The 72089-nt window shown below is 44.3% G+C and overlaps 1 protein-coding gene across 1 annotated transcript; it reads right to left on the bottom strand.

Annotated features, from left to right (window-relative positions):
- Positions 1 to 23662: 23662 nt before the first annotated feature.
- On the bottom strand, positions 23663 to 52871 carry LOC138287064 (olfactory receptor 5AP2-like). Its single transcript, XM_069227423.1, has 3 exons — positions 52306 to 52871; positions 29450 to 29528; positions 23663 to 24616 (listed from the first exon to the last, which is right to left on the bottom strand). The coding sequence occupies exons 1-3, from the start codon at positions 52869 to 52871 to the stop codon at positions 23663 to 23665; spliced, it is 1599 nt and encodes a 532-aa protein (XP_069083524.1).
- Between the last annotated feature and the right edge of the window lie 19218 nt (positions 52872 to 72089).

The raw sequence follows: 72089 nt of genomic DNA on the forward strand, positions 1-72089 counted from the left end.
AGCACATGTTCCTCTAAATAAAGCCTGACTGTTCTTTGCCACACTGCCAGGAATGAGTTAAAGATTTACTAGTGTGAATCCTGGAGGACTGTGAGAATATTACATGGTGAGGAATAACCACGACACCACATAATACTCCACTTTCCTACAGTTATGGAAGTTAATCTATTTTAACTTATAACCGAAAAAACGTCTGGCCATCAACGCTTCTGAAGGTGAATGTGATGGCATTTTTATCCTTTTCTTTCTTGACTCTGGTGTGGGAATAATAATCATGTTTTTGAGAAGTATAAAGAATCATGGACAGAAAATGGGTTGTGGCCACCAGATGTCATCACTACCACTTTTAAAGGTAGCAGAATTTACCTAGTTGGATATTTTTGGGCAGCCATTTGTTTTGAAACTAAAACCAATACTGGTAAAGTGTGTATTGCCCATAAAGGCATCAATGTGTTAGGTTTGTGACATCAGGCAGATTTTGATTTGGTTATTAGACCAGGTCACAAATCTCATGTTAAGCAAGTCAATTCTGTTACTGTTACTTGCCATGTATTGAAGACTTGATTGCGCAATAGGCAGGGGTAGGATGAAGTTGCAGAGTTTTACTCAATGAAATTCCACAAATGTACCTAGAAACTCCATGAGATTCTGCAGTTTCACCCACCCATGTCACCTGCCACTGCTGCATGTTTAACAAACAGAAAAGGCAATTTGACGATCCTCTCTCGCTCCATTTGCTCGTTTGCAACTCCCTGCGACACAGGTCACATGAAGAGAAACAGGAGGTGTGAGAGAAAGAATGCTTGCATTGACAAAACATGGCTAGATGCCCCCCTCACCACCCAATCCTACCCATAATAAAAACCATAATGAGTTTGACACATTGGTCTGTTCAGAAAAAAGTGGTGAGAGAAGTTGACTGCTTCGGAGATTGCTTTTTAATGGCTTGCTGGTGTGAGTTTCACCTTGTGGTGTGAGGTTAATTGCTGGTGTGAGTTTCACCTTGTGGTGTGAGGTTAATTGCTGGTGTGAGTTTCACCTTGTGGTGTGAGGTTAATTGCTGGTGTGAGTTTCACCTTGTGGTGTGAGGTTAATTGCTGGTGTGAGTTTCACCTTGTGGTGTGAGGTTAATTGCTGGTGTGAGTTTCACCTTGATAGGCAAGTCCATTTGCTTTCAGCCCATCAGATCAAATGAAATGTCCATCTGATCACTTATCTAGGCAGAACATAGGAAGAGGCATTAAAGCAGGCTCACTCCACAACTGTGTAGCCATTTGTGCCGCCCCAAGGAGTTTATTTAATTTCCAAACCACTTGTTCTTTTTGTCACATCACCACTATTCACCACCTGATTTATTGATTCTGGTTTCTACAGATTTCTGCTTCTACAGCTGAGAAATGCAGCAAGTTCGGCCTTGTGTGTCTGATATGTTTATCCTGCCGCGTATTTACACCTTCCAGATGTTTCATGCCTTCCATACCAGACCGAGGCTTCGAAAGTATGAACCATTACTACTGCTTGCATTTGGAAGAAAAAATAAAAGTGTAAGTCAATGGGAGAGGACCTGGCTCTACGGTCAGAGCTGCGATATTGGAGCTGGGGAACAGTGTGACGCCTGTGTGCCAGTTCAGCATCCCCTGATTCAGGGCAAATCACTTTGGCCCATATTTATACTTTTTTAGCGCTGCATTTGCGTCGTTTTCTGACGCAAAATCAGCACAAAGTTACAAAATACAGTTTAGTGCACGTATGTAATTATTTTGTAAGTTTGTGCCGATTTTGCATCAAACAACAACACAAATGCGGCGTTAAAAAAGTATAAATATGGGCCCTAGTGTCCCCATAAAAAAGTGAATGTGTCCTTCTTTGTAACTGGTGCTAATATAAAGTGCTCCAATGCCTTCTGATTGAAATTGCGCTATCTAAAACTGCAACAACAAAAAAAGATTACCTCTGGGGAATTTACCATGAGTGGGGGTGGATGATTTTCACATTTTATTGCAGACAAAATAGGCAGTGCGTATAACATGTTATCTGAAAAAAACAGTCATCAAAGCAAACAGTGATATGTATGGGAAATGAATTTGTACTAGTAACCCAATGACGATTTGAAAGTACCAATCTTTGGAAAGAGAACAAAAATACAGGAATTTATTACAACATTACTTGAGGAAATAAAATATTTATTTTTTTAGCATCAGGCAAATGCACTCATTAACCACAAAATGTGATAAAAAAATACAATAAAAAAAAACAATTAATAGGAACATTCATTATATGCAGTGCTGTGAAAGGGTAACGTGACATAGAAAATGCTGTATAAAATCAAGATTGTTTAAATACAATTTAATTAAATCGTCATTAAAAGTAGTCTATTTGTAAAAACTGAAACCATTCACTAAATATGAACAAGACAATGATGTGCTAACAACCTGCATTTTTTAGGCATGGGACATATCTGTGTCCATAAATCACAACTGGCACTATTTCCAAGAGTAAATGTGCTTGATAAACAAGCATTGGCAAATGCAATAGGTTTCGCCTATGTGATTAATAATACTTTTTTTAAAAAGTTCTAGCTTGGTGAGCAGTTGAGCAGTATAAATTAAAGAAACCGTGAATGACAAATACAGTAGTTACTTGTCCACCTTAAACACAATTTGGACACTACTGGGGATTCTAAAGTGCAATGCAAATGCAAAGACAATTGTTGTATCTAGCCAACTGAATGCTTATCTGTAGGATTCTAGAGTGTAGGTCCAGAGAGAAAAGCAGGCAATTGCTGTGATGAGAGGACGTGTTCAGGGGTTGTTATTGAAGAACATATTAAAGCATTTCCTTCCATCAAATTGTGTCCAGACGTCTTAAAAACAATACAATAAAATAACACTAACATCACAAATTCACTAGAGCACAGAGTTTTTTCAACTGCAATAGGAAACAAAAGGGAACCCACAGGCATGCACCAGTAGGAATTTAACAAGTTCAGCGATGCATCTCTAGTGTAGTGTGTGTCCCACATAAATACAGTAGCTTGAGAAATAGTTTGAATTCCCGCTTGCCGACACACATTGTAATTTCGCACATAGAGCTTCTGTTATGGGCAAGTATTCAGAAAACATAGCTTGGTAAATGAAACATACAGCTGAGATGGAAACCCCTGTGTATACATTAACCAGATAATTAAAACATTTAAAGACCACAACAGCTTGCTGCATGCATATACAAAAGGTCCTTGCTGTGAATGGTGCTTTGAATACAGCACTGGCTGGGTTTTTCCTTAACAATAATGTGCAAAATTAGAGAAGTATGCACCCAAGATAGTGCTTGTCAGCCTTATGTTTAGAGCCCAATATGAAAGAACTGTGCCTGCATGGTTCACAAACAGGCGGTTGTTTCGGTGAGACCTCTGAAAACAGAGTAAGCATGAATGCGGGAGGGGGGTGCATGGTGGGTGTGGGGCAAGCAGAACATGGGAGAGTGGGACAAACCAACAGGGCAAGCAATGAAGGGACAACAGCAACATGCAGATGGAGGAAGGAAACACCCTGCAAACACATGCACTTTTAATGAGTGTATATTAAAAACAAGCAGTTTCAATGCAACGGGGCTCGCATTTGCTCGGGTTAGAGCTATTTGCGTTGTAAACTCCTAACCGGACTTTTCTTGACACAAATTAAAAGAAAAAAAAACACAGCACGATCGCGCTATGTAAAATGCAGCGCAATCGCGCCGAAATTGAAAACGTAAAAACGGAGTGCGATTGCGCTATGTAAACCCCAGCGCGATCGCCCTGCGGGGAAAATAAACAGATAAAGTAGTCCGGAAACCCGGGCTGAAAACATCAAGCCTCGAATGGTTTCAGTACTTTACTGGTGCTGTGTAGGTGGGCTAAACACCGGAAAAGGCATGACGTATGCATGCCTTTAACAAATGAAAGCAAGCAGATTTTAAAGAGCATGCCCAGGAACCAATGAAAGTGATTGACGTGACCTGGGCGTGGTTTCAAGCTTTGCGCTCGTCCATAATGAAACAAGTTTGCAGTGGAGTCGGAGCACCACTGAAGTTGGTGGAGTGAGGGCACGGTCTCACATGGAGTGGGGGAAATAAGTGAGTTAGAGGCTGAAAGTCAAGATACTTAGAGAACCATCAGCTGCAAAGTTTGGCTTCAACTCTGCCTCATGTGTCTGAAGCAGCTGAAGGGAAACAGAGTCAAGCACATAGAAGAAGGAGTCATATCTAAGTAATAAAAGTGATGATTCCAAGATGCCGGTGAGCTGGGCTGAAACTGATTTCTCTTCTGTGGTGGGCGTCTCGGAAAGGAGCAGGGAGAGAAAAGGCTGCCACAGCATATTGTGCCTAAACACCAAAACACTTTAAGGAGGATGCAAATGTGTTTTAAGAAATTATTTTTAAGAGGCCAGACATATAGGCCCTCATTCCGACCCTGGCGGATTCAATCCGCCAGGGCCGGGGTCGGAGGATGCACCGCCAATAGGCTGGCGGTACATCGAGGGGCATTCTGACCGCGGTAACGCAGCGGTCAGAAACGGGAAACCAGCGGTCTCCCGCCGGTTTCCCGCTGCCCCTGGGAATCCTCCATGGCGGCGCAGCAAGCTGCGCCGCCATGGGGATTCCGACCCCCTTCCCGCCAGCCTGGTTCTGGCGGTTTGCACCGCCAGAACCTGGCTGGCGGGAACGGGTGTCTTGGGGGCCCTGGGGGCCCCTGCAGTGCCCATGCCAATGGCATGGGCACTGCAGGGGCCCCCTAACAGGGCCCCACATAGATTTTCAGTGTCTGCGTGGCAGACACTGAAAATCGCGACGGGTGCAGCAGCACCCGTCGCACGCCTTCCACTCCGCCGGCTCCATTCGGAGCTGGCTTCATTGTTGAAGGCGCTTTCCCGCTGGGCCGGCGGGCGATCTTTTCCAGCGGGAAAGTTGTAATGCCCCCCGCGGTCATTTGACCGCTGGGCGGTGTTTGGGCGGTTTCCGCCCGGCGGGCGGCGTCCGCCGCCCGACCGGGTCGGAATGAGGCCCATAATTTGTTGAACGAATAAGTACCTTCACAAATTTAACTTGTGTAACCTGTGATAAAGGGTTTTTAACAAAATCTGCGAGCAGCCCTAGGTGAAGATCAAGCAAGTGGGAAATACCTGTGTTCACAAGTGGAAAATTTAAAGTGTTATAGGATTTACTCAGTACCAATTATCCCCCAAGATGCTTCTCCAGTAATGTCTAATCAAGATGCGGAAAGTCCCCGTTGCGTCTGGGCGATAGGCTAACTCACGGACGATTTGCAGAGAAAAAACTAAACGCGTTATAAAAGCAGTAAAGTGATGTCAAGCCTAAACATCTGGTTCTCTCTCCAAAAGAGAATATGGGGGCTCTTGAGAAACCCACAGTTTCTAGCAGGCTAGTGAAGGTGCAGGCTGTTGTAAACATAAGCACGACCCACAGAGATCGTTCCCTCGAGATGAGGTTGAATTAACGCTGCGAGATGATCAGCTCTTCTCCCCTGCAATTTTACATGATTATTACTTCCAAAAAGGTGCCTGTCAGAGAGTCAACTGTGGTCTCACACCCAGCCCTACAAGCACCGAGGAGGAAGGAAATGGACTGCAGATGCACTCGTAAGGGGTGCTAGTTGGCAAATTAAGAAAGAATGTACGAAAAATGGGTGCTGACAGGACGAGATAAAAGGTATTAAGAAGCATTCTCTAAATTCGTCCTGCCAGGGAAAGATAGCAAAATATAAACAATAAACGCTGTGCACCCTTAAGCAAAAGAAAAAAATATCCACCCACCAAAGCGAATGAGTAAATGGGCTATGGGATACTGATAAGAGAAACACTGAGGGGAAAACATGAAAAAAAAATGTGACAACCAAAGGAAACAGAGGGAAAGTAAAGTGTCAAGCACACAGGCGTATCAGAAGTGAAGGCGGGATGAAAGCCTATTTCTATATCTATTGAATGCAATGGATTTCACAAGCAGAGCGTAAGCGCTGTTCAGGCGGAACATAAAAATACATCTGAAAGATAATTTGGTCTTACTAGGACTCTAGCTCATGACCTGCAGGTCCCAGCAGGGAGCGCTTAACCTGCTGAGTCACATTGCATGCACGTGTCAGTGACACATCTCTTTATTTTGGCAATACCATATCTTTAATGTGTGAATATGACCCCCTAACACATTGTAGTATGTTGTGTGTTTTAGGTTAGTTATGATTGTGTATTTTTTTTTAGTATGTTCTGTTTTTATTTGGTTTTGTTTGTTGGGGTGTTTGAGTTTTTTGTGAAAGAGGGAAATATGTGTGGTATCTTATGTTGTTTGCATTTATTGCTATTGTGTGATGATGTCATCTTCATTTGTAATGCCTTTGGTTTAATTAATGTGCTTCGGAAACATGGAGACAATCCACAGATCCCCTGGGCTCTTTGTACTAGTGGTGCTTTCACTACCTCTCTTCAATAAATATTCCTGGTTTTCTTCTAAATATTTGGTGGAGTCTCATTTTTATAATAAACATAGGTAAATGGACATCACACTTGGAAGAGGGAACTTGTTCCAATTAATGATGATTTATGCTTTGACTGGGAGGGTCTTGCACATAAAATTGATATGTCATGTTTGGGTGATCATTCTGAAATAATGTGTGCCTTGTATTTCTCACAAGAATAGATATTGTCAGTATAATTGTTCTTTGATTAATTGACATCCATGATGTCTAGATTCTTGTGAAATCAGTCACTTTATCTAGACTTAATTAATTCTGAAATTGTTTTTATTTACCTTTCTTGTTCAACTCTACAAGTCCATCTCTTTTGGATGAAATCTGAAAATACCACTGACAACAACAGGAAGAAGGCCCATTGCATATCTACTTTAATTAGTAACATGAGGATTCAAGGGGATCTACTCCTGTGGACTGGAGAGAGCTGCATTGATTAGAAAAATGCAGACTAGTGGCTCAAGTGGTAAGCTCGAATTAATTGGTTGTAATGGACATGGCACATGATGGACATAGCTAAATGTTGTTATTGCTTGACTCACAAGCCAAGCATTATAGCTGACTTTGTTTCTGGTAAGAGATTTGTTAACTAATCACACACTACTGTGCCAGCATATGTTCACCCCTCTGGATCATTCACCACACTTACCTTGACCCTTCAACATTGTCATTTTATCATTGCATTCATAAGTATTTCGTCCGTAAGAAAGCTCCCTGGTAGTCCTTCTTTGGTGCCCAGCCCTGCACCCAAGATAAACAGTGCCAGAAGAATTCAGAAGAACCATCCATTTGTATTTATTTTCATTTTTGTTCCCTAATTATAACCATTTTTTTTACTGTGGCGGTCCTCCTTATTTGGCAGTTTTCAAACTAGGTAATGATTAGATACTGTTTGAACTGGGCAACTGAACTATCATCTTCCTTCCACAGCAGGTACAGAATGCTCATGGACTTGATGAATTTAGCGTTTGTCTATCTTTCACCTTTCTCTAATTCCCCTATCCATCCACTCATGAAACCTCTAACCCTCTTCCTCCAGGTTTTATGATAAGTTGAGGTGTGTGTTATTTCCACCATCAACAGATCTCATAAAGGACAGGGGCAAATGTGGTTAAAGTGAGTTTAACCACATATACACATTTACCCATGCCAACCATTCTACCCAGGCACGAAAGGGACATTATAGTGTACAGGCATTATTAAAATAATAGTCTTCGGCCAAGAATAGGTAGTGTGCACCTTTTTTGCCCCACAAACTATGCCCCATGGAGTCTACCAAAATAATCTTCTCCTGAATCCTGCCTCTGTGAATTTAGGGGTTTATATGCTTACTTTAGTAAATAACTCAACACTATGTTGCTAGTTGCTGTTTCATCTTGGTGGTCTCAGTTTTGAATGTTCCACCCACTATGTGATTTCCTTTAGTCTTATTGCTTGTAATACATAATCAATCCTTGGCTAGATCACCTCAGCAGCAAAATGGTGAGTAAGAAGAACCATATTTTTCCACCCATAATTCCCTGTAAATAGTAAATGTAAATGCTGGGCTACAACATGTAGTACTAGGAAGGCCCTTTGGAAAACCCTGCATTAAAATGTAGGTCAAATGGGAGAAGTAGCAGACATTGCATAATCTACCCAAGTAAGAAAAGAAGGAGGGATTTTTGTCTTGCAGTATGTTGACAAACCCTATTAGCAGTCACTAATTACAGAGGGCGCAGCATGGGCAGAAAGTAATATTCAACAGTTGCAGATGGAAGGATGGTTGCTGTTCAGCCTGATCAAACCATTAAAGGGTGCGAGGATGGTGTATGGTCATAGCCAGATTTCAAAAACATGTAGTAGGAGGAGGTATGTAAGTAACCTAGTACACAGTACATGGCAAGGGTGCTAAGGTTAAGAAAGAAGGGGAAAGGAGTGGACCCAGTGGGCAATTGTCATATCATGTCATCGCTACGTTGGTAGAGCTACTTGTTTAATTAACGGTGATGCTAGAGGTACACTAGCTACTAATGCAAAGACAGATATTCACAACTTCGGTGGATGGAAAAGACCATATGCCGAAGTTCCGATGGGTAAGTTGCAGTGAGTTTGACAGTGTGAGAAACTGGGGCTGATTGCAGAGGCCCCCTAACTTTTTGCCCCCATTTTCCACTTTATGCTGGTGTTTTCCTGACTCTGATGGTGCCCTGGGTACTGCTAACCAGTCCCAGGGCCTGTGCTCTGTGTAAAATGGATATGCAAATTAGGCTAATTATAATTGGCTACGTTAACCTACCTATAAGTCCCTAGTATATGGTAGGGCATGTAGGTTTAGGGACCACAGCATAGGTGGTGCACACCTAGGTGCATTGCTGAGGTGCCCAGTGTCATTTTAAAAGCAAGCCTGCCTTGCTGGCTGCTTTTAAATTAAAGTTATATGCAAATTCGACTTTGGAATTAAAGGTACTTCCAAAGTCTTAAACTACCTTATTTTTACATATAAGTCACCCCTAAGGTGTGCCCTATGTGCCCCTAGGGCTGGGTGCCATGTAACTATAAGCAGGGACTTTATAAAAATAGATTTATAAGCCCTGGTGAGGTAAAAACAGCCAAATTCGTTTTTCCCTCATTGAAGTAAATGGCCTTCATAGGCTAGAATGGGCAGACTTTATTTTAAATTTTAAAGTCTCCTTAAATGTTACATACCAAGAATTTGGTATCAAATTGATTGTTATAATAAATCCCACAACTTCCAGTTGTTGGATTTAATATAACTAGTGCAGGTAAAAAGTTTAGACTTTACCTAAAAAGTTGCCAATTTCAGCTCTGCATTGTTTTTGCTGCTGTGCTCTGATTGGCCAGCCTGCAGCAGCTTCTGCCAGGCTACTTTAATGAGGTGTGAAGTGGCCTGACTTTACACAAAGGAATGTGCTTGGGGGAGAGAATCTCCCCTCAGCAGATGGGGAAGCAGGAAGGGGGAGGGCTGCCAAACTGGTCTTCAAAGGCAGAGAAGGACATCTGGAGCACCCAGCAACACCCCCACATCCTGCAACCCCAGACAGCTAGGTGCCCCCTTGATTAGATTAGGAGAGGGCAGGAGAGGGGTGTGTTTATGATTTTTAGCCACACCAGTGGGTGGGCTCAGCCAGATCTCTCCTCCAAAAATCAGATTCATCCATTTTGGATTTTTAGAGACTATTGCCTTCTGGGATGGATTTTTGCCACACTTCCCAGGAAGTGGTCATCACAGGGGGACGACCCTGTCCCTGATTGGAGGACCAGGGCCCCCCTGCTTTTCACCCAGGAGCAAGGATAAAACTGGCAGACCTGCACCCACGCCTCAGATCCCCACCAAATTTCAAGAAGAAAGAACTACAAGGAGAAGAAGGACTGCCCTGCTGGACCCCTGGCCTGCACCTGGACCCTGCACTCAGAAAGACTGCACCAGCTGCACACTTGGGCTTCACCACAAGAAGGACTTTGCCTGGCTTCCACTGGTTCAAGGAGGGACTCCCTGTTTGCTACAGGTGAAAAATTGCTAACCAGAGTCCCCTGCACCAACTCCTGAAAAAGTGACCAGCTGACCACTGCCCAGTGGCCAAAAAGGAGTTTGCGCCAGGTGCACTCTGGGAGTTGAAGTCCGCACTTCCCAAGGACCATCACAGAACTTCTGGACCCTTGGGGTGAGCTGTGGACCCCAAAAGAACCTTAAAAGAACATCTGGGTGAAGCCCCAGAAGTTTGGAAAAGATTGGAGAAATTTTAGAAAAAAGCTCCATAAAGTGACCGACTCGACGCGGAAATTCTAGCCGGCTTGCCTCAACCGCGACCCGGCCTGACTTCGTGGTTCGTCCCGGTCAAGAAAAACATCCGAAAAAGAGACTAAGTCCGAACGTAAAAAGTTGACCGGGACCTTCCAGCCATCGTATCCGAGAAGGGCTCCACGGACGTCGGATCAAGATCCAGGTTTACCCCGGTCGAAGGATTTTCATCTCGAAAAAACGACTAAGTCCGAAGGTAGAAATCACCACCGAGGAAACCGACTTCGCGTATCCGGACAAGGGCTCCAGGAGGTCGGATCCAACTGGCAGGTTCGTCCCGGTGAAGAAAAACTTCAAAATAAAGACTAAGTCAGAAGGTAACTTTTTAACCGAGGCCTCCCACGACCTGTAGCCGAGCAGGGCTCCACCGCGGTCGGCCTGAAAGTTTGACTTTGTCCCGGTCCTGGTGCAACCAGATGACCCGATTGGCGCTTTTTGTTTCTATGCGCTAGAAAATAATAATACTTTAAAAATTCATATCTCCGGTTCCCCTGAACCGATTTTAATCGTTTTTGTGTCATTTTAAAGATAAAAATATAAGCTATTTTTATAAATTGGTTTTGGATTTTTAAACTGTTTCCTGTGTTTTATTTAATTACTGTTTTGTGATATTTGAATGCTTTACACTTTGTCTCCTAAGTTAAGCCTTGACGCTCGATGCCAAGCTACCAAGGGTAGAGCTGGGACTAATTTACTGAGACCTAACTGTACTTTTGTGGAGGTTTGTGGCTTGTTGCTAGGTGTAGGTACCTACCTGCCCTATCAATAACCCATTTTCCAACATAATTGGAAGCAGCGACGGGATCCTGTACTTGTGTTCAATATCACGTTACAGTTTTAGATAAAACAAATTAAAAATCCTTTAAATTGTCCTAGTGCAAAAATTGTTTTTAATTTTTAATTTTTTTTTTTTTTTTTGTAATTAATTTGGATTAATTTCAATTATTGAATTTTTGTAATTTTTCTAAATTCTTGTTTCCAATTTTTGCAAAAAGTTTTTGTTGACACAAAAACTAGGGAACCATGGAGCTTGATCTGGCTAGCCTACCCACACTGACAGTAGTCCAGCTTAGGGGGTTGTGTATTGAGAGGGGGTTGCCTGCAACCACTAATCTCAGGAAGGAAATCCTGATTAAATCCCTGACAGCATGGGCTGAGGCCCAAGAGGTAGAGACAGAGGAAGCTCCAGAGGAGGAACCAAAAGAGGATGATGCTAACTCTAACCACTCAGGGGAGGAAAGGCATCAGACCCCAAGTGAGGAAGAGGAGGAACGGTCCTCACTGGACACAGTCACTAGGGGCAGACCCAAAGCTAGTGGTAGGAAGAGGGTCCTTTCAGGAGGAGAGAACCCATCCATCAGGGAAAGAGAGCTGGAAGCCCAGCTAGCCTACATAGCTTTGGAAGCAGAGAAGCTGGCCCTAGAGAAGAAAAAGTGGGCATACAAAGAAAAAAGAGATGGAAGCAGCGATAAAGAAGCTGAGGTGTCCATGGGTGGGGGAGTTTGCCCCAGATTACCCAAGGGGGTAGTTCCTGCTTATATAGAGGGGGATGACATAGATAAGTGGCTAGGGGCCTTTGAGAGGGCACTCCAAATGAGAAGGGTTAAGCCTCAATACTGGGGTTCCCTTTTGTGGGAGTTGGTCCCCAACTCAGGGAGGGATAGGCTTCTGACCTTAAGGGGGGAGGAGGCAGATTCATACCCTAGTATGAAGAGGTGCTTAGTCAAGAAGTTTGGTCTGACCCCAGAGCAATATAGAATGAAGTTCAGGGACACCCAGAAGGTCAGTACCCAGTCTTGGGTTGACTTTGTGGACACCTCACTAAAGGCACTAGAGGGCTGGATTATTGGCAACAAAGTAAATACTTATGAGGGGTTATACAATCTGATCATGAGAGAGCACATCTTGACCAATTGTATCCAAGAAAGGTTACGCCAGCATCTAGTGGACTCTAAGCTGACCAACCCTAGAGAGCTAGGGGAGGCAGCTGATGAGTGGTTGAGAACCAGGGTGGTTGTCAAGTCCCAGGGGGGAGACTCCAAGAAGGGGGGGACAGGTCCCCAAAAACCTAAGGAGGGAGGTGGTAAGCCCACCACAGAGACTCCCTCTGTACTCCAGAACCCTAAGAAGGAGGAGAGTAAATCCCACTCCCACTCTGACATGCAGAGACAGGGAGACCCAGGGTTAAAAAAGCTCTTGGACAGTAGGGCTTGCTTTGACTGTCAGCAGACAGGTCACTTCAGAGGAGATGCAGCCTGTCCAAAGAAGGTGGTTAGCACTGGGCTGTCCAGTGTAGCCATAGAGGAGGATTCCTCAGATGATGAAGTCCTCCTAGCATTGTGCTGGGAGACAGGACCAGATGGTAAGCTGGTGATCCCTGAGGGTGGGAGTAGGCACTTCCACCACATTCAAGTGAATGGGATCCCTACCACTGGCCTGAGAGACACCTGTGCCAGTCACACTGTAGTGAGTGACCGGTTAGTGACCCCAGACATGTATGTCCCAGGAAAGACAAAGAAAGTCAGGATAGCCACAGGGGAGGTCACCTCCAAACCTGTAGCCATAGTGCCCCTAGAGAGGGAGGGTATCCTTGACTGGATTAGGGTGGTAGTCAGTGCTGACCTTCCCCTAGATTGTATCCTGGGCAATGACCTCCCAGAGGTGAGTCTGGTCACAGATGGGGTGGTCGCCCAGGGCGCCCCCCCTACCCAAAGTCCTGGGGAGTCAGTCCCTACAGCTAGGAGACAGGGGTCCCCAAGAAAAGGAAAGAAGAAAAGGAAGGGTAGGCCACTCTTAAAGAGAGTTCCAAGGAGCCAAAGGCCTTCTGCCCCAGTAGGGGGGGAGCCCAGAGTTGGCACTGGTGAGGCCTCACCTGACCCCAAGGAAGTCCTGAGTAGTCAGGCAGCTGTCCAGATGCAAGGTGTTGCCCCTGCACTGACAGAAGGGAGAGTGGAAGGAGGGTGTCTGCCACAGGAGGTGGTAGCCCCCCACTCTAGACAGCAAGAGGGGTACCAGGACCCCAAAGATGCCCCTAAAGCAGCTCAGCCACCTGTCAGTGGAGAGCTTAGGGTGTGGTTCTGGGTACTGACAGCTGTCAGTAGCCTCTGCTGGGTGCTAGCCTTCCTGGCAGCACTGTACTTGGCCTGGGAGGCAGACCCCAGGGCCAATAGCAAAGTAGGCCCCCTGACCCTATTGGTCATGGTGGGGTTGCTCAAGTGTTGGGTGACCTCTTTGGGTAAGCTAGGTGTTGCCCTAGCAAAGTTAGGAGTAGGGGAGGTGGGCACCTCACTACCCAAGTTGGCAGAGAGAGAGGAGGAAGACCCCCCTAGAGGGAAGTTTCAGTTTGAAATGGGTCCTTTCATTGTTGGGGTGGGTTCACTACCCAGAGGGAGAGACCCTGACAGGAGGATGTAAGGCAGAGTAGGCCCTGCAAAGGGACAGCCAGTTTTCTTCACTGTCTTCCTCGCCTAACAAGCCAGGAAGACTCTCCCAGGGTTGGGCTGAGTCTCCTGGGCGTGTGGGCTGGGGGGGGGTTGTGTGAGAAACTGGGGCTGATTGCAGAGGCCCCCTAACTTTTTGCCCCCATTTTCCACTTTATGCTGGTGTTTTCCTGACTCTGATGGTGCCCTGGGTACTGCTAACCAGTCCCAGGGCCTGTGCTCTGTGTAAAATGGATATGCAAATTAGGCTAATTATAATTGGCTAAGTTAACCTACCTATAAGTCCCTAGTATATGGTAGGGCATGTAGGTTTAGGGACCACAGCATAGGTGGTGCACACCTAGGTGCATTGCTGAGGTGCCCAGTGTCATTTTAAAAGCAAGCCTGCCTTGCTGGCTGCTTTTAAATTAAAGTTATATGCAAATTCGACTTTGGAATTAAAGGTACTTCCAAAGTCTTAAACTACCTTATTTTTACATATAAGTCACCCCTAAGGTGTGCCCTATGTGCCCCTAGGGCTGGGTGCCATGTAACTATAAGCAGGGACTTTATAAAAATAGATTTATAAGCCCTGGTGAGGTAAAAACAGCCAAATTTGTTTTTCCCTCATTGAAGTAAATGGCCTTCATAGGCTAGAATGGGCAGACTTTATTTTAAATTTTAAAGTCTCCTTAAATGTTACATACCAAGAATTTGGTATCAAATTGATTGTTATAATAAATCCCACAACTTCCAGTTGTTGGATTTAATATAACTAGTGCAGGTAAAAAGTTTAGACTTTACCTAAAAAGTTGCCAATTTCAGCTCTGCATTGTTTTTGCTGCTGTGCTCTGATTGGCCAGCCTGCAGCAGCTTCTGCCAGGCTACTTTAATGAGGTGTGAAGTGGCCTGACTTTACACAAAGGAATGTGCTTGGGGGAGAGAATCTCCCCTCAGCAGATGGGGAAGCAGGAAGGGGGAGGGCTGCCAAACTGGTCTTCAAAGGCAGAGAAGGACATCTGGAGCACCCAGCAACACCCCCACATCCTGCAACCCCAGACAGCTAGGTGCCCCCTTGATTAGATTAGGAGAGGGCAGGAGAGGGGTGTGTTTATGATTTTTAGCCACACCAGTGGGTGGGCTCAGCCAGATCTCTCCTCCAAAAATCAGATTCATCCATTTTGGATTTTTAGAGACTATTGCCTTCTGGGATGGATTTTTGCCACACTTCCCAGGAAGTGGTCATCACAGGGGGACGACCCTGTCCCTGATTGGAGGACCAGGGCCCCCCTGCTTTTCACCCAGGAGCAAGGATAAAACTGGCAGACCTGCACCCACGCCTCAGATCCCCACCAAATTTCAAGAAGAAAGAACTACAAGGAGAAGAAGGACTGCCCTGCTGGACCCCTGGCCTGCACCTGGACCCTGCACTCAGAAAGACTGCACCAGCTGCACACTTGGGCTTCACCACAAGAAGGACTTTGCCTGGCTTCCACTGGTTCAAGGAGGGACTCCCTGTTTGCTACAGGTGAAAAATTGCTAACCAGAGTCCCCTGCACCAACTCCTGAAAAAGTGACCAGCTGACCACTGCCCAGTGGCCAAAAAGGAGTTTGCGCCAGGTGCACTCTGGGAGTTGAAGTTCGCACTTCCCAAGGACCATCACAGAACTTCTGGACCCTTGGGGTGAGCTGTGGACCCCAAAAGAACCTTAAAAGAACATCTGGGTGAAGCCCCAGAAGTTTGGAAAAGATTGGAGAAATTTTAGAAAAAAGCTCCATAAAGTGACCGACTCGACGCGGAAATTCTAGCCGGCTTGCCTCAACCGCGACCCGGCCTGACTTCGTGGTTCGTCCCGGTCAAGAAAAACATCCGAAAAAGAGACTAAGTCCGAACGTAAAAAGTTGACCGGGACCTTCCAGCCATCGTATCCGAGAAGGGCTCCACGGACGTCGGATCAAGATCCAGGTTTACCCCGGTCGAAGGATTTTCATCTCGAAAAAACGACTAAGTCCGAAGGTAGAAATCACCACCGAGGAAACCGACTTCGCGTATCCGGACAAGGGCTCCAGGAGGTCGGATCCAACTGGCAGGTTCGTCCCGGTGAAGAAAAACTTCAAAATAAAGACTAAGTCAGAAGGTAACTTTTTAACCGAGGCCTCCCGCGACCTGTAGCCGAGCAGGGCTCCACCGCGGTCGGCCTGAAAGTTTGACTTTGTCCCGGTCCTGGTGCAACCAGATGACCCGATTGGCGCTTTTTGTTTCTATGCGCTAGAAAATAATAATACTTTAAAAATTCATATCTCCGGTTCCCCTGAACCGATTTTAATCGTTTTTGTGTCATTTTAAAGATAAAAATATAAGCTATTTTTATAAATTGGTTTTGGATTTTTAAACTGTTTCCTGTGTTTTATTTAATTACTGTTTTGTGATATTTGAATGCTTTACACTTTGTCTCCTAAGTTAAGCCTTGACGCTCGATGCCAAGCTACCAAGGGTAGAGCTGGGACTAATTTACTGAGACCTAACTGTACTTTTGTGGAGGTTTGTGGCTTGTTGCTAGGTGTAGGTACCTACCTGCCCTATCAATAACCGATTTTCCAACAGACAGCATCCCCGCCGTGGCCATTATGAGTTTCCCGCTGGGTCAGCGGGCAAAAACTCAGTCTCTGCCCACTGGCCCAGCAGGAAACAGCCTACAGCATTGTCTCCAGCTTGTAATAGAGCTGGCAGCAATGTTGTTGTATGTAGGGTGCACCATCACCAGTGGCAAAGTTCACTGTCTGCAAAGCAGCCAGGAAACATTGCAATGGTGCTGGCCAGGGGGCCCCCTGCACTGCCCATGCCAGGTGCATGGGCAGTGCAGGGGCCCCACGTCTCCGCCAGCCATTTCATGGCAGTTGCACTATCGCACTGGTGGTGGTCCAACTGCCACCACTACCCTGAAGGTCATTGAACCGCCAGGGTCGTAATGAGGTCCATAGTCCTACCCTCTCCTCCCACATCATGGCCAACCCCTAACCCAAAAACAAAAAAAGTAAAAAAGAAACAACTATTTGCTGGAAGAGGGCCCATTTTGTGTTTTTTTTTGGGGGGGGCTAGCTTTGAATGCGGAGAACCTCAGATGCTTGCTGTGGTGGCCCGAGGCAGCATAAGCTGCCTCCAACCCCTCTTGTTTCTTGAGAACACCAGCTAGCAGTAGTACATTGCACATGCCTTCATTTTCAGAGGTGCAGCTGTCTTTGTCAGGAGTGGGGCAGGTGCAGCTAGAAGAGCCAACGAGAGAAGAACATGAATTATAGTATTCAATGCAAATAACTTTTATATAGTCTGACAGTAGCACATTACTGGTCCATAGTAAATTAAGGTTGTGCCAACACACACCTAGACCCTTGCCTACCCAGGGGTATTCTTAGGAAGTGCCCTTTTCTCCAGGGGTCCAGACTATATAGGCCCATTTCTCAGGCCCCATAGAGCCAATTCAGATGATCTTAGGATCATTTTGCTACTTGTGGCCATCAGTAGATTTTTACTGCTCCCTGTGCCAGTTCTGTTCTTTGCTTGGGTTCATGGTGCTCTCCCAACCCCTCCACAGCCAGCTGTCAAAACACCTTCCCTGACACCCGCCCAGGTCCCATAACCCTCTTGACTTCTTCTATAGCACCTGTGTTATCAGCTGAGTCAAATAAAAGTCCACAGAATGTCCAGCATAATCCCCAAAGGCCCCAGAAGGTCTATTCCCCCTACTTTCCCACAGGGGACATACTCAATCAATCAATCAATCTATTTGTAAAGCGCGCTACTCAGCCGGAGGGTCTCAAGGCGCTAGGGGAAGGGGGACCGCTACTGCTCGAATAGCCAGGTCTTGAGATGCTTCCTGAAGGAGAGGTGATCTTGGGTGAGACGGAGGTGGATGGGGAGGGAGTTCCATGTCTTGGCTGCCAGGTAGGAGAAGGATCTTCCTCCCATGGTGGCTCTTCAAATGCGTGGAACAGCGGCAAGGGCGTGGCTGGAAGAGCGTAGCTGGTGGGTGGGAGTGTAGAAGGTCAGGCGGTTGTTGATACTATCCTGGAGAAACCCATCAGCTTGACTCAAAGCACCATAATATATCCTGGTGGATTCTCGTTTTAGCTGGGAATTCTTTTACTGTTGTTGCTCCCATGTCCAGTGTCTTCTCCTATGTCTTTCCCTGTGCAGGGCCTTTTTAGTGAGGGTAGAAAGTTCTAAACGCCAGACATACCTGACCAATACTTGGGTGCACACTTATCACTCCACCCTGTTTCAACCCTCCGGCACAGCATTCTGGGGTAATCCAGTATAGTGACTACAAGTTGTCTGTAGAAATAGCTTTTTCTGAGAACTGACCCTGCTCCTAGCTGACACAGCTGTCTGATCCCCTCCCACCAAAACTTCAAAGCTTAGGTCATACAGTATTTGGCTCCAGAGGTCTGGCTTGCTTCTTTTGTTTCTGTGAGTATGGACTATTCCAGCCCGGGTGCGATATGATAAGCTAATTACCATATGCAGATTTCCTCCCAACCCCTTTCTCTTGGAATTAGGTCACTCACTGTTAATAGAACTATTGTGCAGTGAGACCTTTCAGACAGCATCATAATTAGCTGCCCTAGTTGGGGGCATGAAGGAATTGGATTATGTGGTGAGCCAATAAATGACAATTATTAAAGTGTCATGAGCAGTGATGTCATGGACTGTGGATCTACACACAGGATGCTTGTTTACTTCTAGACTGATACCTCATTGGATCCTGTAGGCCAAAGTAGCACAAAGCTACACTTTATACGCATTTAGCCTATATTATCTAATACAGATTGTGTGCCACAGACCTTCAGTACGCAGTAAAGACCTACACTGTGAATGTTTACTCATAGGCCTACCCAAGTAACTACCATACTTTGAAGAGTATCTTCTGCAAAAGGTTACCTGTGCACAGATACTGCGCTGCATAAGATGGTGGTATTGCACATGTATTTTGCATGTGTGCACAGGCATTTTCTTACCTGTTTGTTTGTAACCAGGCCATAATCTTTGCCTTTACTGTTCAGTAGCAGCCTTACAGTAAAAGACAGACACGGTGGCAGTACTCCTAGTCTATTTGCTCTTAGATGGTCAAGTGCAAGACATCCAGGGGTATTATGTGTTTGAGGCCTATTTGGTATACTCTTCTTTATCAATACATATGGCAGACCTCAAAGATTCAACAGAAACTATACTCATTTTGATAAGATACTCCAATTTCCCACAGAAAGGGTTCAGCTGAAAACATCAAATCTTGATGTTTGGTTTTGAGAAATACACCACGCATGTCAGGTACCTTTTTTGAAAGTCATGTTATAATTAGGTCAAAGTTTCCATGAGAACAGTTTTTTGTTTCTTTAATCACCTTTTGAGATGTCATCAGTGATGCCAATAATGTCATTTGATATTTCATGAGTGATGTGAGGTCAGAAACAGTTCATGAGAGTGAATCGAGTTATAGTTCACTTAAACTATTACCGGGGAATTTAAATGTTTTCTATATTTTGAATTTTTTTAAATCTCATTTACAGCTAATTTAAGCCCTTGTTTTTTTCAGTCAAGAAACAGATGGCACTGCTGGTCATCTCAGTTCTCCAATTTATTTCCTGCATTCTAAAAGATGCACCGCACCAACAATCACAATGTGTTTGCACAGAAGTTTTCATCACAATTATTCATAGTTATTTAACACTGGCAGTGACAGTAACCAAGTCATTATAGTTAGGTCAACATATCTGCATAAACCTGTCAAAATAAATGGCATCTAGTTTGGCTCCTTCATGGAATGTTTTGTACTAATCCATCAATTGGGGGTACAAAAAGAGTTGTGAGTCTCAAAAGGTTGAATTTCCCTTAATTCCCATAGGATGGTTTGCTCTCCAATACAGCGAAAAGCAGCTGAACAAAGCACACCAAATTTAGAAGAAACATAGAGGTTTACTCAGAAAACATGCTTCTTGTTATTTGGTATAAACCTGTTCAGTAGTTTTGAGAAATTGGTAGTTAAAAAGGTGCTAGTGGTGGACATGTGGAGATTAGCCAACAGAATTTTTTTTTAGTAATATCTGGACTGTAGGGGCCTGATTTATACTTTTTTAGCACTGCATTTGTGTCGTTCTTTTGCGCAAAAGCGATGCAAACTTACAAAATTCAATTATATTTTGTTAAGTTTGCGCCACTTTTATGTCAAAAAATGACGCAAATGCAGTGCTAAAAAAGTATAAATCAGGTCCATAATGTGCAGATATGCTCTCATTTGTCAATTTAAAGAGGACTGGTCAATCCCAATTGACTGGCCTCAACATGAACTTTATGTTATGGTTCGCATTACAGGACTCAAAAACATGATCACTTTACAAATTAATTAAAAATATATATAAGCGCAGAATGAGCACAGTCAGCTGCCTAAGAACATGTGTTGGGGTTCCATATTGAACTACCCCCTTTGTTAACAGACCACAAGATCAACAATGTGTTGTGGGAGCCATTACAGCACTCAGGGACGTAGTCCCCATCGAAATGCATTGTAGTGAACTCATGATTTTTGAGGATCACAGACAGGAGCACATATGAAATGTGATAACAGATATCAGTCAATATAAATCATTTATTGGTGGTACCGTACAAATATTAGGAATTATGGTGTGTTCTGACGTAGTTTTACCAGTGACAAATACCGGCTCTCCACTAGTATTTGATGATCCATGTTTTTTAGAGAAAACTGTATTCTGTCATTGTTTTGTCATAGTAGTTAGGAAAGGTGCTCTAGCAACAAAAATGAGAACACATATTTTTTACGTGTACCTCAATAACTGATATTCTGGGTAGGAAATGTACTTTTAACAGCAGGCCCAGTCTGTCAGACGATTCACAGTGCTCTTCTGCAGATTCACCATAGTGTTGTAATGAACAATTAGTGGACTAACATTATTTGTTTATGAGAAAAGTGTGTCAGTCCTGAACATCATCTTGATGGAATCAAAGCTTTAAAATTGAAAGCATTTCCTACTGAGGTAACTCCAGAAAATAAAGAAATGAGAAGTTTCTTTTGCCATAGTAATTATGGTTAGTGCTCTAGAAAGCGAAAATCAGGAAACAATTTATAAGAGTTCTCTAAAGTCTTTTTCATCCCTCTCAGTAAAACTTTCTAGAATAAAGAATGAAATATGTACGTCCAATATCAACAGCAGTCTGTTAGTTGCTCCCTAGTAATCCCACCCAAGAGTTCTAACAAACAACTAAATCACTAACATTTTGAATTCAAGACAAAAGTGAGGCATACCTGAATGCCACTTTATTTGAGTGAGATCTGTTGAAATGACACCTTTCCTGAAGAGCAGACTGAAGTAATAAGCATTGGAATGTTAAGGTAAGTATGAACGTAGCTGGTTTATAATGTAAGCGGAGGTATAGGTTTTATTAATTTGAGGCACAATGTAGTTTTAAAGGGACTAAAAATAAAGACGGTGAAGTCTGCATAAGTACAATGTCCCCATGTCACATCTGTTTACCCAACCTACCAATTTCCTCAAACTCTTAACAGTCTTATAATTGTAATATAGTTAAAACATTGGTAGACAAACTTGTGTGCAGTCGTGGTGGGGTGTCTGCAGACAAACATTTGCAGAGGATTGTGTGCAGGCCCAGTGGCAAATCCCCACGGTGCACAGAGGCTGTACTCAGCAGCTTTGGCCTTCAAGTGAGGAATGGGTGCAGGGCCTGGCCTTGAGGTGAGGCCTGTGTCAATCCCCAGAAGGCATGCTTAAAGACCATGAAGAGCATGAGTTGGGTGCCAGTGATGATTTGGGAACAGGACTTGACATTGAGGCCATTCCCTGCGAGCAAACCCCACTGCTCCAGCCTAAGGTCTTGTGCAGTAGGGGTTGGGCATTCATGGAGTTTGGGCACTGGGCCAATTTGGGATATTACCAAAACCCTAGAAACTCACTAAAAAACAAATGTTAAAGTAACGTTATAGTTAGGTGTTCAAATGAGACAAGAGCTAATGTTAAAAAAAACTAAAAGCAATAAAATACCCCAGTTATCATTTTGCCATTTAATAATAACTTGTACCCCATCATGCACTGCTGTTCTTTCATGGTCTTTTACTCAAGAAATACACAAAAGTGCACATGACACCCATTTTGCATCGAAGGTGCATATTTGAAAAACATGTGCACTGAGTGTATAGCAGGATAAAAATTATTTAGCAATGAGTCCAGGGTTGATATTGTTTTCGATACTCTGCTAAGATACTCTGCTAATTGACTTCTATCATATTGTGTTGCCCTCCTTTTTATCTCTATCATTTAAAAAAAAAAAAATGAAAACCAAAGAGAAAAATAAGCAGTTCCAAATACACCCAAAATAAATTAATTGACAAAATGTGAGAGTGTTTTGATAAATCCCATGCCAAAAAACGAAAAAGATCTAATGCACAGTGTCTAATTTAGTCTGACTGAAAACTAGAATGATTGTTTGGAGGTTGGCAGTGAAGGAGCATCCACTGAAAGCCAATGTTCTGCCTACCATCCTCTCAGTACCTCTGCCACATTTACAGACAGCAAAACCATATATTTTCTGATAGAAGAGCTTCAGCTGTCTCTACCATTGGAAAGCCTTAGCCCATAGTTCAATCTCCAAGTGACAGCCAACTGAAGTGCATTGGAAGGGTTTAAGCTACTAGATTGAGCCTTTTTTGCAGATGTGTACTGCTATCTATAACTACTTAAGGCATAGCCATGTCAAACAGAGCACATCTCCAATATACCTAGAAGAACATTCTCTGATTTTCATGCATATCTAATTTCCAGAAAATGTCTTCACTATGGTGAAAATGCTGACTGGGCTGTTGGCATATGAGACACAGGCTCTCATTGGCATTTTGCTAGAATCTGTGTCAATGTACGCACTATCAATAAAAGTCTACTACCAGGGCAGTAAGGATCTTTTAATTCAAAAGGCAAGCTCCAAATAACTGTTTACTATTGCAAAATCCTATTTCAAAATCAGCATTGATCAGCACAGATTAAAGCATTGAGCATCCTCCCAGAGAGTGTGGAGATGGGATACAGGGAGAAAATCTAAATTATTGACAGGAGTAATGAACACAGGAAACCAAAACTTATGCTTTCGAAGGCCTATGCTTCCCCTTCGCCCCCAACTTTAGGCCAGAGGCAATGGAATGAGGGAGAACTCACCCTGGGACTCCAGATAGCAGTGATCATGATTTTGCAAGGTCTTACAAGGGACAGCAATAATATGATTCTGCATGTAAGATCTGGTTAAATAACGTTATTTCAACATCAGAGGTCAATTTTTTCACTTCTCATTTCACTTCCATCCCAGAGGGAGTGGACAATAGATGTATTGAGTAAACTGAAATGAATAAGTCATTCCTGTGTAGCTAATGAGTGTATACATTCACATCATTAGCATGTTTGTTGTGTGTGACTGCTTAATAAATACATTTCTGCCAAATAGACTTTAGTTCGGAAAACTGCTATTCATTATGCAACCATAGATGTGTTTTATACATTTTGTTTAATTGCTTGTGCACCTCACACAATGTCCGGATCTGATCTCAAACCTCAAACAATTGTCTAAAAAGCACATGCATTGGCCTGTTTATTGAACAACAAGGATGCATCTCTATCTACTTCATTTTTTAATTCCATGTAGTACATTAGTTTACCCTGTTTCAGTTGATCCTGATCCAAAAGTCACATATGAATCATGGAATGATTTCCATTCTCATTTAAACATGAAATGAAAGTCTCGGTGTTGGATGAATGATTATTCTTTTCAAGGCAGTGAAATTACCCATGGCCAGGGGACTAAAGTGAATTTGTTATCACAAAATGTGAAGAGGAAACAAATAGGTGCCTTGCACTTCAGGTAAAGATTATAGTCATCAATTTTGTCAAAGCCCCTTTGACCTCCTTGTTTCTGAGGCTGTAAATGAGGGGGTTCAACATAGGAATTATTACTGCATAGAACACTGATGCCACTCTGTCTTTGGCCATGGAATGGTTAGATGTGGGCTGGACATACATGAAGACAAGAGTTCCAAAAAATAAAGTAACACAGACAAAGTGTGATGAACATGTGCTGAAAGCCCGCCATCTTCCCTCTGAGGACTTTATTTTGAGAATGGCAGACACAATGAAAGCATAGGAAATAAGGATGATGATAAGACTTATTAAAATCAGGCCACCAGCTGTGCCCATTAGCACCTTCTCATTCAGGGTAGTATCAGAGCAAGAGAGCTTCATGACCGGAGGAACATCACAATAGAAATGCGTGATCTTATTTGAATTGCAGAATGGTAAGGTGAAAGTGAAAAGGGCATTTGTCATTGCATTCATAACAGCAATTGTATAGATAAAAATCATAAAGTAAATGCAGGTTCTGTTGTTTATGATGGATGAGTACAGCAATGGATTACAAATAGCTATGTAGCGATCATAGGCCATCACCGTCAAGAGGAATACCTCAGTACTGCCCATGCCAAAGAATATAAACATTTGTGTGACACATCCAGCAAATGAAATTGCTTTCCTTTTAGATAGAAAGTTGATGATCATGTTGGGGGTTGTGACTGAGGAATAACAGATATCCACAAAGGATAAATTACAGAGAAGGAAATACATGGGTGTATGCAGGCGAGGAGTCAACTTGATCAATACCATGATCCCTATATTGCCTACCATGGTGATGATATAGACCACAAGGAAGAACACAAAAAGTGGAATCTGCAGTACTGGGTCATCTGTAAGTCCTAAGAGGATGAACTCTGTCACCTGGGTCCAGTTTCTTGTTTGGATTGGTCCAGAATAAGTAAACTTCTAGGAAAGAAAGACAGACATTCTTTCAGGACATATTTGCCATGTACAGAAATAGAGAAAAAAAAAATTGTGATTGAATTTCAGAATTTTGGAACTTAAATTAAATGATTTAATTTAGTCATTGAAAAGTTATATTTGCAGTCCATCTATTAATATATGTGTTTCCTAGATCCTATCAACAAATCCTTTTACAAATCAAACCCTTACAAAGCAACAAAAGGGTTGATATGCACCGTCCTGCAAAGATTTGTAAAGAAATGCAATGCAATGAAGTGGTTTGCATTGTGTTATGTTTCAAGCTGGGAGGCCTTCCATTGGTGAAGAATGGGCATTCCCAGACATCCACTTATAGACTTTTAGCAACTTCCCAGACTTTATAAAGCTAGCAAACCTGGGAATGTATCAACATTTCACACCTTCAGTGTATTAAGGCATAAGGAGGAGATATATTTGTATTTCTTCTTGTTACTTTGTCTTTATGTAATGCATTTTGGCATTACTCATAGAAAGAGAAAAATGGCTGTAAGTATTGTTTGTGCAGAAAGATACCTCTTCCTGTGCAAATAACAATCCTGCCTCTAACAAAGGCACCCTTGCACTGTGGTGCAACTAACAGCATGGCAGTGCACAGAGAAATCACAAATGCTCCATTTGCTTGTGAATATGGAGCATTTCTGGTCCATCCCTTTTAGGCAATGCAGTGCACCAACTTTGTTTGCTGCCCTGCATTGCCTGAAAGATTCGTAAATATGCACATATGTTTATTGATAATGCATCTCTCCATTCCTTCTACCACTGGTCTGTTCATGAATTGGTTTATATTTTGTCATCAAGCCACTGTTGCTCTTTTTTAATTTACAAATGTACCATTAGAATTTACATTTTTTATCATAAATTAACCTTTTGTTTCTTAGGATCACTAGTTGTACATCTATCTGTATATAAATAATTACAACCTGATTTCCATAGAATTTGTTTTTGCTTTTCTAAGAACTTTGGTGCTGTTTGATGAATCGTCATGAAACTTTGAAAAAGATGTGGCCTTAAGCTTCAGATCCTCCTTAGAAAGGTTAGGAAGTGAAGGCTCAGAAAAAGGATGGATCCAAAATCAATAATTTGTTCATTAATTTTAAGATATTTAAACGCAGGTACAGCCCACACAGCTGAATAGATTTATGCTGAATTTGGCAGAAAGCTAGGTGTTGGTCCAGAAAGCATGTGTTTTGAGATTTGATGTAAATCTGTACAGACATGTTTGTATTTGAATTTGATACCGCAGAGATAGCAAGACCTGTTCATCACTACAAGAGAAGAGCCAGGCTTTCAAATTCGTATGAAAGGCTTCAAGAGAAGAAAACCTCGCAATATGGGTGGGCAGGGAGTTCCATAATCTGGCAGCAGATACACAAAAAGAGTTTCCCCCAAATCTCACTTTCTGAAATCTCGCAACCTCTACCTTCTTTAGAGAGGTAGACCTCAACTGTCTCTTGCGAATGTACCATTTAAAGGCCTTTCTCAAAATGCAAAGGGCCTTGATAATGAAGAGCCTTATGAACCAAACACGGGCTTCGATCCTCACACGCTTCACAACCGGCAGCCAGAGCAATGAGTGTATTCCTTATCTGATTGACAGACATTTAGGGATGCCCAAAATCAGATGAACAGCTCCTCTCTGAATCAACATGAATCTGTTTAAGGTTCCTCTGGTAATATTGAGATAAAGAGCCTTGCAGTGGTCCATGTCAGAAGTGCTAAGTGACTACAGTGAACCTGAGCTTAACAGGAATGAAAGGGAAAATCTTCCTTAAGATCCAAATGATGAAACAGCAGGAACTAACAGTCCTCTTTGCCTTTATATCAAAAGATAGGGAAGTATCAAGAACCATCGCTAGATTTGAAGCTTCTGTAACTAGGATGGGGGCGCAGATCTCAGGCCACCACACATCTGACAATTTTGTTCACCAAAGACCAGGATCTCAGTCTTATTGGTTTTCAATTTGAGACAATGCTCTTTTATCCAGTAATTGATACCATACACTGTTTGCTCCTCTCTGCCACCACGTGTATATAGTCAGAAATAGACTCAATAATTTGCATGTCATCAGCGTACCCAACACCTGGAAGCCAAAGTACTGGATCAGTTTAGCAAAGAGGGTCACATAAAGACTGAACAAGGTTGAGCTAAGTGAAGAGCCCTGAGGCACCCTACAAGGGAGTTGAAAAGAACCTGGCCAAAACTGACCACAGCACACTGTGTAAGATCTATTAGAAAGGAAAAATTCCATCCCGGCCAGGGCGGTGTCCCTCAAACCAGTCCAGCTCAATCTATGTACTAGCAAGAGGGGGACATCTTATTGAATGCAGCTGAAAGATCCAACAGCACTAGAATGGTGGGCCCTCCCTGGTCAACCTGCTGACGAATAGTGTCAGTGGCAGCCAGTAAAGCAGCTTACATGCTATGACCCTTCCGAAAATCATTCTGCGTGGGATCCAAGAGATCATGAGACTCTAAGAATGCTATCAGTTCTTGATTCAAATATTTCTATAATATCTTAGAAGGTGCAGGAAGAAGAGAAATACGCAGCAGATTGTTCACATCTTACAGCTCTCCAGTGGGCCTTTTTTTGAGGAGCACCACAATCCTTCTAGGATGGAGGAAAGAATCCTGTGAGAAGAATACAATTATAGACCTTTACAAGAAAAACAGAAATCTGATATAAGACTATCTACAGAATACGAGGATAGCAAGGGTCATCTGGGGAACCAGAATTCAGCTGAAGGAGAAGCTGCTTCACCTGGGTATCAGAAACAGAGGGAAAACCTGACATAGTGGCTATTAGGGAGCTATTTGTAGCCTCATCAGCAATATCTAAGAGGGGTCTGACTTCCTCATGCTTAAAACCAGCTACAGTCTTCAGAATTTTAATTTGAAAATGGTCTGCCACCTTGTGAGAGAACAGGGCTGATTTGCAGAGGCCCCCAACTTTTTGCCCCCATTTCCCACTTTTTTGCTGGTGTTTTCTTGACTCTGATGGTGCCCTGGGTACTGCTAACCAGTCCCAGGGCTTTTGCTCTGTGTAAAATCAGTATGCAAATTAGGCTAATTATAATTGGCTAAGTCAACCTACCTATATGTCCCTAGTATATGGTGGGGCATGAAGGTCCCAGGTCAGCCTGCTAGGGTGATCAGCCAAGTCAGGTTTGTTATTCGCCATTCTGTACTTAAGTTAACATCCCAACAAAGCTTATTCTAATTCCCATGTATCAAATCCTAAATGTCATTGCTATCAGTGGTTAGGTGTCACGTTCTTGCACTTCCCCAGCAGGCATGACTGCCTGGAACAGTCTTACCTAACCAATGGAAGTTGGCAATTCCGGGAAGACTGGGGTGCTCCTTTATGTTCTCAGATGTCATGACTTCTTGTGGTCCTTCCCTATGACATATCAGCCTCCTCAGCCTTTGGACATCCCGATTCAGTGTTGGATGTATTCACCTGGCTCTGGCAGTGAATGATAACTGTTCCTCCTGGCTTCTTTGGAAAGACAAACTAGGTCAATGACACTGACTCACAGGGGCTCCCTCTTGGTCACAAAGATGGTAAACTGATCTTGGCCTGCACATGGGCAAGGGTCTTGTCTTCAGGATGGCCCCCTATCTGATGGAATGGAGGTCGCCGATCTTGGTGCCTTCACAGGCAAAGGCATAACTATACAGCAGAACCCTTTCTATTCACAACGGGGTCATGGACATTGGCACACAAAGGTCACCAAATTTTAGCACACACACTTCATGGTGTTCCCCTCACAGACAACATAGCATCACTGACATTGGCAGGATATGGTAGGCAGCCCTCACTCCTGCAGTGGTCCCAATTGAACAGCAAATATCATACTTCACTCACCAGGATCACCACTAGACCTCACACCCTCCAGGCAACCTCCTCGTCACAGAGTCCACTAGCCTTGGCAGGACCACAGAAGGCCTTTGATTTAGACTCAAAGCAAGTGGTCTTGATATCCTGAAAGACAGCTCCTCACTCTGCCGGAAGACTAGCAGATTTTGGTCCCATTTCATGGTTCCACCAGCTAGAAGTCCTGGGGACTGTCTTTCTCTTGATAAGCAATATTGTAGAATAACTTGTTGGTCTTCTACTCCCACCATTATGGTCCAACTATAGACACAGATATGATGTAGTATCTGATTCCTTGAAATTCGTATTGCATATGTTGTCTTCTTTGAAGTGCTCTCTCCTCTGCACTACCCATCGTTAAAATGGACAGTCTGCCACAGCAAAAGTGGCTCCAATTCTGATTGCCCCTCAAAGCAGGCTAAAGGAGTAACCAGGATTCATGCCTGGCTGTCTTTCGCCTTAAAGATTCAAAGGACTAAATTTTCCTTTTCATCAAGATAACCTAGTTCACAGTGCTAACATTATCAGTCCCGTAGTCCCCCTGACAATTATCCCAGGCCCAATTGACCAGTAACTCTTTCTAGAGTCAAAGGGACGTGTGATAAAAAGGAGAATGCTCTACTCTCCTTCCTTCAGTGTGTGTCCCCACCCCAGCCCTCAGGAATGTCAGAAATACACATATTTTTTCTGAATGTTGCAGAATTCACCTCTTTCAGGCTCTTCGGGCCCTCCAACACAGAACCAACATCTATGTGTTCACACACCTGTATACATACATCCCAGCATGTTACCCTGCAGAGGACATTATGGTCCTAATATGTGCCTTGCATTTAGCAGTACTACTGTGCTAGTTTCAAAGGATCTGATTTTAAAGGCTCCGATCTGAAGGCCAGTAGCCATGCCGGATGTAAGTTAAACTCACCTGCTCTTTTCGTTGAAGAAACTCATCCATCTGGAGGATCTGATCTAAGGGTGTCTTCACAGCTTTACCTGTACCAACTCTGATGAAAAAAGACAGGTTAGTGTAGCTACAGAATAATTAAGGATTGCACAATCTTAGCAAACTGAAGACCCATCAGTAGTAACTAAAACCCTAACGCTGAAAGAGTTTTGCATTTCTACATTTTAAGCCTCCTTTCCTAGCATGTGATTGTAGGTTGGAGACTGGTGTGGAGGTTTGGCGCATACACATGTTCTTATCATTTCCGTAAGCCATCCTTCTAAAAGAGGTAAGTGCTTGGCTTGTTTTATTGCAATCAGTTTGAGAGAAGCCAAGACCAAATATAATTCTTAACTGAGCCTGACAGCTGTCACACCTCCAAGCTTATGCTGTATCATGGGTCCCATATCTCCTTAAAATATCATAGAAGGCTCAAAGTGATTTATTTATGGAACTGACCTTTGATAACACATAGGAGGACACTAAATCAGAGCAAATATTATTAGACTCAGGTACAACTGAAAACTTCCTAGACTTAACCTATGACAAATAATTAGTAGTGGAGTTTATAAAAAAAATCTGGAGCAGAATTAGTGAGAGCCATCAATTGAAAGAAACCACTCTTAGAATCTATTATTAGACTCAAAGTGTCATCATGATAATAGCTAACCAAAGATTTGACTTGCTTTCAGGACATTTTAGGTAAGCCATGGCTAGCATCACACAAACCTCATAATGACTGCCAAAGAGAACAATAACATTTACTACACAATATTGTTAAGTTACATCTATGTCAAACTCCACTTCATTGTTATGATGTTGCTTTGAAAAGATTGAGGAAGAGCTGTCAAAGGAAAAATACTTGGAGTTCAAGTATGTATTTGACAAAGACAAGTACGATACCCATTCATTGTGACTTAGATAGTTTCATATATCTACACATGTGGGGTCCTTTTCCTTGTGATTATGTTTATGCTCTTATTGAATCTAAGAAATACTAACTGAAGAAATACATTGAAAATGCCTTGCCTCTGTTTTTATCCACCACTCAAAATCACCAGCTTCACCCCCTCTCTTTTCTGCACCTGATAAACATGTTAACCTAGTGTACAGTTTTACTCCAATTAAATTTACAGAATAACTATCAACGACAGGTAAGCTTTGCCCCTGATTTCTGTGTTGCTAGACCAGGTAAAAGATGCAGTAATTAATACTAAACTGGATTGTGAGGAGAATTTAATCTTGCCACAGCCTAAAAGGAGAACAAGTGGAACACCACATTTCAGATAAATTATAAAGTGCAAAAGAATACCATTTGGACTCTGTAACATGATACTTTATGGTTATTTCTAAATGAAGCACTGAGGGAATTTGTATATGTCTGTATTAATGTTTACATAGACAATATTTGGCTTTATTTCTAGTCACTTATAGAACATGCTCTGCATGCATTACCAGCACTGTCTCAGTCGAGAAAAGATTAATTTTATCACTAATTGAAAAACAGCATGTTTAACGCAACTGCAGTCAAATTTCTCTGATTCATTTAATCCCTTGTGTGTAGAGTATGACCTGCCTGTCTAACGCTAAACTTCAGATCTAAATTAAGACTTCAGGTCTAAAGTTAGGCTTTAGGTTTAAACTTAGACTTCAGGTCAAACTTAGACTTAGATCTAAATTTAATATTGCAAATCGGGCCAAAGTATTCATTTTGTTTGGTGTGAGTGGGGGAGGGAGGTTCTCCCTGCTATGAATCAACATCCCCAGGGAGACAAATAAAATGTATTGATTATCCCCCACCTGGGGGTCCAGTTGGGCCCCTGGGGATGCTATAGACCTCCACAGTGACGGGAAGATTTAATAGTCTATTTTTGTGCTTGTGCTGCCCAGGGTCTTTCAGACACCCATGTGGCAGCACCTTGAAGATACAGTATTGGAAAGAGGAGAGTCCCCTGTTTCCAGCTATACTTTTTCCAAACAAATCCCTGCTTATGGGTATCTGAATTAATTTTTCCTTTCCCAGGAGAGGGGGGCAGATGGGGACACCAGAAAGAGGAACTATTAGCTTCTGTGGAGACGTTCTCTGTTGCGTTGAGTGTGAAGTTTTTTCTCTTTTGAGGCTGTTCTGATCACAGTTTACTACACTCTCACTCTCATAGCATTGCATTCTATTCTTTCAGTTCATAGCACACATACATTTTTTCTATGAGTACCTCTGCATTCTATTTAGGTCAGAAAGATTTGAGATTGTGTCTCATTGGATAACTTCTTCCCAAGCTTGATTAATAGAGAGCTCCAAGGCAGGGTCTGATGCTAAGACAGCATCTGAGGGAGAATCTCAGGGAGCTGGAAACTAGAAGTGATTTCTCAGTAAGAGTTCTGTAGTGTAGCCATTTTTAATATAGCTTTATGCACGTTAGGTTAACATATTAGGCCTCTGTGCACTTTGCCCTAGATACATTTTATTCCGCCTCGCACTGTTATTTTACAATAACCAGTTTTACGGTCTTGTTTTATTCTTTCTGTCACACTGTTTAGCTTAGTTCAGCACAGTGTTCTCAAACACTGCATTCTTGCTCACCCTGTGCTTCAGTCAAGGCTACAGTCTGGTACATTTCCGGTACACGTGGTAGAAGTTTAGTCTCTAGTGTCCGTAGACAATACACATCCTCATGTAGGGGCATTTTCTTAGAACACCTGCATAATAGTTATAAAATCGGCGGGTAGGTGTTAGTTCACATAATATCCATGCAATATTAGACCTCTGGATGAGATAGCCATGAAAATGTAGTCACAGTTTATGCTAGGGTTGTTTTCATAGGGATTTTGCATTGGTAGAAGGCAGATGGTAAAGAAGGAGTGACACACAGATCCCTATGTCATACTGTTTGCCACCTCCGTTGCCTTCAGAACATGGCAGATATTCCGACCGGCATATTACTTCACAGGAACTCCCTATGTACATGGTTTGATCCATTTCTTTCACAGGGTTAGAAAACATTGTACAACCCAAGCAAGTTACTCATCTCTGCACTCACCCGGGTATGTAGCCTTCATAAATGACTGGGTTTTGTAGGCTTACTGGGGTGCAGGCAGGGTAAGGGCCCCAAATACACAGTTACCCACATTGCAAAAAACCATTGGTTTTGAGCGGAAAAATTTGATCTTTCCATGATACTTTTTGGGGCCTTGTCATGGACTCTGGGTCCATCCACACAAGTTGTGTACTGATTTTATCAGGGAAAAATGTGGGAGGAGTGGTGGGAGAAGAGAATTTAGTAGATCCCTCCAGCTTCCAGAAATATTGCTGTTAGACAAGTGAGGAAAATGTCTGTATTCAACCAACGTTTGATGTGTGCAAGGGCCTTATGGGTGATAACACATAGTGGTATTGACTGCAGTCGCACTCCTCTCAACTCATTGGGTGTCTGGTGTTTAGAAGTGTTTGGACTTGGTAGGTTTCCCTTTGGTGACGGCAAAGCACAGTCCCAAATCCTGCAGCTACCCACATTGCCAAACCATTTTTTTCTCAATGCTGTGGTTGAGGGTATTTTTGTGTCATGGACATTAGACCAAGCCACACATGGTGGGTGCCGCTTTTATTGGGAGAAGTGTAGGAGTGCTGGCATGGTAAGAATATTTTGGATCCCACAGCTTGCAGAACTTTCTCTCACAGACATGAGGAAAATGATTGTTTTAACCCAAGATTTAAAGTTTGCAAAGCCTTGTGAGTGAGAAATAATTCTGGGTTCCATGCACGTCATATCACCCTGGACCTCCCTGGGTGTCTAGTGGGTATGGATTTGACATTTCTCTTTGGGTGTTGGCAGAGCCAGGCCCAAAATTCTTCAGCAAATCAGGTAATTTATCAAAAAAAATATTTGATGTCTGAATTTAAGTTTTTGGGATGTCTGTGTCGCTGGTGATAAGATGAGGCACTAACGAGGGTCAGAATAAGTGTGGGAATGATAAGTGTTAGGGAATTTGTAGATCCCTGTAGCTTCTGGAAAATTCTCTCACATTTATATGAGTAACATGTGTATTTTCTAACCAACACTTGAACTTTCAAGTCTTATGGCTAAGAAAACAATGTGAGATCAACACAAGTTACACACCTATGGGCTCAATGTGGTGTTTAATTTTCATAAATGTCTGGGTTTTATGGCCTTCCATGGGTGCTGGCAGAGCAAAGGCCAAAAATACACGGCTATCACATTTCAAAAAGTCTTGACTGTCAGTTAAAAACTTTGATCTCTCCATGTAGCTTTTGGGACCTTTTCTGTCATAAGCTGTGGGCCCACCCACACAAATGCTATAGCACTATTATTAGGAGACATGAGGGAATGCTGAATGGTAGACATTTTGTGGATCCCTGCAATGCCTGGGACGTTCTCTCACAGAAATGAGAGGAAACTATTTGTATTTACACAAATGAGGTACTGTTTTTTTATCAGGGGCATGTGGAAATCTTGTGATGGTATGAATTGTGTAGATCCCCACAGAGGAGAAAATAACGGCTATCTTATATTGGCTGCTGGCAAAAATACATCAATGAGCTATCACACTAGATTTTTCTTTACATGCAAGAATGCTCCAATATTTAAATATTTGATTTGTTGGCAGAGGTTGCCATAGTTGTTATAGTACCCCGCATAGTGGCAACATGGCAATGGCCATCTAATATTGTGTGAGCAGTATTATTTGATCAAAGAGGACTATGCTTTACATGTGGGGATGTGCAACAATAGTACCATAGTTGCCTAGGTTTTTTGGGGGGTTTGGCTTAGGGCCTGGCAGCATTGAGTGGCTGTGAGTTAAGTATCCACTGATGGTAAGCACAGCCCTTCATAACATAAAGGAAATGCTTGATGGGCCCTATTGTGGCTAGAGGCACCATCAGGATCAGAAAAGCCACTAAAAGGCATCAAAGGGCATAATGGAATGCTCCTTGCCTGTAACAGGGAATAATAAATGAATCGTATGCAGTTTATTTATTAATCTTTTTATTTTGTTTTAGATTAGGTATCTGTGGTAGTGGAAATAGTTTTTTTGCTCCCAGTTTTTTCTCCAGGCCCCTGGGGCAGCAGCAAGTTATGTTCCCTCCTGGGAAGTTGCAGGCAGGGAATACATTTTATATGCCCTGCCAGCACTCTTCCGAGAGAGAAGACAGCAGTGTCCTGGGGGATGCTCTCTTAGAGCATGCTCAGAAATGGCGAATACCCAAACAGGAAACGGATAGACCCATGGTATGGGAACACTTTTAGTGGGGTCTCATGTAGGACTCCAATAAAAAATAGACAATTGTCCAGTGGGGGGACTGTGACCAATAACTCAAGCCTGTATTCAGTCAGTCAATATGATGCATAGGAGTCCAACTCACTACATAGGCATGCTTCTCAAGGCCCAGCTGACCCTTTCATACTGTGTAAAAATAAGTGTAGGCCAATGTTAGCGGGTAAAGAAGAGGACCCTTGGGGGTTGGCTGTAGCAGAGAAAAGCACGGAAGAGGCAAGCACCCAAGCTAAGGTTGCATGCGTCACCATCATTGGACAGGATTTATGCCAGTAAGTTCACTGTTTGTGGGATGACCTGCAGCAGGATATTTGAAGAGTGACTATTTAGTGAGGCGATAGAGCCAGAGTGTAACTGGGAAACCTCTGTAAGGTTCAGTGATGGGGGAGTGCTGCTCAGATGCTAGATATGATATCGCTGACAATGTGCATTGTTGCTAGTCTCACACCTGTGCTAGGGAGGGAGCCCCTTCCACTCGTGGGACCGTGTCATCCCAACTTTGTCGCTGTCCTCTATGTTGCCTCCTTTCCATGCTGAATCTATGTATTGTGGTAGCTGGAGTGAGTAACTCACATCTGCACTGCTCTACCCACACCCAGGCATCAGTACACTCTGTGAAGACTGACCAGTTCTTTGAACTTTGCTGAGCACAGCAGGGAATAAGTGAGTCAAATTTGATGCAGGCCCTTCTTGACCCCTAAGAAGGAGGCCCTCTGCTGCTGTACCTCCAATATGTAATCAGGGAAGAGAAAGATATGTGAACTGTCTTGTTAAATGGGGACTGAAGCGTGGGTAGCTCTCAGAATAATCTCTTTATCCATGAAGTTCAGGAGGAGAATCACCACAGGTCTGGGACCTGATCCTAATGGTGGTCTTCGTGCCGGAACACTGTGCATGGGCTCCACTTGGTAATATATAGAGAAAGTCCCCAGGGCTAGTATGTGGGCAAGCCACTGTTTGAAGAATGAGACCAGATCATGACCTTCTGCCCTCTCAGGAAATCCAACAACCCGGAGGTTTTTGCGTAGGAAGCGTTCCTCAGAATTTTTGGCTCGTTGTTCCAGTTCCTGCACTCTGGTTGGCAATCAATCAATCAATCAATCAAAGGCATTTGTATAGCGCACTGCTCACCCGGAGGGTCTCAAGGCGCTGGGGGGGGGGGGGAAACGCTACTGCTCGAACAGCCAGGTCTTGAGTTGCTTCCTGAAGGCGAGATGGTCTTGCGTTGTCCGGAGGTGGATGGGGAGGGAGTTCCATGTCTTGGCTGCCAGGTAGGAGAAGGATCTTCCTCCGGCGGTGGCTCTGCGGATGCGGGGGACGGTGGCGAGAGCGAGGCTGGCGGAGCGGAGCTGGCGGGTGGGCTTGTGGAAGGTCAGGCGGCTGTTGAGGAACTTGGGGCCCAGGTCGTGGAGGGCCTTGTGTGCGTGGGTGAGGAGTCGGAACGTGATTCTTTTGTTGACGGGGAGCCAGTGCAGGCCTCTCAGGTGTTCGGAGATGTGGCTGTGTCGGGGGATGTCCAGGATGAGTCGTGCTGAGGCGTTCTGGATCCGTTGGAGTTTCTTCTGGAGTTTGGCGGCGGTGCCGGCGTAGAGGGCGTTCCCGTAGTCCAGCCGACTGGTGACGAGGGCCTGGGTGACCGTCTTCCTGGTCTCGGTGGGGATCCACCGGAAGATCTTTCGAAGCATGCGCAGGGTGTTGAAGCATGAAGATGAGACGGCGTTGACTTGTCTGGTCATCGAGAGGGAGGAGTCCAGGATGAAGCCTAGGTTGCGAGCGTGGTCCGTTGGCTTGGGGGTGGCTCCCAGGGCGGGGGGCCACCAGGAGTCGTCCCAGGCGGATGGTGATGATCCCAGGATGAGGACCTCCGTCTTGTCTGAGTTCAGTTTCAGGCGGCTGTTCTTCATCCATTCGGCGACGTCTTTCATCCCTTCGTGTAGGCTGGCTCTGGCGGCGTCCGGGTCGCTGGTGAGGGAGAGGATCAGCTGGGTGTCGTCGGCGTAGGTGATGATCTTGAGGTTGTGTTGACGTGCGATGGTTGCGAGGGGGCTCATATAGACGTTGAAGAGGGTGGGGCTGAGCGATGACCCTTGTGGAACTCCGCAGATGACTTCGGTGGCCGCTGACCGGAACGGGGGGAGGCGGACTCTCTGGGTTCTTCCGGCGAGGAATGAGGCGATCCACTCCAGGGCCTTCCCCTGGATGCCGGTGTTGTTCAGGCGCTGTACCAGGGTGCGGTGGCAGACAGTGTCGAACGCTGCGGAGAGGTCCAGGAGGATGAGGGCCGCAGTTTCCCCATTGTCCATTAGGGATCTGATGTCGTCTGTGGCTGCGATGAGGGCGGTCTCCGTGCTGTGGTTGGCTCGGAAGCCGGATTGCGAGTGGTCGAGGGATCCGTTGGTCTCGAGGAAGGCAGCTAGCTGTCTGTTGACGGTCTTCTCGATGACTTTGGCAGGAAACGGGAGGAGCGAGATGGGGCGGTAGTTCTTGAGGTCGGAGGGGTCTGCAGTTGGTTTCTTCAGCAGGGCACTGATCTCGGCGTGTTTCCAGCACTCCGGGAAGGTGGCGGTGTTGAAGGAGGCGTTGACGATGTCACGGAGGTGGGGTGCGATGATGTGGTCAGCCGTGTTGAAGATGTGGTGTGGGCAGGGGTCCGTAGGGGATCCGGAGTGGATGGTGTTCATTGTGCGTGTTGTGTCTTCGGTGCTGACTGGGGTCCAGGTGCGGAGGGTGGCGGTGGGGGGCATCGGTTCGGTGGTGGGGTTTGTGGTTGGTGGGCCGAAGCTGTTGTGAATGATGGCGATCTTGTCGTGGAAGAAGGCTGCGAGGGAGTCGCAGAGGTCTTGCGAGGGAGTGATGTCATTGTTTCCGGCGTCGGGGTTGGAGAGCTCTTTGACGATGCTGAAGAGTTCCTTGCTGTTGTGGGTGTTGTTGTCCAGTCGTTCCTTGAAGGCTGTCTTCTTTGTGGCGCGGATCAGTTGGTGGTGTTTGCGGGTGGCGTGTTTGAGGGCCGTCATGTTGTCTGTGGTCTGGTTGGTGCGCCAGGTGTTCTCCAGGGAGCGGCAGTTCTTCTTGGAGGTGATGAGCTCGTCGGTGAACCAGGAGGCTTTCTTGCTGCTGCGTCTGCTGGGGGGGTTCTTCTTCAGTGGTGCGAGGGCGTCTGCGCAGTTGGTGATCCACTGTGTGAGGTTGTTGGCGGCTTCGTTGGGGTCCGTTGAGCTGGTGGGGGGGTTCTGGCTGAGGAAGGTGGTGAGCTGGTCGCCGGTGATCTTGTTCCAGCTCCTGCGGGGGGTTTGTTGAGGGTGGTGGTGGGTCGTCGTTTTACTGAAGCTGAAGTGGACGCAGCTGTGGTCAGTCCACTGGAGATTGGTGGAGTGGCTGAAGGTGACATATTTGCTGGATGAGAAGACTGGGTCAAGCGTGTGTCCGGCGTGGTGTGTAGGGGTGGTTACCAGTTGCTTGAGTCCGAGGTTGGCCAGGTTGTCCAGTAGAGCAGTGGTGTTGCGGTCCTTGTCGTCCTCCAGGTGGAAGTTGAGGTCCCCCAGGAGGATGTAGTCGGTGGAATTGATGGCGTGGGGGCTGACGAAGTCTGTGATGTCTTCGCTGAACTGTGTGCGTGGTCCCGGTGGTCTGTAGATGAGGGTGCCTCTGAGCGTGGTCTTGGGGTTGGTGTGTATCTGGAAGTGGAGGTGTTCGGCGGAGGTGAAGGTGTCATCAGAGTTGGTCGTGATGCGGATGGTGTTCTTGTGGATGATGGCGATGCCTCCTCCTGTCTGGTTGACGCGGTCCCTCCTGGTGATTTTGTAGCCTTCTGGGACGGCGATGGCGACGTCGGGTGCTGAGGAGGCGTTCATCCAGGTTTCTGTCAGGAAGGCGATGTCTGGTGCTGTCGAGTCGAGGAGGTTCCAGAGTTCGACGGCATGCCTGTGAACGGAGCGGGTGTTGAGCAGGATGCACATCAGGTGTTTGTTGCTGGGGCTCGGTTTAGTAGGTGCAGTGTTGGGTCGTAGGCTGGTGAAGCGGCAGGTCAGGCAGGTGAAGGGTCCGTGGGTGCGTCTCGGGGTGGCTCGGTAGCAGGCGGTGTTTCGGCCGGCGTTGAGTGCGTGGAGGGTTCTGGCATCGTAGCTGTGCAGGGTGTGCTGGCGAGGACCAGGGGGTCTGGCGCTGGGCGCGGTCCAGGCGCAGACGGGCGCAGACGGGCTTACCTTTGGCGCACCTTCGGCGCTCAGTCGGAGCTCCCGCTGCGCGCGTCCGCTGCGCGGTCGCTCTGGGGGCGTCATAAGTAAGGAGCCGGGAGGGAGGAGCAGCTGGGTGGCGGGAGCGGTCCGGCGAATGGAATCACAGGGGGGCGGGGCCGCAGGGAGGCAGCGGCGGGAAATCCCAGGAGCAGCGAGCGAGCGAAGGAATCTGCAGGCAGGAGGCGGCAAAGGCAGGCAGGAGCGGCAGCAGTGAGTGGGGCGACCAAGCAGGGTATGGGCCTAGCGTCTAGAGTCCGTGACCATAGGTCGCAGTTCATTGAGCACGCTTTCAGTCTCGGGTGACACATCCATACAGATTTTTATGGTTCTCATGCAGCAGGCTCACTTTGGTTCTGGGAGACAGGTACCCTGGCGACTCAGGGGATGAGTCTTCTGCCCTCCCTAAGAGGCACACCCATAGGTGTGCACTGCCTAAACAAGAGGGCATAAGAAAGGTGAGGGAATGGGTCTGTGCATCGCACTGGGGTAACCTTACATCTCCAGGGACTTCTCCAGGCAAATGCGGCCTGTAAAATATGTTAAGACCTCAACTCTAACACAACAGAACTCTTCGACTTAAGGGTCCCATCTCACCTCTTGTTATTATAGGTGTGATAGGTAGATTAGAGGGGCATGTGCAATTCCTAGTCTCTGTCCTCAGTGTGGTTCTCCTCCGAGCTCTGTCTTAGACCAAAAGTCTAACTTTACTATAAGTAAAGTTAGAGTATTGGTCTAGGTTTACACTTTTGGTCTAACTTAGACCAAAAGTGCATAGTTAGACCAAAAGTCTACAAGTAAAGTTAGACTTTGGTCTAAACTTACACTTTTGGTCGAAACTTAAACATTTGGTCCAAATTTACCTTTGTGATTTGGGCCCCTGGTCTTTAATCAACATTCTCTTCTTTGGAGCAAACTACTAGCATATTTGTAAACTATCATTCTGGAATCATGGCAAATTCCCATGTCCTGCATAAGATAAAAAATTAAGCCACTTTACCAAAAGGGGCCAAGTTGTGAACCAAACAACTATTGATTAATAGCTCTCTTGGATGCAGATGGCAAATTATTTGCAAAGTATGTTTCTACAGCAAAACTAGGGGAATAGGCTGAACATGAAAACTTAATAAGATTCAATCAAACAGAATTTAGGCCATCATAAACAACATTAGTTGACTCTTAGTTTGCTCATAAGAAATACTGTAGAAAGATGTTTTATAGACGGTGTGGTCTAAAACCAAGAATTCTAACAGCAAACTGTCTGAAACAAGGATGCGTACTAGCACAATTACTATTTTCTCTATTTACCAGAATGTGTTGATTCTTGGCAAAGCTTCCCGCCAAGCCTGGTATAACAGAACATCCCTTATTTACTTTCTTCAGATTACCTTGTTAAAATACGCAAAACACTACTTGGCCGCCAACATCAACTTAACTTCCCCAACCAATATAATACACGCATCCACAAAAATTAGACTGTTAACTTCAGCAGCATAGCTAAATGTTACAACTGCAAAATAGACAATGGATCAGTTGAGCCGGTTGATTTATATCCTTATCAAGAAATAATAATTTGTTAAAGTTGAAAGTGGCAACATCTTCAGATACTCAGGAGTAAATGTGAAAAGGTTGCAGCGGTGTAAAAGCAATTCTCTATCACACATGGAGGAAGAGCTATGGTTCAGGCAGTTAATGCAGCTAACTCAAAATTGACTTTGGTTGTGCTCTATTGTTCACTGAGTTTTCAACCACAGATTATCAAATGTCAACATTATTATATTTTTAGAAAACCAATCAACCACACATAACTGTATACAAATAGAACTAGGATTAACTTCCCTAAAATCTTAATATAGCATGGCGATTGCTATGTGGCGGCAAAAGGAAGCCAAAAGAATACAGGGCCTGATTTACGAGGCCTTAGCGGCACAAATAGCCACCAGAGTTTATTCTTCGGTGGCGCAAAGTGCCAGCCCATATTTACAAGGCCACATAAAGCCACCTTACATGGCTTTTCTTGGCCTTGTAACCATGGACCCTTTTCATGGATAACATTGCGTGAAAGTGGTGTTCCATGGGTGTTGCTCAGGGTGTTTCCATGCAACACCCATGGAACCTGAAGGAATCTGATGCATTCCTAGATTTAAAAGTCCAGTAATGTGTAAGATTCCTACTCTACCTCAGGGGTGGCGTAAGAATGACGCAAAAGGGGGAATATCTTTATAACTTCCAATTATTTTCCTCATGGGAGGATGTAGAATGTAACACTAATAGAAAGAGGAAAACACCTCTTGTGATTGTTTTTGTGCAGGAAGGTGTCTCTTCCTACACAAAAGCATTCATCCACGCAACGCAGGTATCCTTGCACCATGGTGCAAGGGTGCCTGCGTTGGCACTAGGCAGCAATTTGTGTGCCAGCGCAGGGGAGGGGGATAGAATTTCTGCCCTTTCCCAAGTGGTGTAGGGTGGTGTAGCATGGCACTGACAGTGCTGCCCTACGCCACAGGCCTCATAAATGAGGCCCATGATCTTTTCCGAAATCACTGCTAGTGAACCATTTTGTTGAATATAGACAACATAATTGCCTCAACCATTAGTAAATATGATTTACCACCGCTAGCTACATTATATGAACGCAACCTATGTAGTCACAAACTACTAATTTGCAAGACAATAAAGGTAATATCTTATCCAAATAACTTATTTCTATCCTTGGTTTATAGAGATGTGAATTCGGTCCAAGATTCACACACTCCAAGTAGACAGCTCTAGCTGGATTTCAATACCAATGTAGACAAAAAGAAATCCTAAGTGGGATTCATACCACTCTATATCTTAATCCTACAAATAGGGAGCCATTGGATCACTCCACAAAAATAAAAAATGATGTGCAGTGTCTGCAAAATGTTAAACAAAGTCTTAGAACATATTATCTATATCTCATACAAACTATTGATAATGCAGGAATAATAATTACATCAGTTTTTTTTAAAGCTGCAAATGTAAGACTTGTTAAGGCCGCTATCTTCTGTTGATTTAAGTGACAATCAAATTGTTTCATTGGCTGTTCAACGTTTTTAACTATCACTTCCAATGCTTCTTCAATGTTTCTGGATTTTCCAGCTGTAAATACTTCATATGCAACTATTTTATTTAATTCAGATGTTTCATTAATCGTTTACTGCTGTTGATCGCAAATTGCATTGCAATTAAATCTTTCAAAAATATTGGCTATGTTTGGTAGCAATCATGGGCTAGTTTAATTCATAGACGTGCTTTTCAGCAACAAATAATGCCCACAAGGACACCACCAGCAATCATCCTAATCTGTATTTAAATTGTGAAAAGTCACAGAGGCCCTCATTACAACCTTGGCGGTCATTTAAAAAGACCGCTGAGGCTGCGGGAGCCAGAATACCGTGCTGGCGGTATTTCTGGCTCCCTGTTATGACTTTTCCGCTGGGTCAACAATCGGTAACAGTGTTACCATCCGCTGGCCCAGCTGTAAAGTCACATCATCATTGCTGCCGGCTCGTTATACTCGTTCACTGCCCGAAATTCGCAATGGGGCTATACCTGGGGGCCCCTGCACTGCCCATGCAAGTGCATGGGCAGTGCAGGGGCCCCGAGGGGCACCCTAAATCCTCCTAACTGCCAGCCTTTCCATGGCGGTGTTTACCGCCGTGGCCAAGCTGGCAGTCGGGGACTCATAATTCCCAAGACTGCAGTGGATTGTGACCACCAGGCAAAAGCCTGGCGGTATAGTGGAGGGGCCGGGTGTATGGCCGTGGCTATTGCGCCACGGTCATAACAGCTGGCGGGAACACCGCCAGCCTAACACCGCCAGCTTACTGCCGGCCGCCAGGGTCGAAATGAGGCCCTGAATGTACAGAAGTGATGGAAGACCCTAGATAAGCTTTTTATTCATTACGTTATATTTTTTGGATAGCATACTTTTGTCTATGTATGTCTCCAGGCATGAGCAATTTAAGTAGTGGGTTTTGAGCTGGCAAACAGGAAACTGATAAATAAATATGTTATTTGATTTATACATCATACTAATTCAATGTCTTCACGGTAGAAGAATTTTCTTAAGTGTGATCGGTTCCTACATTACCTTCTTTTTCTTTTCAGTATAGTTGTTGCCCAGGTAATGTTGGGTTAGATGGGCAAACCCTGTTTATATGCAACACTAGGACTCCACCAGCAACCATCTTAATCTGCACGTGTGATCGGTAGACTTGCCATAACGTTATCCATTTGTGATTATTAGCGTGGACCTTAAGCCATACCCAAGTCCACAAATTTCCCCTCACTAGTTGGTGTTATTGTCAGATACTATCTTGGCAACTGCATGATTTTCCCTTTCACTGTTCAGTCTTTGTGACTTTTTCTGGGCCTTCTTCCTGTGTAAAAATTATTTTTCTATGTCCAAGAAGAAAGTCCTGACTCCTAAGTAAAACTGAGCCATTTCCTTTCAACCTGTTTATTGCATCCCTCAAACCCCCACTCCTACTGAAGCACTTCACTGATTTTTCCTTACTCTTTGTAACTCCTGTCTTTACAGACACTAAGTAGATAATGCATACATCAGCTGCTGTGAGCACACATATTGCACTGCAGCAGACTGGTCCACCGACTACTCACAGAGAGGTAGATGAGTCCAAGGCTGCCTGTGCTTTTACTTTTAGACATGACGATGAAGAATCACACTTGCCCCCTTCCTTAGGAGATCATCAGGAGACTCCTGGGATGGCCAGCATTGTCACACTTGCCCCACGCACCCATCCCTGTCCTATGAACATTTTGTAACATGCCATGCATGACATACAATAACTGCACGCATATAACCCTATGGGCCAACATTAACATTGGAATCAATTTGCAATCTGCTCTCACCACACATCTCCATCCTATAAAGATTTAGAAAAAAATATGCAGGTATGCAATGTTTTCTATGGAACCAAATAACTGTGAACATTTCAGTAATCAGCATTACTATCAATCGTTACTTTGTGTAATCTATATTATAAATGTGGTTTTTACCTAGTTTTCTGATGATTATAAGAAGTCCCTGCTTCTAAGTTAGGTACATTTGCTGAGGATGTAGTCATGTCGCTTCCTTGGCCAAACTGAACCAGAATGGAAATACAACAATGCCACATAAACTGTGCTTAACATCCACCTGTCACATGGATGAAAGTGTACTGTCCACCCTGCTGGAAGTCGTAAAGAAATAAAATACTTCTAGCTTCATAAGCATTTTGCAGTTAGGCACACATTTAGTATATGTTTGCATACACAGTTGTGTAAGAAATGGTGATGCAAAAAAAGAAATATGCACCAAAAGTTGGCATGAATCCAGGACCAGAATTGTTTTGCAGTGTAACTATCAACCCACCAATAATTTATGAAAAAGAGGCACTCTAGGGTTGGAACAATGTGACACATGTTAAGTTTACTAAAAAAGCCTGACGTGGCATTGACTGAAATTCGAATACCGTAATGGTAATCTTTCTTTTTTAGTTAATTAAAACTATTACAAATGGAATAAATACATTAAATTTGAAATTAAAATGTAGCCACATTAAGATACCATTTTATCAATAAAGAGCTTGTGCAAGTAATTTTCAACTGCAGATTAATAATTTACTCAGAATTCATCTAATGGTGCTTAGACGTCCGTTGATCCTTTGTGCTCTAGGCTGGCTGCCCCCACTTACTGGGATAGCAGTGACCTGAGTGTTGTAACATATTTTGTGCATCTAGCCAAGGCCCAGGCTGTCAAGAGTGAGAAGCAGATGTTAGATGTCTCAATGCAAGTGCGCGCCCCCAAGACCAAAGCTACTGGTTTGATTAATTGTCTCCTATGAACGGCTAGCAACGGGCAGCAACAAAGGAGGTGTAGCCAACGTTTGTGTTGGAAGGGGCAGAATCTACAGGCTACCTCTGTGCCGGACAAGAGGGGTTAAAGTCCTTAATTGGTAAGGCTAGACTTTGTACATAAAGGATCTGATGTCGAGTTCCTGCAGTGTTTGATTCTAAAAGGTATGGCTGAGGAGCGCTGATCAAGTAGGAGTCATTTAAAACTGGCACTGATAATGGTGAGTTAACTGACAGTAAATCTTGCTCCTTTGAGATTTCCTTCTGTTGATTATGTTTTTCCAAGCGCTAAATGCCACAATGTCTGTCAGCTGGATGGAGTTGCCCATTTCGAAGGTATTCAGAGCTTTGCTTAGCTCTGTGTACCAGGGGTTACCAGGAGTTTCAAAGATGATTCACAAGTAATGTTTTAGTGAATGCAAGTTTGCCTTCCTAAGCCTAATATAATATTTAATGACACTGCTTGGCAGTCTAGCTTCTGTGACACAAGGCCCAGTTCCAATCTGAGCCGTGACTGTCGGATATACTTTGGTTGTTGAAAACTCTTAGATACGCCCTGCAGTGGACTTGTTCTAGGGTGGCTTCTAGGGAACCAGGATATGCCATGTTACCATACTGCAGGGTGGGAAGTAGTGTTGCCTTGGTTACCCTCAGTATTGGGGTGGCCAATGATAGAGTTTGTGACCATTCTGTACTCCTCTTACGGTTGGATCTATAATCATCCCTCCACTGTTGTCACTGCTGTAGTACCCTGGCATCTGTGGCTGATAATTTTCTGCTGGTTTCAACATGGGCACATCTGGATATATTCTCTTAACCTGCGGTATCTGCGGGGTGAACAGTAAACTCGGGTCCTTAGATCCCGATGCTGCTCCTGAACTCTGAGTTTCACTGTTCTGTACCAGTGCTGGAGGGGCAGAACTGGTACTTGGACCTTGTCCACTCTCTGCATAAGGTGGTGGACGGTCGTTCAGCAATTGCATTATTAACTCCTCATCCTCTAACTCCTCTTCTCTTCTCAACTGTTCCTCGTCCTCTCTATCCTTGGAACACTTCCTGTCTGTCTTACAGGTAGCTTTCTTACCTGTCTCCTCTTCTTCCTTAGTAATTGCCGGAAACAATTTTATCCCCTGCAATACATCTGACCTCCACACCTTCTGTGTATTATCCCACCTAGCGTCCGCTAGTGTCTTTTCTACTTTCCATATCCTGTTCTCGAACTTATTTTGCTGCTGCTGTCTGGCCATTAGTTCCCAAATCGCTAGAGCCTCAAACTGTGCTAGCCTTGGAGGCACCTTCATGTCGTACATCGTGAATCTCAAATTCTCTAGGATCCTTATATTGAATGTCCCATGGATCGGGAATGCTACGCTCCCATGTTTCTCTGTCAACTTGTGCCATTGCTTCAGCCAAAGGCACGGAGCTACCCCCTTCTCTTCCATTACAATGTAAGCTGGTGTACCCTCGGGCGGCGTCTCCTCTCCTACGCTCGCTTTAATGTAAGACTCCCCCTTCATCGCACTCCTAAATGCTTTAAAGAATTTCATTTTCTCGTCTTTTATTTCACAAAGTTTGTAATCAATAGGTGACTTTAATTCCCGGAATACTCTTCACTTGCCTTTCCCCTTCCAAACGAGTCCCACGGACTGCGTCCAATCCGTGCGCGACACTTCTCTCCAACCAACCTATCCCAGCGCGGCTCCTAGTGACGTCACACTCACACACACTGCGGCTGACAAAGCCTCGCGGCTAGTCCTCCTTCACTCACCTCTTTTCGTAACAACTTTTTGCATGTATCGCGAGCTACCAAAAAAATAAAACAGATCTGTCGGTTTACTACAGGAAGGGTAACACAGTCGCTTCAGGACCTTAGGGACTTTTCACTAGCCTCGGCCGCTATTCCGTCTTTCTCGGTCCCCACATTCGCAAGCAAATCTGACCCGCAGACCTACTCTCAACTTGTCAATGATCTATTCTAGTGCACTTAGAATCTTGTCAAAGCCCGAAGTCGAAGTTTCTTTCACTCCCTTAACACACGTACCGATTCGTTGACCACGCCCGATCTACCTACTAAACCGCCCAGACCACAACATGGATCAACATACTCCGGAGTCTCTTGACCTCGCAGGGCCCGTCTCAACAACAACAACCACGTGGACCTTTTTATGCACAAAGCGCCACACGCACATGAAGTTCGACGACTTCCCTACTCTCACACTCGGAGTCGCACCTCCGCTATTTCTATGAAGTTCGACGACTTCTCTACTTCTACACTCGGAGTCGCACCTCCGCTATCCTCTAAAAAGAAAAATCCTCGCAACCTTTTCACACACCCTGCGGCAATAAGCTGTGCAAGCGCAAAACCCTAACTTCACTCATACCATCACTAGTACCGCCAACGCTGTTTCCACACCTCCGTTCTCTCCATTCGCAAGCTCCGAGATCCCGGGAAAGTCGCGGTGGACCTAGCCCATCATCATTCTGTCAATCAGTTTTATCCAAGAAAAATCTAATTCAACTTCTCGAGTGGGGTCTCAAAATGCGTAACCGTTAATTCAACACCATGTACTCTAGGAGTACAGGGTCCCAAAAGACGAAACCGTCCTCTGCTACCATCTACTGATAGAGCGGTCCGTACTAGTAATTTTACCTGTATTCGGACGCTCTTTAGGTCGATGAATCTTTTGACTAAGTGGGACTCTCTGCACTCTTAATCGGTCACCTTAATCAAATCAATAATCAATAACGAACATAAGCAATACCTTGATCAACATAACACTTAACAATTAATCCAGAATACATTTCGGCGAACCCTGACCTTTCAGTCAGGAATAACCACACCAGTTTATTGCAAAGTTAGTAAATTTATTTCCCTATATTAACAAAGCTAGCACAATATAAATGTGTCTCAACACCAAATGATAAACGTAAATGAACATTAATAGCTGTCCATAGCGGCGAAACAAGTGCAATCTATGCAGCATTTGAATCACAAGGCATTCGATAATAGCAATGCAAATCACTAATACTATAATCTGTAATGAACTAATTGCATACATTTAGTCAGCATAACAAGGTCTCAAATTGCATCGTGCAACAAAAGGAATCCTCATCTAACCTCAAATTAGCATCGGCATGTGGGACTTCATGCAAAAACAATTTAGTAACATTAATTTAGAAAACTCCTAACTAGGGCTCTTATCAAAATCAGCAGTTGGTTACCTAAAAGAAACACAATGCAATTTTACAATTTTCCTTTCATATTTACCAATTACGATCAGCATTCAAGGAAGTCTTCGTCTCACAGGTACCGTTTCTCAGTCTGCATGGGTACCGTTTCGATCAGCATGGGACGGGGCAAAGGGGCAGGGGTGGACGGGGCAATTGCCTCACGGCGGCAAGGTAAAACTACTACTTCATGCAAAGGGATCAAAGTTAAAGTCTCTAGGGCCAGAATCATTTAAAGTCTCTTTCTCTCGATTAGAGAAAGCATCAAAGTCTCTCAAAATGGCGTCGCAGCAAAGTGGGCCATAATAGCTACGAAGTCTGCAAAATGGCGGGTATCGAGCTGGTAATGGCTGCAAAAAGCAATGATGGCTATGATGTCCGGGTAATGGCCACTTTCTTCTCGTGCACCTGGTTTTTATAGACAACAGTTCAAATCCAGTAGGATCTTCCATTGGAGGGTTCATAGGTTAGCTTCAAATTGTCCAATCAAAAACGACAGTTCTCAAGCTTTTACTTAAGCATACATTATCCTTGGAGATGGGTACGCAAGTTGCAACATTTTATACCAATTAGCTCACTTTCAGAGCCTCCATTGTCCGCACCTGCAAATCGACCTTGGAGTAAAGAGAAAATATGCCAGGCTGGCACGAAACTTTAAGATAAGCATGTGAACAATCTCAGTGGAAAAGTACAGCTTCAAGCAAAAATACACGTTTAATAGCACATTGGAAAAATACGAGCATCTAAACCGTGAGACCAGGCAACTAGGCCAAAGCCTCCGCTAAAGTAATGCTAAGCTAAAACATTTCAAGCAAGCAAATCGTAGCACACGTTTATGATTATGTCGGATTAGTGCAATTCTAATACATCACGTTATATAAAGCACGCTTATAAATGTTGGCAAACTACTCTAAGGGCACATTTTGTCCCCGTACAATCTTTATTAGTTCGGTTAAAGTCACACATGATTATTGCAGCACTACGTTTAAGCGTTAATAAATCAAAACCTTCATTTTCTGCTTCATCACCAACACACTTCTTAGTTGATTGTTTATTTGGGAGATCCTGTATGTTACTGCAGAGCTTTGTTCCTAATGGCGCCTTTTTGGCTCCCGGCCGAGCTTTATTCGGTGAACCACACACCAAGCAAATTGCATTTCCAAGCTGCCAGGTAGTGATCTTTTGTTTTTATATTTTCCAAATATAAGGAATTTTGTTTTATCCTGGTTTACTTGAACCTGGTTGGCTATGTTGAATGTATTCAGTGCATTTAAAGCCCACTATAAACTGGCTTTTGTGCAATACATTATCACGATATATTCAGCATTTTGAATGGTTTGTAGGTTTGTGGAGCCGATCTTTGGTGAAACCAAACTGCTGGTCTGCAGGTGTGACCCTAAGTCGGCTGTGTACATGTTAAACAGCAGTGGGGCCAGAACGCAACCCTGTTTTAGGCCTCTGTTAGTTGCTATTTTCTGAGACATGGTGCCTGGGCTGGTTGTAACTCAGACCAATGTGTGAGTGTACAGTGCACTGATAGCTCTTAGAAGCTGTGTGGGAATACCCCATGCTGACAGCTTCCTCCATAGGATTTCATGATCCACCCTGTCGAAAACCACGCTGTAATCCATGAAGCAGCAGAATAAAGGCAGGAAATTGTTAGTAACTGCTTGCTGCAGGAAGTATGAGAGCACCACGAAGTTGTCCACTGTCAAGGTACCAGGTCTGAAGCCAGATTGAAAAAAATGGCAAGATTTGACACTCCTGGGCCCAGTCTTCCAGTTACATAGATTTTCGCCTTCATGTCCAGGAAACCTATTAGACAATAATTTGATACAACTGTGTGATCTACCTTTTTATAGATTGGGCATAGTATGGACCCTCTCAAGGAGTCTGGGAATGTAGCCTGCTGAAACGCACTATTAAAGAGCTGGTATAGCCTCTCTGCCCAGCCCAATGGAGATTCTTTGAACAGGAAAGCTGGTAAACTGTTTCGCCCAGGGAGTCCATCCTTCCTTATGCTCTTTATAGTGTTTTCTATTACGCTGATAGAAAAAATAGACCGGTTCCACACCTATTGCCTCATTGGAGGCAACTGGCTGATCTCTGGGCTTTCTTCCGCTGTCGAGAAGAGCGCTTTGCAATGGGGGGAGGGTATGTTCTGGGTCTTCCCAAGCCTATTGCTAGCCAGACCAGACACTAGTTGAGTGACCAAGTCAAATTTTGTGACATGAGTAACCCATGCGGGCTCTGCAACACCAGTCTCCCTGGAAGCGTTGCCCATCTTTAACTTATGTATGTGCTCCCAGAAGTGGGCATGATTTGAGATCTTTAGTAACTGAAATAGGGTTTACCATTCTTTCTGATCTTTTTCCATCTTGCATTCCTATATTTGTTTCTTGAGAATTCCTTTGCTATTAGCTATCTGAGCCGCTGTTTCATTTGTGGGTTTTTGTTTGTGCTTGCGCAAAGCTCTGCGGAGCGCCAGGCTTAGCTTGGGCACTGCTTTAGCTAGTTGTGGTGCCCCCTTCTTGTGGCAGGACGAGATGGATGAGTGCTTCGAGGTTTGTCTTGCAGCAAGGAGATTAGATTGACCACTGACTTCTCCCAACATTTAAAGCTCGACTGGGGCTCCAGGGAATGAGTTTTTAACCAGGAGGCTATGCTGGTTGAATGCTCTGGTCTCCATTTGATTCTTCTTACCAAGTGCCCCTTCCCTGTGCCCATTGATGCCCCTACCGTGGTGTGGGTTTCCGCTGCTGGGACTTCTGGGTCTACGACACACTTAAGCGGGTTTTGGTAGATCTCTGCCCTATCGGTGACTTCAAAATAGGTGAGCCTCCGAGTGATTTTTTTGTGAGAGAAACACATAGGTCCTCATTGGGCCAGGGTGGTGGTCTCACCGCCGATAGGCTGGCGGTGAAGACTGTCACATTATGAGTCTGGCTGGTTGGCCTCTGCAAACCCTCCACATCCCCGTTCAGACCACCAGGGAGGTCAGACCCGCCAGGCCGGAGAATAGCATATCTGACCCAGCGGTCCACTGAAGACCACTGGTGGTATTTTAAGCTGGCTTTCCACCAGGGTTTCTGCGGCAGTGGCACCGCCACGAAAACCCTGGCAGAAAGGCTACCAGTGACAGGGAATTTCTTCCCTGCCACTGGCAGATGACTGCCTAACCCCCCTCAGCAAGCACAATGCCCCCCCACCACCCTTCCATACCAGAACCCTCCACCCCCCCACTTAAGGTACAGCACTCGCCTCCCCAAACCCTCACCGTCCTTCAGGTACAGCACTCCCCACACCCCTTTCAGGTACCATGACACTCCACCCCCTCCCCTCCCCACATACATGCACACGCACACAGACACCCACACACACCCCACATACACTCATTCACCAACACTGACATACAGGCATTCATTCACATGCATCCATAATGCACTTACTGCAACATTCATACTATCATTTACTGCAACATTCATACTTGCATTCACTTCAGCACTCATACTCGTATTCAACCATGCATGCACACACCCATACAAATACCCATACACACAGGCAGGCAAAAACATATACACACACGCAAACACCCATACACACATGCAGAAAACATGCATACACACACGCAAACATGTATACACACACACACAGACAAATACCCACTCATACACGCACACACAACCCCCCCACCCTACCTCCCCCTTCCACTGCCAGACGCCCCACTTACCTTATCCGGTGAGGAGATCGTCTGTCAGGGAACAGGAACAGGTGCTTCCACCACCGGCAGCACCCAGCCATCAGGACACCGCCAGGCCGTATTATTGGTCGTAATACGGCTGATGGAGTCCTTCTGGTGGGGCGAGGCCAGTGGTGGAACCGCCTATGCAACTCCGCCAGCATGACTACTGCAGGATTTCCACCCAAAATGTGGCAGTACTCATAATATGGTGGGTGGAAGACCGCCAGCACTAGCGGTCTTCTGGTGCCCGTGGTTTTGGCGGTCTTTGAAAAAGATCCCCAAAGTCATAATGAGGGCCATAGTCAATCATTGAGCCAGCCTTGAAAGTGGGAGGAAAGGCATAGACCTTCAGTTTTGTCATGCTTTCTTGGCGTGTAGATGATAATTTAAAGGTTGTCAGGCAGTTTTGTATTAATTGGCGGACTGTAGCCTGGGCAGTGACCTCTGATTTGTTGCCTAACCTAGTAACATTGAAGTCTCCCAACATGACTATTTCATTTCCAGGGTGGCTGAAGATGGCGCATTTCAGAATCTCCAGGAGTTCAAGGATTAAAGCTGACTTTAGTTTTTTTGAAGCACTTATGTAGCAGTTGATCAATATCAGGCCAACTGTTTCCCGGTCAATGTTCACATCGCAAATGGAAACGACTTGAGCCATTTTGCTGTTGATTGGAAGTTCAGTGGCCGCCAGGCAGACTGCGTGCTTGATGAAGATGGATAAGCCTCTGGAGGGGCGTCCAAAGAAACTTGGGTGAGTAGGTGGCAGGAAGATCTCGTAGTAGCCTGGCAAGTGAGATGGAGCGCATTTCCAGGTTTCTTGCATGCAGATAATGTAGTTGGAATTTGAATGTGACCATGCTTCCCTGGTACCCCTGATGCTCCTGAGACCTGCCAGGTTCCATGACAGAATTGGCAGGGATTTAAGTGATCGCCGAGAGAAATGCTCCACGCCCCGCTTAGTACTAGGACCAATGACTCGGGCCATCCAGTTCCCTCCACATGCTTTGTGGACGTGAATGTGAGGCATGGAGCATCTCTGTTCTTTTTTGTGAGCAAACTGTTGTAAGGGCCTACGAGGCCTCCCTAGTGGGGGACAATGATTCATCCCTGTGCTTGAGCCTCCTAAAACAGTTTTCCACATTTCCCTAATGCGCATGTTTAATAAAACAAATGGGTATTTGACGGGAGGCGCAATGTATAAATCAATGCCCTATTCTGCAAAGGCCTCTCTTACTGCCCATACTGCAGATCTCTGAACTGCACTTTTCCAAGTTGTTTTTGTGATTTCACTAGTGGCATTTAGAAAGGGTGGCTCAAACCTGACCCAATCCATGTCCTCCGAGGTGATGTGCCTGAGTGCTGGCACTTTGGTAATGAGCTGTAATAGGTTCCCCCTTATTTAAGATGTCTATGGGACCTTTTGAAGTATGGCGAAGTATAAAGGTTAGTTTGAGTGACACCTGTTCTGCTGATTCAGATGCCTGTCTGACAGGCAGCGGGGCCTCCCGAGCCCCCAGTAAAGTGCTGGCAGCACTATGCTGTGAGGAGGCATTCACAACGGAAAGGAAATGATGAGTTGAGTATGCCACTGGACTGTGGGTTAACTCACAGCTGTTCATGTTGGTGGATGATCCTACAGACCCAACACGCTGCTTTTGGGGCAGGATGAAATACCTTTGCGCTATGAGGGCTTGAAAACTCCCCTAAACCCTCCTCACTAAGAGGAGCTGTTGTCATCCTTACTGGTCTTGCTTTGGGACGGGCCCCTATGCCTTAGTTACCCTCATCCAGAGATGTTTTCTGGTCACCCAGGCTTCCTAGTGTCTCTGCGGCTCCTCTGAAGACAATGTCAGGTGGTGTGGTAAACTCTGTTGGTTCCGCTGTCTCTAGCCTCCTGGCAAGGGCCCACAGTGTCACAGCTGAATGTTCTTAAGATTGACCCAACTGAGTTGACCTGGCTATGTCTGATGGTGGGGATTGCGTGATGACTGTGGATTCCCCCTCCCTCCTGGGGGAAACTGGCAGCGACTCTGCTGCTTGTTCTTCAAGTTGACCTTTTAATGTTGTTCATTGCAAAAAGATTGGGAATAGCTTTGCTGAGCGGCCACCTTCATGGGCTTCGAATGCAGTATTTATTTTGGGTCTCTTGGCCATTCTGCTTTGACTTCTTTGTTTCCAGGCTTGCTTATTTAGCCTTTTCTTTACTCTCCTTGAAAGGCCAGTAGTCGAAGCTTGATGGGGCTTTGCGGCGAAGTTGCTAGTTTTTGTTGTGTTTCCTTGATAATTGAGAAATGCTTCAATGCCTGATTCCAACTTGTCACTCTTAAGAGCATCTGTTTCCTTGCTTTGTACAGGGAAGCTCTAACACATTCCCCAAGTCAGGATTGCCCTTGTCCAGCCTAGGTTTCTTGTGGCGAGTAGACAATGGTAGAGAGAATTTCTGGAGCTAAGCACTTGGCCTTCTGAGATTGCTGAGGAGGGTTATCTGGTGCTGGTGCTGCGGTGTCTAAGCCTTGATTTGCATGGCTCATTTGGAAGCAAGAAGTAGTTACTGGGGTCTCATCGCACCTTGCATGCCTTAACTGTGCTGATCAGATCAAGCAGAATCTTAGGTAGGGAGCTCATCTTGTCTATGATTGGGGACCATGGGCATTGAGACCTCTTCTTTGTCGCAGTGAAGTGACTCTCCAGAAGTGTTACCTGTGCTCCAATATCGAGTAGGTGAGGTGCCAGGGACTGAATCAGTTCAAGTTGCAACTCCATCTTGTTTGACTGCCAGAGGAGAGCCCTTGCCATTGTGTCCTGTGGGGCTTTGATCGCCGCCAGCTCGAGTGTTTTTGTGGACTACCTAGATGTTAATACACCCTTGTCCCTTCCAGGGGGCCTAATCGCTGTTGAGGTGAGGCTGAATGTTCTGTCAATCTGCTCCTCTATGTTATTGAGGAAGTGTTCAGACAGGGCCCCAAGTTTCTGGTCTGTGAAACTAGCCCTTCCCAGGTAGGTAGGCACAGGTTTTGATTCTTCCTCAGGGTTTTGAGATGACTCAGAGTAATTTGCTGCTGCTACTGGATGCGGTTGTCCAAGAGACTGCTCAAACTCATGAACGACTTGGGTGATAGTCGTCATCTGGTGCAATCGATTTCAAACCACCAGTATGGGGGAGCTGACTACTAGTGAGTTTGATAGCTGGGCAACTTTGTCTCCCGTGATGCTGGTCTCACTATTCTGAAGTAGTGATGTTGTGGACCATGCATGGAATGTGTATTCACTGGTGATGTAGGGGTCGAGATGATCTGTTGTAAATGCAGGGCATGAGAGTGATATTTTTGCTTTGGCATTCCCTGAGGGTGCCTCTGCCAGAACAATGCCTTTAGCAGAACTGGACACTGGGTTTTTGGATTGATTGTCTTGATTGTCTTGAAACCCCAGTGCATGTAGCCCTTAATAGGCACGTCCTGATCCCTCCACTGGTTGTTTGCAATGGAATCGGATTATAGAGCCCTTTCCATAAGGGCAGTCTTGTAAGGCTGGATGTCCTAGGTGGTCTCTGCTGTTGCTTCAAGTGCCCTGGTGGACAAGGGCAATGGGGCACTTGCCCCCTCCTCATGGATTGCAGGGGTCGAGCAGTCTCCGATCCCTTGCTGGCGCATATTATATTTCCTTTTTGGCAGTGCTGGAGAAGATACTACAAAGGGGCTAGATACCTCACAAGACTCTCGCTATAGCATTTATGCTTTGTCACTCTCAGCTGCTCCCGTTAAATCTGTGGTTATGTGCCAAAGGTCTTAGAGCCTAGTCCTGGTGGTTAGCTGCGTCATCAGGCCTCTAAGGCTGCAAGCCTACAGCACACACTGCGGGGAAGAATGTAGGGGCATGAGCATGCAGCCAGGAGTGTGGTTGTAATTGGAGATCTGGAAGACTTGAAGATCAGATCACATCCTCTGGCTCCTCTGGCATGGTTTAAGTGTGGTATTGAGTGCCATGTGTGGTCTGGGACTGCGCCGCCTCACCTACCTCATTGTAACCATTGCCAGTGGTCGGGAGTGGAGGGGCATGAGCGCACTGGGTAGAGCTTGTGGCCTTGGCTTAAGGGCTTGGAGGCTGGGGATCACAGCCCAAGTAGACCAGGAAGACCAGGAAACCAACAGAGTCTGAGTTTAAGACAGAGTGTGAAGCTTGGCCCAGTTGGAGGGCATGGAAGGTGGATAGAAGGGTGCCACTCAGAACCACTGATGCTCAATGTGTTCTCTTCAGTCCTGCCTGTGTTCCTCAGTTCCTCTATGACTCTGTGATACTGGGTCCAAAGCTTACCCCAGGCTTGCGGTGGCACTGCGGATCCCCCACCATCCTCCCCGCTCACTGCACTCACCTCTCACTGCACTCACTGCTCACTGCTAAGGTTGCTGCTGTTACCACTGCCAGTGGTCCTTCTCTGCTAGATCTGCTGGCTCTGTGGAGCTCAGTGGAGCTGCTGGGGAGCCTGTCTCTGTTGGCGTCCTGTGGCTCATGAATGTCGGCTGTTGCGTCACTCTTGGGGCCCACCTGGGTGGCGGCGGGAGATGGTAAAGACGGGAAGTGAGGGGTGAAGGTGTCGATAGTGGTATCGCAAGGGGGGAAATTACAGAAATCAACCGTTGGCCATGAACACCTCTTCTGGGTCCGGGTCCTCGGTCCTGGTAGCCAGCCGTTACTCCTGCTCTCTCCGGGCTCTCTGAGCTCACTGTGTTCTCTGCATGCTATGTGCTACATTTGAACGTTACTACACTGCCGAAAATCAAATTAAACTGTGGAGCCACAAGTGGTCAGACTTTGAACTGGATGGTGCATCTCAAGAAAATATTCTCGCACAAGGGGCTGCTGGGCTGCATTTATGCTGCAGCGCAACATTGTGTTAAAATGATTTAACAGTGCACATTCAAGCGATGACATTATGAAGGCACAACTCTATCCGGTGCTCTACGATGGTTTTTATCACCAGTGCTACATCGAGACTCTGATTTTCACTCAGCGCTGCACTGCAGGTGTATTAATCTTGGTCCCAATATCTAGCAATCTGTTGTAGATATTCTGGCATCCCTGGACATTTCTCTCTGACTTGGCCATCAAATCTGTGATTCAGTCATATCCACATGTCTTTCCTTGTCACTACTCTCCAGTTAATGGTCCAACCAATGTAAGGGTCTATTTACTAAATTATCAACAATACATAGCAGCAGCCAAAAATGCTGTGCTGAGTTGCATGAGAAAGAGAGAGCAGGACAGTGCCACATCTAAAGAGATACGGCACTCTGCTCCTCTCTCTCTCCCCCTAGTGCCAGTGCACAGTTAGACTGCTGACTGCTATGCCCACACCTTTGCACCAGAGTGCAAAGGTGTTTGTGTGAGTCTAGCATTGCTTTGTACTGGAAGTCTACCCTTTCAGTACAAAATACTATGCTTACATTGTATATTTTGTGTACAGCACAGCACACATGCAAAGTCGGAAAATAAATTAAGAATAAAAGCATTGCTCCTCAAATGTACCCATTTCAAAGGTTTTTTTTGTGCAAAACACCTTTTATTTCTTTTAGTAGGTAGGGTTTTGCATCAAAAATCATGGGTTGTTACATGGTAAGGCCCTCATACCACCTATGGAATGCCCCGTTGATGCTCTGTTTTGTGGTACTTTGAAGTGAATATCCAGTGCAAGACACACTTTGGGCTGAAAAGTAAATTGAAAAAAAGGATTATGTACCACTTTTGTGACACAAAGATGGTGCAAAACCTTAGCACATATACCCATTAAACTCAGCTTATGTAATAAATATAATGCAATCTGTTGCTGTATATTTTCCTGTTTCTATTGTATTATGCTCACTGTGAAAAGCTCTGTGGCTTTCCATATGTAGCCATTTGATCTCAAATGTATTATATTATTTTTTCAGTTTAATTATTTTATTTAGATTGGTATACTAATTAATGCAGTAAAGTACAGGGGCATAGCTTGGTCAATATGATTTGGGGTGTTGCGCAATTAAGATTTCCCAACAATCACACTAGTACATCTTCTTAAAATGCATTATATAAGAAGCTGGTCATGAATGGTGTTAGAAATGGGGTCTAGTTGTCCAAATAGAAACCCCAATCCTAGCCAGGGTAAGTCACACTCAATCCAAATTATCCTGTGCCCACCCTCTGATAGCTTGGCACTGAGCAGTCAGGCCTAACTTAGAAGGCAATGTGTAAAGTATTGTGCAATACATCATAGGGTAACATAGTGAAATAAAACCACAAAAATACACCACACAGGTGTAGAAAAATTGTTGATATTTATCTGAATAAAATAAGGTAAAAACAATAGAGATTAAATAAGCACTAGTTGAAATATCACTTTTGCAGGTTTATAAAGGGTCTTAAATGTTAGAACTCAACAGTTGTTTCTTTATTACAAAAAGTACTTGGTCTGTGTAAAAAAATAACATGCACGGAGACCGTAGATGAGGTGATACGTGGAAAAATAAGGTGTGCGTCAGATTTTCTGATGCAGCATAGACGATGCGTCGCTTCTTTCCACGCTGCAAGGGGTTTGTGTTGTTTTTCAGTGCGCAGTCTTGGTTCCTTACTGCGATGCTGGGATCTTTTTAATGCCCAGTGACAATACGGGGAAATCCTGGGCGCACTGGAAGAAGTCAGAGGCATTGTGTCGATCTGGTAGGGCTGTGTGTCGAATTTTCTGTCGCAAGGAAGGCGCTGCATTGAATTTCCACTCGGGAAGCCGGGCTGGGTCATTTCAGTTCGGCTGTGCAGTGATTTGTTGCTCGCAAGGCAGGCTGTGCATCGTTTCTGGCAGGCTGTGCATTGATTTTTCACGCACAAGGAGTTTCCTGCAGAGATTAAGTATTTTTGGCCCTGTGACTTCAGAAAACAGGAGGCAAGCTCAATCCAAGCCCTTATAGAGCCCTTCTCAGCAAAGTTGTAGGTCAGCAGGGCATCAGGGCAACAGAAGGGCAGCAGTCTTTCTCAGCAAAGCAGTCCAGATAAGTTCTTTGGGCAGCCAGGCAGTTCCTCTTGACAGGTTGCAGGTTCAGGTCAAGAAGTGTCTGAGTTGATGTAATCCGAGACCAAGCTTATAGACCCTAAAATGCCTTTGAAGTTAGGGAGACTTCAAATAGTGATTTTGAAGTGCACAAGTTCCCCTTTCAGTACAGGTCTGTCTGCCAGGTTCCCAGTAGGGGGTTTGGCAGTCCACTGTGTGAGGGCAGGCCACTAGCCTTTGAAATGTAAGTGTCAGGCCTTCCACCCTTCCAGCCCAGGAACACCCATTCAGTATGCAGATGAGTGCAGGTGTGGCTGAGTGTCCTGTGTTTGTGGTTGTCTGGGTGAAATGCACAAGGAAGGTGTCAACCATCCCAGTCCGGACATATATAGGAGACAGACTGTAAGGCACAGATAGATTTTAAGTGCAGAGAAATGCTCACTTTCTAAAAGTGGCATTTCTAAAATAGTAATATAAAATCCAACCTCACCAATGAGCAGGATTTTCTATTACCATTCTGACCATACTAAATATGACCTGGTTACCCCTTTCTGATCAGAATCTACCACTCAAACAGTATATGAGGATAGTTCTAATGCTATACAATGAAAGGAGCAGGCCTCACAGTGGTGAAAAATGCATTTAGGAGTTTTCCACTACCGGGACATATAAAACACACATTTACATGCCCTGCCTTTTACCTACATAGCACCCTAACCTATAGGTTACCTAAGGCCTACCTTAGGGGTGACTTATATGTAGAAACAGGGGAGTTTAAGGCCTGGCAAGTACTTGAAACTGCACACACATGCCTTGCAATAGCAGGCCTGAGACATGGTTAAGGGGCTACTTATGTTGATGGCACAACCATTGCTGCAGGGCCACTAGTAGCATTCAATTTACAGGCCCTATGCACATGTAGTGCACTTTACTAGGGACTTACAAGTAAATCAATTATGCCATTTGGGAATGAACCAATCTTACCATGTTTAAGGAAGGGAATATATGCACTATAGCAGTGGTTGGCAGTGGTAATGTGAACAGAGTCCTAAAACAAGTAAAAACAGTGTCAGAAAAATGGAGGGAGGCAGGCAAAAGGTTGGGAGATGACCACCCTAAGGCTGTCAGGTCTAACAAAGGAGGCCTAAGGAACAGTGTAATGAGAGAGGACTGTGAAATGTTAGGGGTACTTAAAACACAATAGTTTTCAAACTAATCAACATCTTTTAAGGCCTTCAAACGATAGAGCGAGAGTGTGTGTGTTTTTGTCAGTGTGGGCATGTAAAAATCTCAGATGAAATCTGGCAGACACTCATATTACCAGACTGAAAGCACTTGTATCCAGCCATTCAGTACAGAATACATTTTCTTAGGGGGTGTAACACCACAAACACCCTCACTGAGCTACACCCCTGGTAAAGTAACAACAAAAAGATAACATTATTTAAATACAATGCTTATCTCAATTTCATCATTTTGCTTAGCCGATCAATCACAGCATACATTGCTCTCAATATGCATATGGTTGCTTACATTTATAGAAACTATTGAAGTATACAATATCAACAGTGATTTTCCCAAATTTGGCACCGACTTGACTCATCCTTGAAATCCATATACAAAACTACACCTGGTGAAATGCCCCATATTACTATAATTTTGAAAGATAATTTACTTAATATGGAATACTAAAATTTGATTAATAAAGGTAATTGAGAATCATACAACCAGTGCTGGCATTATGGCAGTGTGACCAGTGAGACTGCACCAAGCATCAAGCTCGTGGGGGAGCCTTTGCATGACAGACTGAGGTTAGATAAAGCCAGCCGGAAGAAATCTTTGTGTGCCTGGAATTATTCAGTCGATAATAAGGGCATGATAACTGGTGGTCAGTGCACCTGATGGAGAGATCTGTGAGTGTCTAGGCTTTGTTTTGATGGAGTGCAAAGCACAACGTGTAACATGAAGATATGTGATAGTGAGGGAATTGATGAAGAAGGAGGTCATTGAAGGGGGAGGTGTGTGTGAGGGTGCCAACAAAGATTGCTGCACTAGGTGCCACCAATGCCACCAATGCTAAAGCAGACCCTAGATATTTCTAGTGGTACCTAACTTCTGGCATTTCAGACAGTCACCTTTATACTAATTAGGCTTGGCCCATTTATCAAAATAAAATTGATTCAGCACACCTTCAGAGATCCTCAAATTGCTGTGCATGATATAAAAGTACTCGAAGTTGCTCGTTCGTACCTTAAACTTGCCACCTTCACCCATTCTACTCTTCATCTAGCATAGTTAAGGAAATCATATTTGAGCAACTAATCATATAACAATAAGTTTACTTCAGCTTGTGAAGGTATCTATCAGGCAACCAAACATAATCCCACAGATAATGACCTATGTATCAGGCAATTACTCATATAATCTTAAAGAGAGACGTTTAGCTGTTGCCACTGATATTATTTTATAAAGAAACAGATTGCATGTTGAACCATTACAATATGAAAATTCCTAGAAATAAATAGCTAAATGAGTAACTTTTTATATTTATCATCCAGCAAAAATCGTGTTCTCTGTAAAACCAGATGTGGAGACTGCACATGCCTAATAAGGATGAGTACATGTGTGTAAGGCTCCCAGTTTTCCGTTTTTACTATTGTTTACAGATGTATACAGACAGAACACAATGTGTTTCCTGTATGTATTTATTTTTAAAAGCAGTAAAATATACTGACAATTGTGCTTCTTGTAAGAGACTCTCCATGCTGTTTTTCATGAATACGAGGCAAAAGCTGAGCAGATAGATTATATAGGGAGTTAAAAAAAAAAGCAGGATGATATTTACTTACATATAGACATATGTTGAATAAATGTGTTGTTCAACACTAATATGTACGTCTGGGTGCAGAGTTTTGTGATATGTGGCTGCTTAATTTGCTAAAATGCTACATGCATCCACCTGCAGTTAAGCAAGTATGGACATATTCAATGTTTTGACTCCATTTATTCTCAGAACACAAAATAAAAATGGATAAATACCAATAAGATGACCAAAAAATAAATATGGATAAACACAGATGGAACTGTTAATAAAAGAAATACCATAAAACCAGGAGCCCTATGAGATGTGTTACATGAATTATGGTACAAATCCTGAGACTCAGGCCTTCAAAAAGGCGTAATTGATAAATGCACAGTAGTTTTCTTTGTTGATTTTTTTTGCGGTTTTATATAGCGTGGACTGGACCGGAAGGTATTGGAGCGCTTTAAATGAGCACCAGTTATCTTACACAAGGACCCATTAATTTTTGGTATGGGCAGGGAGACTAAGTGATTTGCCCAGAATCACAGGATGTTGAGTCGACATCGAGACTGGAAGCTGGTTACCCAGCTCCAAAGTTGGCAGTGCTGGTCGTTACTCCACATCCTCTCCCTAATATAACATCCTCCCTATAAAATCCTCTCATTAATAACATGGAAAGAACTTGCCCATTTCAAACGTAAATGATGTGTGAGCCCCTTTGAGCTCTTCCATAAGCACATCTATCGACAGATGCATGAGTCGAGTTGCCTCATTGTGTGAGGATAGACGATAAACTTCCAGAAGTCTAGACCTGTAGTCTGATTCCCTAAGGGCCATTGACTTGCCTTTAGATCAGGACAAGCCATGGACTTCTCTACCTGCCTTGGTTTGATCCGCTACAGTCATAGGATGAGGCTCTGCAGCCAGGGCAAGCCATTGTCTGCCTCTCTGATCGCCTTCGGATGGACTTCATGGGGACTTCCGTGGTCTCCGGATCCAGTCCCATGCAGCTAGCCTCTGTATCGCATGTGCATACTAACGACCTTTGTATTGGCTGACTTAAAGATTTCACTCCTGGGTGCCTTCTGGAGCTTCTAGTAGCCCCTGTAGCCCCAAAATGGAGTGCCCATGGCTGCTGTTAATGGCATGGGCCTCAGGGCCGCCCTCCCATCACTCAGAAGATGACTTAGAGCCCAGCCTGAATGCCTACGCATGGACGTCAGTTCACCAAAATGCCAGAGGTAGCAGAAGTGACATCACATGCCATTTCATCTTTACTTTTACTCACACACACATCCTTACACAAACACACATTCACTCATACACACACTCTTTTACATGAGCACACCCTGACCCGCAAACATGCACACAACATACATGTAAAAGTGTTTTTTACATAACTCAGCTATCAAGGAGAATCATATTCCAGTTAACTATACTCAATTTTTTACTGCACTAATAGTGAATAATATACTATTCAATAACAGTGGAATAAAAAACTAATTGAAAACAAGGAAGAGGAGCCCCAAGCCATGCCCATAAGGATGAGCTGCCCGTGTGTTTCTGGCATTGATTTTGCCACCTCGGAGGCCAGGGGTCTCAAAGGCAGTGCCAGGGCTCTCAAGGGGCAACCTGCGGGTCGCAACTGAGACCCCTAACGACCTCTAAATGACGTCCATGTGCCTACACCGCGTTCGTGGCATTTGCTGCCCTTCTGTCACCATTGGGTAGGGTCGAACAGCGACCCGGCACCCAATTCCATCAAGCAAATAAATGTAAAATGACCCTTCTTCTCTGTAAACTAAGATAAGAGCGCGATTCTGGCCACTCACGCGTGACACCACAATGCTTCTCACACACACACATCAGGACCCTTGTTATCGAACACTGGCCACGGTGAAGTATGCCACTCACATGCTGACACGCCTCATCGCCTTGTCAGTGCACGAAGCAGTTCAATTCCTAGCGCCTAGTAACACGGTATCGTTTGACACCAAAGCTGCACGGAATTCGTGCTTTTAAGAATCATTGCCTGTTTGTTCTTAATACAACTTAGATGATATGGCCAGAAAATAAAGCGGTGTTCAGGCTGAGGCTTTCCAGCTATGGAGATAGGAGCATGCATGTCGAAGCTACGGCATCATGGCAGGGGGAACCCATAGTAGAGCCCGGGCCTTCCAACCAATCCGTGAACTTTGGCAAATGTAGTCTTTGTTCCCATAGGACCCAACTGAACTAAAAAAAAAATTGATAGTTTCTCCTGACGTGATATTTACAATAATCCCGTGGATTTGATTTCCAACATAATTTCAAAACTCTGTTTATTCAAGTCCTCAAGGAAGGGTATTGGGTAATGTCGTAAATAATTGCACCTCAGATTGCACTGGCTACAATACTTACCAAATACCCAACATAAAGCAAATATACTACGTTTTTGTTGTTTCTGTATGGATTATCATGTGAAACCAAGACCTTACTCACTGAGCACGCTGGAATGCGCCAGTCAGTGATTGGAAACTACTCACCATGTAAATACCCTGCTAACAAACTGCTACCTCTTCCACCCGTGTAATTCTCAACCTGTTTTCTTGGTAGGAGCTGCAATACTGAATGAAACGTGCAGATAGGCATAGGGTCTCTCCTGTAACAAGCTAGCACAAGGTGCTCCCAGCTGAAAGAAAAGCGCACGCGCACGCACGCGCACACATGAGACACTATCAACTTGGTAAAGAATGACGCCGAATTGGCCCCATTACGTCCCTGTACTAGAAGTGCCAATACTGGGAGTTCTGATAATTCCAGAGACTAGGAAATAAGAGGGATCGCAAGTTTTGGAAGAATAACACGTGCAAACGGGGTTTTCTGCACCAGGTTGTGTTTCCGTTGCAGATTTATGTTACTTTTACCTTCTCTTACTATGGGTTATCTCACTGGAATACTTTAATGGAGAAGGACAATTGTTTTTCAGATCAGAGCTTTTTAAATTAGCATTCATCAAATAATGAGTTTCTGTCATTGCTTCTCAGTACTCGTGTGTCACAGAGTACCGAGACACAGGGGGACAACCCCTTCAAGGATGGGGGCACGAACCTGCATTCTGCTAGCACCCGTCCCTGAAAGCAGCACACAGCTTTGATTTTGGAGAAGTCATACACCCAGGTGTTTTGCAAGAGTCTAAGCTTTTAACATACATTTCTCTTAACATCTGTTTGAGTAAACCTGTTTTGCTTTTCAGCTATTACATTAAGGAATTAGTGATCCAAATTACATTATTGTTGCTATGGAATATAAAAAAGTAAAAAATGGATGGGTGTTTTGGGTATTTTTGGAGAGGAGCGACCCTGCTATCTACGATTGCTTCCTCCTGCGACCTGAGTCTGTTTTTAAAACAAGGACAAGGCATGGCCTCAGCTCTTGGTCAAGCCCTGCCATCCATTGAAGCTAAGTTGACTTACCCAGTTGAAGGATCTGATCACTGGCTACACTGACCTGGGTTTGCACCCCGACCCTTGAGCTCTTCATTCTTGGAGCATGGCCGTGCTGACAATACCTGTTTGTGTTGGAATATTTATAGTGTATGAGAAGCCATCAGGGATGCAGTCCCACGTGCATGTACTCTGGCAGGAGAAAGGAAAAAACAACAGATGAACTACAGATGGACGTGTAACAAGCACACACAACCCCCACCAGACAGATATGCCACTGAGGGATTAATTGGGAGTTGTAAAACGAAAGATTATTTCATAATTGAAACGGCTATTCAGATTTCTTTTGAGATGGATAATATTAATTTCACTGCATGTCGGAGGCTGGCCTGGTTTGTAGTGCGTACCCTAGGTACTTACACCTTATACCAGGTCCAGTTATCCCTGATTAGTGAAATGTAGGCATTGTTCCAGCAGCTTAGGTTGTCTAGAGGTAGCTGTAGCAGAGCAGCTTAGGCTGAACTAGGAGACATGCAAAGCTCCTGCAATACCACTATAGTTACAGAGTACTTATACACAATAAAAGACAATACTCAGTGCTACCAAAAATAAAGGCACTTTATTTTAGTGACACAAGGCCAAAAATATCTTAGAGACAATACTCCTTCTGGAGGTAAGTATTATACACAATATATACACTAGAGACCAAAATCAGGTAAGTAAATAGTCACAGAATAGTGCAAACAGTAGAAAATACAAAAGGATGCAATAGGCCTAGGGTCAACACAAACCATATACTAAAAAAGTGGAATGCGAATCACGAATTCACCCCTAGGCAAGTGTAGTGTGTAGAGGGGCACTAGGAGTTTAAGAAAACCACAAAGGTAAGTAAAACACCCCCACCCCAGAGGCCAGGAAAGTAGTAGTAAAGTACTGCAAGTTACCTCAGGACACACTACAAGTCATGATAAGAATTATTGCAAGAACCAAGCAAGACTGCAAGCAACACATGGTGGATTCCTGGACCTGAAGACCTGTGAAAAGAGGAGACCAAGTCCAGAAGTCACAGAAGATTCCAGGAAGGACAGGAGCCCCTGCCAACTTAGAAGATGTTGCAAAAGAGGATTCTCCGGTTAGAAGTCTGCAGAAGAGCACCAAAGAAGATGGCTGTGGGTGCCTGCATGGTGCAAGAGATGTCCCACGTTGAGATGTTGGATGCAGGCAAGTTGCAGCTCTGGATTCGTCCAACAAGCCTTGGTTCAAGCAAGGTCACGGTTTGCATCAAAGTGGTGCTGCCTGGATCCAAGAGGGACCTGGGGGCTTCAACTTGAACTGAGGAGGCAGAAGGGGCACCCAACACTGGAGGGAACCCACAGATGACCAGGCAGCACCTATGGGAGTCCCGGGAGAAGGGGACAACGAAGGTGCAAATTGTGGTTGCTGCAGCACTACAAAAGAAGGTCCCACACCGGTAGAGAACAACTCAGGGAGTTGTGCATCGCAGGATGGAGTTCTGGGGACCTTGGCCATGCTGTGCACAAAGGATTCTTACAAAAAGTGCACAGAGGCCCCAGGAGCTAGAGATGACATGATGCACAGGGGTACTGTCACAAACCAGGAAGGCAAACTCTTACCTCCTCCTAATTTGGATAGCTGGACCTTAGGACAGTCTGGGTTGAAAGGGTCTACCACCTGTGTTCCACGGAGTATGCTTGTCGCCAGGAGAGGAGTCCCATAGAACCTGTCGTTGTCTTAGAAGGTGCCTGTTGGAGCAGGGAAGTGACTCTGTCACTCCATGGGAGATTCCTTCGGTTCTTCTGGTGCAGGGTGAAGACAGAGAGTCCTCAGACCGTGCACACCTTAGAAACTGTTGCAGTTGCTGATTGGAGCTGAAGTTGCAGGGTCACAGTAGCCTTTCTGGATACTTTGTTGCAGTTACAGCAGTTCCTGGAGCAGTCTGCGGTTGATCTGATGGTCAGAAGCTGAAGCAGAAGTTGCAGAGGATTCCTGAAGGAAACTTGCAAGTTGAATCTGAAGAGGAACCCACAGAGAGATACCCTAAATAACCCTGAGAGGGGGATTGGCTATCTTACCAGGTATGCACCTATCAGGAGGGGTCTCTGACGTCGCCTGCTGGCACTGGCCACTCCAGAGTGTCCCCACCCCTTGGAAAACAAGATGGCTAATTCCAGGGACACACTGGAGGTGCTCTGGGCACCACTCCTGGGGTGGTGATGGACAGAGGAGTAGTCACTCCCCTTTCCTTTGTCCAGTTTCACGCCAGAGCTTGGGCTGGGGAATCCAGAGCCAGTGTAGACTGGCTTATGCAAGTAGGGCACCATCTTTGCCCTTCAAAGCATTTCCAGAGGCCCTGGGAGGCCACCTCTCCCAAGCCTATAACAGCATCCTCCCAAGGTAAATGCTTTGTTCTGTTTTCCTGGGACTGAGCTGCTCAGACCCCAGGAGGGCAGAACCCTGTCTGTGAGGTGGCAGCAGCTGTAGCTGCAGTGTAAGCCACAGAGAGCTGGTTGGGCAGTACTGAGGGTCCATGGTGGATCCCCCAGGATGCATGGGATTGGCCCCCAATACCACATTTTGGAGTGGGGGGACAATTCCATGATCTTAGACACCTTACATGGCCATATTTGGAACTTCCATTGTGAAGCTACATATAGGTATTGACCTATATGTAGTGCACACGTGTAATGATATCCCTGCACTCACGAAGTCTGGGGAAATGGCCCTGGACAGCGTGGGGGCACCTTTGCTAGTGCAAGGGTGCCCCCACACTTAGTAACTTTGCACCTAGCCTTCAGTAAATGAAGGTTAGGCATATAGGTGACGTATAAGTTACTTAAGTGCAGTGAAAAAGGCTGTGAAATAGTGTTTGCAGTATTTCACGCAGGCTGCGGTGGCAGTCCTGTAAAAGGGTTTGTCTGAGCTCCTTATGGGTGGCAAAAGAAATGCTGCAGCCCATAAGGATCTCCTGGAACCCCAATGCCCTGGGTGCCTAGGTTCCTTATACTAGGGACTTATAAGGGGGGTCCAGTGTGCCAATTGGAATTGGAATATGAAGTCAATGTACTATAGTGACCAATTGGGAAGCAGAGAAAGCATAAACACTGAAATTCTGGTTAGCAGAACTTCAGTGACACAGTTAAGCACTACTGACAACACAAACATTAGGCCACAAACTACGAGCACTGGGGTCCTGACCAGCAGGATCCCAGTGAGACAGGCAAAACATACTGACAAACAGGTAGAAATTGGGGGTAACATGCCAAGAAAGATGGTACTTTTCTACACTGGGGCACTAAAAATCCTTCACAAATGCAACAGGTTGTATCTTGACCAACTGATTCTCCAAATCCCAGCCACTGGCAAAAACGCATCTGTGCTGTGTTGGTTTAGCATGCAAACTTGCATGGACATTTAGTTATGTTAAGTTCCACAGGTCCCCAAACTGTATGCTTGTGTGAGGCAGCCTCTCAGATTTGAAGGAAAGAGGTTTGGTGAATACGCAGCCATTGGCTATGACCTCTCAGGGTAATGAAAGTCAATTGCTGTAGACAGGATTTTTCCATTGCACCCTGATATCAGCATGTATCAGTGGTCCATGCAATAATATTAATCTGTTGATGTCAAACATATTCAATGGTCACAGAGTGTATGCACTAGTTGCCCTAGACAAGGGGTTCCATACACATGTTTAATAGGGCCAGGTCATGTCAAATTGTCAGGATAAGCCTTGAGTTGGAAATTCATCTTAGTCCACCCTGTCCACCCGAAAATGAGCTTTAATGGCCCCAATAAATAACCCTGTTAATTTTCAGATATAAATCTCCAGCCACTTTTACAGTTGAGCTAATCACGATGTGCCTTCCCGCCAATGCAACTGTGGTCGCTAACCCACCACATCTGAGTTGGCAGATTGAGAGAGATCTAAGCACAAAAAACACCTATTTTCAGGGTGTTTGCATTTCCTGCCACCATGAATCTGATCATACAAGTCCTACCTTTGCTGTTGCTGGACCAAGACGAAAATCAACCCCGTCATCCTTGGAACCGAATGTAAGTCACTGTTTTACCTGTCATCCTCGGACTTGTCTGTGTACAGTCACACGGGACTAACACATGATTATAAAATATTGCAAGCAATAGTATGTGCAATTCATATGTCCGACATGTGGTAGTTACAAAAACTTAAAATAAAACACCTGGACATAGCATTCACAATTGCCAATATGGTCCCAAAAGCCTGCATGCCAATGGACACCTACACAAAAAAGCACATCAATTCCGTTCTAGGAATCTGTTCACATACGTGTGTATAATAATTTATCACAAACTACCATATCATAGACATAAACAGTAAACAACATCGTAAATACATAAAGCCAATTTAATTTAGTATTTGCACTACACAATAAAACAAGTGGGTTTGCACAGAATGTAGAACTCATGTAACCTCAAATCTTCAAACATGTCAGAGATGTATTTAGGTCACAGGTCCCCTTGGTTTGTGCATTTTCTGTTACACATTAGATGTCATTTAACTCTTAAGTGTCATATATCATGTGTTATGGATCTGTGTATATCATCATATTAAAATTAACACATATGCATCCACAAACATAGAAATATATTTACTTTTGGTGTAGCTGTACAGTACCATGATGAATGCTTGCTCGGAAATCAACATGTCCATTAAAAATGTACAACATGAACGTATGCACTATAGAAATATGTCAACATTATAAACTGTTTCCAAGACAACATTGATCCATCCGGATACTCAAGAAAAAATTCACAATTTTCTTTTTTTTTATAAAACAAACATTATTAATATTGTGCAGCATTGATACAAAAACCATTAGGAATTCATCCTTTATTTCATATGTAAAATATCTTATATAATCATATTCAAAATTCATATAACCTCCTACCATATCAACACAAAGGAGAAAGAAGGACCGAAAAAGTGCAAAAAATCAAGTGCTCGTGATTACAAATACAAAAAGCGACAGTAAACCTCCCACATTTCCATTAGAGGAATAAAATTTAAAAACAGCCTGTTGATTAACCGTTTTTCCGTATTGGATCAACGTTGATTTATGTCAAAGTTCAATTCCCCATTTTGATCCTTCACTTCATTCCAAAAGAAAAACCAAATCCAGGCTATGGTGTTATCGTAGACGTTTCAACCCCCTCTAACTCTTGGGATGCTTCCCGTCTCCAAAACGTGCCTTCCTCAGGACTAGTAGGTAGAGGACATCTTAAATAATCCAAAGAAATTTCCCAACCTTACTATTACCTTCACATATTCTTAATTCCATGCTGTGATAATATCCACATCAATACTCACCTAAACTTCACTCAACCTTTGAACCAACAGTCTTCTCAAATATAACTCCAAGTTTACACAAATCTAAAAAGTAACAAACTATCTCAATTAGAATCACCTCACACAATTAACGAACTGTGTTCCAAAACATTATCATTTTAATCAAATTTCTTATGTGAAACAATTAGTTTTACATTGTTATTCTGTTTTAGGATCCTTCAACATGTCCTCTTTATTTGGACATTTCAAAGTTTTGACATCTGCAGTGACATGTTGCTGTTGGAAAGTAGAAGGGCACTTTGTTTGTACAGATTTTGTGATTGAAAGGAAGTTCTAGAGATTGTATCAGAACTGTTGTATGTTGTTCGTTTCCACCAAGGCAATATGTGCTGCTTAACTTGCTCTAACCACATGTATAGGTCGAGCCAAAGCATACTGATCTCCCTTCACATTTGCTAAACCTTTAACTTGTGTTCTGTATATAAAGCTATTGATGTGTCTCCTCATGGTTGAAATAACTTTTTGTAGCCCACCACTGAAAGGTGGTTGTGGCATTGCACCAGATACTGCCACAGCGTGCTGAAATGGTCATGTGGCCTCAAATTGTGTAACTGCCATGATATAGACTCTTAGGGGCAGATTTAAGAAAAGTGGCGTTACATCCAATGCAGCTCAATTTTTCTTGTGCCTTTTCGCGCCCCCATTAAAGCCACCATGTGTGCTCCGTATTTAAGATACAGTCACCATGGTGGTTGTTAGGGAACTAGCATCAATATTTTTTATGTTAGCTTGGTGTTTTGCAGCATTAATGTAAAAAATGTTGACACTAATCCTGCAAAGCACATTGAGGCCCCTCATAATAGTGTGCTTCCTTTTAATCCCTGCTCAGTGCAGGCATTGAAAAATGGTGCATAAAATGGCGCAAATAAATTTTTAGATTTCTGTGCACCATTTCCCCCCCGATGGTGGAATGCCCCCCTTCCATACATTATGCCAGGAGCAGGCATAATGTGGTGGAAGGGGTTACAAAGTGACGCAATGTATGTATCACACCACTTTTTAAATATGGTACAGTGATTTCTGAAGCCTAATGCCACATTAGCATAAAAAAATGACGCTAATGTTGTGCTACAGCTTCTTAAATCTGGGCCTTAGTGTTATTGATATAGGATTCCTATTGTGAGGTCAGGATGTCTGGCTCCAGCTATGGTCATATATCAATAAAAGGTTGCCTATTTAATTTGGTTTTATGAAATTATCCCCTTTTCCATGGCCCAATGTTGTGGAGTGGCAACTTGTAAATAGCACAAACTATTTGGGTTATGCATGGTTTGTGAAAATCATCTATGATATTGTCGAAGACTTGTTACCTGCAAATGTATGATACCACTACATTGAGTTTTCATTGTTTCTTTTTCTAGATTTCTTTAAAGGGGAAAACCTAACCAAGTTGGTTTCTATTATTTGTTTGTGATTCATATTGGGCGATATGTTAAAAAATGATGGTGTTAGGAAGTCATAGAAAAGGATTTACCACAATAAATGCTACACCAGTCTTTGACTTTGTGTTATATGCATTTATTTTGATAACAGATAAGAGTGCAATGTTTTTTAAATCAGAATGAAAAAGAACAAGAATGAAAAACTAACATCCATCA

The sequence above is a fragment of the Pleurodeles waltl genome, chromosome 4_1 (genome assembly GCF_031143425.1).
Source record: "Pleurodeles waltl isolate 20211129_DDA chromosome 4_1, aPleWal1.hap1.20221129, whole genome shotgun sequence".
In the NCBI taxonomy this organism is placed as follows: domain Eukaryota; kingdom Metazoa; phylum Chordata; class Amphibia; order Caudata; family Salamandridae; genus Pleurodeles; species Pleurodeles waltl.

Coding starts and splice junctions, on each gene's coding strand:
- LOC138287064 (XM_069227423.1), bottom strand. CDS start 52,871: ATGCCTCACATTCACGTCCACAAAGCATGTGGAGGGAACTGGATGGCC. Junction 29,529..52,305: donor GGAGACTTCAATGTTACTAG/GTTAGGCAACAA, acceptor TTTTTTCATCAG/AGTTGGTACAGGTAAAGCTG. Junction 24,617..29,449: donor TTCTTCAACGAAAAGAGCAG/GTGAGTTTAACT, acceptor TTTCTTTCCTAG/AAGTTTACTTATTCTGGACC.